Genomic DNA, 60,948 nt, shown 5'->3' on the forward strand with positions numbered 1-60,948 from the left:
GCAGAGGACGGACTGCTCAGCAGGTTCAGGGAGGCTGGGAAGTTGTAGCGTCCCGCTGGGCCTCGTCGGAGAGTCTCGTCTGGAGGTCGTTAGCTGTGACAGCAGGTCGCTGCACTCGTGATGGAGGTGCATCGCTGGAACAGAAATAATTTGATGCTCTTTTATACGTTTGTGTCCCAGCCTGAGTCTTCACATTGATTGAATGATTGAATGTTTATTTTGAGCAGTACAGCATATTTACGTCATAAATGACCTGCATAGACAAAAAAGAATCAGGCAAATACTTTGAATAGGAGACCTGCAGGTTCGACACGCAGATTGATTCAATAATTAATACTTGAAAAGGAATGGGAAGAAGAAAACGTTCTTAATCCCGCCCCCGTTTCTCATCACCAGCCCAACTCAGAGTTTTAAATACTTTCTTCTGTCTGTCAACATTAGACCAGAACAATACCAGAGTATAATAAAATTACTCCACAGTATATTGTGAGTACCAAGGAGAGTATGAAGTACAGAGTGCAGTTTCGTCAAGGGACGATGTCCAAATGTCATTGGTCTCATATAAATGTCATGAGGATGATTCTTCTTCAGTTGAATCCCTCATTTACTGTGTCTACAAGTTCACTGTAATTATTACTACTAGTATTACTACTAGACTACAAGTAGCGATTGAGGTACATCAACTATGTCATATAAACGCTGATGAGTTTTGGTCCCTAACAGGATCCCTGGGGGACACCACAAGCAGTGCCCAGATGTTTTGATGAATACGGTCCCATTCTAGCACATCTGCACTTCCTGTTGAACAGCTTCTCACCCCCCCCCCCCCAAGTTGGATTGAGTGATTGATGGCGTGTTCCTGGCATGCGTCGGTGTCGCTTTAGCCACTGAGGAGGATGTTCCCGTTCTTCGTCCTGATCGATTAACTGGTGTTCCTCAAGGAACTTTTCCAGTCAGGAATTCCAGAGTTTTCCCGAGTCTTTGGAGGACTGCGGTGGTGGGGGCACTGGTCTACCATTGTCAAACTGGGTTTCTGTGGGATGGAGCAGCTTCTGCAGTTTTCATTTGCAATAAAGACGTTCTTTTCTAGTCGGGCCTCAGACGCGCTGGTTTCCTCTCCACTACGGTTTTGTCTCTGATTGGGGGGGGGGGGGTGGGCAAGAGAGCGAATTATGAAAAAGTGAATTTGAGTCTTAAAATGCTTGTGTGTCTTACGATTGTGAAACCTGAACAGATCGCTCCTCCGTCTGAGTGGCACCGACCAGTTCAACCAGTGCGTTGCTGGTTTGTGGCGGGATGGAGGTGCAGTACCTGAGCTCAGCCACCACATGGCAGTGGAGGCCTACAGCGGTGTTTCCTCCACCAGGTTCAGCACATGGGAGCTGATCCATGTTACGCGGTGCGGTTGCGCGAGGATCCCGCGCGCGCGTTCTATCCGGGTGCTGTTGACCAGCAACAGTCAGAGAAACAAAGTTGGAAGTTAAACTTTGTGGATGATGACAAACTTCACCCCCCCTGTGCGCTATGGTGCCTTCGGGTGTTCCTTGTACAAGTGGAGACAGTGCCTGGACTAAAACCTGCCAGTGTCTCGCGTAGTTGGCATGAACGTGTCAACAGAAGCGTGTCCGGCCCTCAGGTGGCTGAAGCTTCAAAAGATACCGACGGCTGAAGACGCATTTTTAATGTTTACAGGATGAAACGAGATTTCTGATCAACAGAAACCAGATGCTGCGATCGCAACTATTAACATGCACGCCCAGCAATTTTATCCAATCGCCACAACTTTGACCAATCGCAACACTCCTCCTTTTCAGGTCACAGTGACGTCGTCATTCCCACTTCCTGTTTCTACTGGCTAACATGCTAACTTGTGTGAGAGGCTACAGAAGTCCCCGCTAAGGGTTAGGTTTTTATGGGTGCCAGCACATGTGTGGGTGGAGTTGAATTGGCAAAGGGGGCGTTGGTGAAGAGGACAGTGGAGATGAAGGTGAGGGTGAGTAGGGCTGAGGTGAAGGTGATAGTGAGGGAGAGGGTGATGGGCATGTGGCAGGGAAGGTGGGTCGGAGAGAAGGGTAGGCACTGTTACAGGGTTCAGAGGAGTGTGAGGGCTAGAGGGTGTGTAGGGGTGGAGGTGGGCAGAGGAGGGAGGAAGTGGTGAAGGTGAGGCTGAGGCTGGGACATTGTGGGCTGAACGGGACTTTGAAGGTGTTGGGGAAGCGCAACACAGGGCTGTGTGAGGGCTGTGGTGAGGAAGAGTCAGTAGAGCACGTACTTCTGAGGTGTGGCAGGTGGAGAGGAGGGTGATGAGGGACAGGTGGAGGAACATGGGGTGAGAACAGTCTGGAGGGAGTTCTGAGGATGGAGGATAGGGAGAGTGTTAGGGTTCTTTTAGATTATTTGAGGGGTTCAGGACTGTATGATAGGATTTAGGTGTAGGCGCACAGGTGTCAAACTGATCCAGTAAGGGGCCGTGTGGCTGCAGGTTTTCATTCCAACCGAGGAAAAGCAACACCTGAATCTACTTAAATCAATCAACCTGTGTCCACACAGCTCATTGGTTGGATTGCGTGTTGCTTTTGCTAGGTTGGAATGAAAACCTGCAGCCACACGGCCCTCTACTGGATCAGTTTGACACAGTTAGAAGTAGGGCTGCACGGTGGTGCAGTGGTCAGCACTGTGGCCTCACAGCAAGAAGGTTCCGGGTTTGAGTCCCGGCTCGGGCGCGGGATCTTTCTGTGTGAGTCTCCATGTTCTCCCTGTTCCTGTGTGGGTTCTCTCTGGTACTCCAGCTTCCTCCCACAGTCCAAAGACATCAAGAGGGGACGAGGCTGATTGATACTCTAAACTGTCCGTAGGTATGAATGTGAGTGTGAATGGTTGTTCGTCCTTCTATGTTGGCCCTGCGATGGACTGGCGACCTGTCCAGGGTGAACCCCGCCTCTCGCCCGTTGATGCTGGGATAGGCTCCAGCCCCCCCCTGCAACCCTTACTAGTAAGGAATAAGCGGAAGATGACGATGGATGGATGGTTAGAAGTAGGGAAAGATGGTGTTCTGCAGTGGGACAGAAGAGGGCGGTAATGCTCCATCTTGTTGGTTGCCAACCGCTGTAAAAACCGAAGAAGAAGAAGAAGTCCTCGCTAAGGACGGAGCTCCTCAGTCCCCAAACTCCACATGGAAGTGGTGGGGAACTGTTTTGTTGTGGTGGAACCCAAACGAAGAACATTCTTCGTCCGCTAAACACCAACGGAGAGGCTCAGAGACGCGCGAGGAGACGAGGGCTGCGTCCGAATTGCCAATGATGATCGTCTGGCCACTGCGTTTAAGTCTCTTCTTGATTCTGTTGGCTTCTGTCAGAGGGTAAACAAACCCACTCCCACTTTTTATCACATCCTTGATTTAGTGCTCACTTATGGAATAGAACCTGACCGCATCACAGTTCTTCCTCAGAACCCCGTCTTGTCTGATCACTCCTTAATTACATTTGAATTTACCCTAACAAATTATATCCTAGCTGGGAAAAAGTCCCGCTTCAGTAGATGTCTATCTGACACTGCTGTTTCTAGATTTAGGAGCTTATTCCAGCAGAGCTGGCTGCCACATCTTGTAGTAACATCAACGCTTTACTTACAAAACCTTCTCTTGACCCAGATGTGTTAGCCAACTATAGGCCAATATCCAACCTCCCCTACATCTCCAAGATCCTTCAGAAGGTTGTCCTGGAGCAGTTACATGAACATCTGCACAGCAACGAGCTCTTTGAGGCCTTCCAGTCTGGATTCAGGGAACACAATAGCACTGAACCAGCACTGGTCAGAGTCTCTAATGATCTTCTTACAGCTTCAGACAGAGGTCTCATCTCTGTCCTTTTGGACCTCAGTGCTGCATTTGACACCATCGACCACAGCATCCTGCTACAGAGACTAGACCATGAAACTGGGATTAAGGACCTGCCCTAAAATGGGTTAAGTCCTACTTATCAAATAGGTTTCAGTTTGTTAATGTTTACAATGACCATTCAGAGTGTAGCAGAGTTACATATGGTGGACCACAGGGTTCAGTTTTAGGACCGATTCTCTTCACTCTTTACATGCTCCCATTAGGTGACATAATCCAGGAGCACTCGATCAACTTCCACTGTGATGAGGACGACACACAACTCTACTGGTCGATGGAGCCAGACGACACAAGCCAGTTTACTAATCTGCAAGACTGCCTGAAAGACATTAAATCCTGGATGTCCTCTAACTTCTTACTGCTAAATTCAGATCAAACTGAGGTCATCATGTTTGGACCTGAACCCCTCAGGGACACCTCTCTAACCAGATCACTACTCTAGATGGCATCACCCTGACCCTGAGGACAACTGCAAGGAACCTTGGAGTCATTTTTGACCGGGACCTTTCCTTCAGCTCCCACATAAATCATGTGACCAGGACCGCCTTCTTCCACCTGCAGTATCGCTAAGACTGGGAACATCCTTTCCCAGAGTGATGCTGAGAAACTGGTGCATGCATTTGTCACTTCTAGGCTGGACCACTGCAACTTTCTCCTATCAGATGTCCCAACAACTCTCTAAAGAGTCTCCAGCTGGTCCAGAACACTGCAGCCAGAGTTCTGACAGGAGTTAAGAAGAGAGAACACATCTCTCCACTTTAGCTTCTCTCCTTCCTGTAGGATCTAGAATCCACTTCAAAATCCTTCTGCTGACTCATCAGGCTTTCAATGATGAAGCTCCATCCTCTCTGAAAGAACTCATTAGTCCCTCCTGTCCTACCAGAGCACTCCGCTCCCAGAATGCAGGTCTGTTAGTGACTCCCAGTATCTCTAAAACAGACTGGGAGGTAGAGCCTTCAGGTACCGGTTCCTCTACTGTGGAACCAGCATCTCTCCATGGGTCAGAGAGGCAGACACTCTGACTACTTTTAAGTCCAGGCTTAAGACCTTCCTCTATGACAGAGCCTTCAGTCAGGACTGGTTCAGGTAGCTCTGAACCATTGATAGCTATGCTGCTACAGGCTTAGACTGCTGGGGGACACATCAGGTTACATGGAGCCCTCCCCTCTTCTCCTCTCCTCTCCCCTCCTCTCCTCTCCCCCTCCCCTCCATCTCTCTGCTCCAACCGCCGCCTGCATCACCCCCCACCCCCCCTTTTATCCCCTACTATAACACCGGCCTGCGCTCCCCTCCCATGAACCAGTCTACCATCCAGTCCCCCATCAAGCTGGCTTGCTCTCCCTGCCTCCCCTCCCATGAATCAGTCTACTATCCAGTCCCCCATCAAGCTGGCTTGCTCTCCCTGCCTCCCCTCCCATGAACCAGTCTACCATCCAGTCCCCCATCAAGCTGGCTTGCTCTCCCTGCCTCCCCTTCCATGAACCAGTCTACCATCCAGTCCCCCATCAAGCTGGCTTGCTCTCCCTGCCTCCCCTTCCATGAACCAGTCAACCATCCAGTCCCCCATCAAGCTGGCTTGCTCTCCCTGCCTCCCCTCCCATGAACCAGTCTACCATCCAGTCCCCCATCAAGCTGGCTTGCTCTCCCTGCCTCCCCTCCCATGAACCAGTCTACCATCCAGTCCCCCATCAAGCTGGCTTGCTCTCCCTGCCTCCCCTCCCATGAACCAGTCTACCATCCAGTCCCCCATCAAGCTGGCTTGCTCTCCCTGCCTCCCCTTCCAGAAGCTTCCTTCTTCAACTGTTATTAACATTTCCATGTTTCCTCCATTTTGTGTTATAAACTGTTTTCTTCTCTGTAACAACATCTCCTGCACGTCTGTCCCTCCTGGTGAGGGATCCTCCTCCCCTCCTCACCCTGAGGTTTCTCAGATTTTTCCCTGTTAAAGGTTTTCTATGGAGTTTCTCCTCAGTCGATGTGAGGCTCTGAGGGCAGAGGATGTTGTTATGATGCCATGAAGCCTGGAGACAAACTGGTGGTGGAAACAGGCTACAAAGAAAACTGCCTTGCCAAGTGGCAACCTACATCCTCCTCCTACAACCTAAACACGGTGGCACCATTCAGACACCCTAGAAGATTGGTGGTGAAGCACGACCTCTGCTGGCAGAGCACCGATACTGCAAATAGGTAGACAGCACCAACGAAAGCCCCACCTGCTGGCCTGACTGTGGTACTGCACTCCACTCTGAGCGCACCCTTCATTCATTCTCTATTATAAAGCACATTAATGCACCTGTAAAGGTGTGTTCACACCGCATCGCACTTGGTGTGAACACACCTTTAGTCATCAACAACGACTATAAATGTTGGTGTTGCATCAGAATGGGAGACTGTTGGTGGCGCAAACTTGGCTTGCGGGTCCACAAGTTTTTAGAGCAAGAAGAAGTCCGCGGTGCATTGTGGGCCATAGGTTGCTCAGTAGGATGCACCTGAACCGACCTACAATGTGGGCGTGTTTAGGCTGGAATTTAGGTTGCGAAGTAGGTCGCTACTCGCGCCAGTTGTGGTTTCGAACAGCCTACGACCTGCTCTGAGACCTACGATCAGACCTGCTTGGCAGTTAGGACGCAGACGAGGAGACGAATAAAACAGAGTGAGTCAGCAATGACTGGATGAAGAAACTCGACAAGAGCACCAATGGTGTGCCGTCTCTAAACGTTGCTCTAAGTCTCCCTCCATGTCATTCGACCTCGATGTACTAGAAGCTGGAACTGACGTCTTTACCGGCGGCGTGTCTGCCCTCTGGGGGGGGACTCTGCCCTCACATGGAGGTGTGGGAATCGTCCGTTGGACACTGCAGAGATTGACACCTGTCTGCCACCCGTAGAACCGACAACTCTGCGATTGTCGGCCTCGTCACAGATGGGAACGACTGAGAGCGCAGAGAACCAAGCCAGGACTTCGCAGACTGGTGCCTGAGGAACCACCTCCAGATCAACAGCCCGAAGATCTGGTGGTGGGTTTCCACAGACAGGGACAGTCTCCTTCAACACAGGGGAACATCCTGGGAATGGACATGGAGATGCGAGCAACTCACGAGTGGGTGGGGTGTTCACCTGGACCACAGACTGGACTGGACACAGAACAGCACTGTACTTTATCAGGAGGGACAGAGGAGACCCCACCAGCAGACCTCAGTGGCCCTCCAGTTCTCTGTGGTGACCAAGTGTACAGCACTGGCTTTCTGAGGGTTGCTTTTTCACTTTGAACAGTTCTTTACACCTTAAATGGGTGTGTCAGGGACCTGAGCTGCCTTCCCACTGTTTCCAGTTGGGATCTGCTGTTGGTGCCCAGTAACACAGCCCCGGTACCCACATCTTTACTCAGCCAACCAGCTGTCAGCAGCACAGTGGACGTACGGGACCAAAGGAGACCAGAGGACCCCTGAATGCTGAGCCTCACGAGAAGCTGATTGATTGAGCAGATCAGTAACCTGGCCTGGGTTTTCTCTGTGTTTTTGTACCCATAGCTGCTGTTACTGCAAATGTAGGAGTACACAGCAGTATTCTCAGAGATGTCATCTCATGAAACGACTGTTACCTCATGCTTGATGGTCAAATCTCCACCTCAGTCTGTGTACTCAGGAGTCCTAAATGTGGGGTGATGTTCCCACTCTCCAAAGGTTCCACTGCCACGCAGGAGAGCCACCAGCTCTGTCACGCTTGTTTGCCTCCGTATGGACGGAGTTTAGAACGAGACCATTTTTATAGTGGTCTTTAGTTGATTTTGAGGGACCTGAAGGACAGAGACTCCCAAGCTCCCCAGAAGACATTAGAATTTTTATTTTGTGCTTTACTTAAAAAACTGATTTATTGGTGTGATTGTGCATTTGATCAAAAGTGTCATACAGATAATTAACAAACAGGGTGACATATTAAAGACCATAATGATGGTCAAAAATAACAACTGAATGGTATTTCGGCGTTGGCGTGGCCTTCATACACGCAGGCATCGACATTAAACTTCAACTTTATTAATTTCTAAGCACCTTTTATGCATTTCATGTTACACAAAATGCTTCACATTAAAAAGAAAGATCATCATTTCGTCATCCCCACTTCCTGTTTCTACTGGCTAACATGCTAACTTGTATGAGAGCCTGCGGAAGTCCTCGCTAAGGACAGAGCTCCTCAGTCCCCAAACTCCACATGGAAGCGTTGGGGAACTGTTTTGTTCCCCATGCATGAATGTTGTGGTGGAACCCAAACGAAGCCATCCACTGAAGAACATTCTTCCTCCGCTAAGCACCAACGGTGAGGCTCAGACACGCACAAGGAGACAAATCACGTGACAGAAGTCAAAGATTCTGTCACGTGATTCATCCGTCATCAACGCATCATCATTTATTGATTTAATTGAAGAACTGTTTAGACTCTGAACATAAAAGCCAACTTTCCTTTTTTCTCCACCCTCAACTTCAGCAGCTGCTTACTTTCAATCATTTGTGCGCTTTGTTTCATCAGAACTTAATTTATTCTGTATTTCTATTCAATGGCTGTTGGAACAGAGTGTTTATGGTTGTGTGTCAGCTCCAGTTGAATCACACGATTCTGCTTTAAAAGTTGAAAGGCTCAGAGGAATGAATTTATTCGGCTATGACTGAGTCGTCTCCTCCTGCAGGAACAAGTTCTGTTGTCTTTATCCTGCAAGTTCTCTGAAGCTGAGGTTTGTTTCTCCTGCTTAGCTCCAACTGAGCGAGTGCTGTCCTGGACGGTGACGCGTTCCCCCAGTGAACGTTACAATAAAAAGAGTTGGTTTCCTTATCAAGAGGTGCTTTTACAAAAAAAAGAAAAAACATTGCAACTTTTGTGTGAGAAGTTGCCACAAAATCATAAAACGTTGCCACGAAACCCTGGAGGGACTGAGAAATATTATAATGTTCCATAACCAGTAAAGTGTCCCAGTTCAACCAGCAGTCAGATGAACTCATCTACAGAAGTGGTTCAGAGTTGGAAACATCCAGAAATCCAAGTTGATTTCCTGAAACTTTGTTTCCATGAACACTGGAATGTGGTGAACTTGCATCTTCCACTCTAAAAGTTTATTAGATCAAATTTTGATTTCCAGAAAAGAACAAAAATGAAGTTTGTGTCCACAAAATAAAGGATGAAATGTTCCTTTTCATCTTTAATCTCTGGTCAACATGTTACAATAAATTTGTTGATGTCAAAGTGAAGGAACGTTGTGAACCCTTGTTCATGAGAGAGGGACAGGTGTTCTTTTAAAGTGAAACAGAAGTGGCGGAAACTACACATTTACCCAAAGAGCCTCCTGTTCACGGCTTTGATCGTGAGGTTTCCGAGGCGTCAGTGAAGGCAGCAGCAGGAGGACGGCAGGACCGCGGCGGATAATCCGATCATTGGAGCCGTCCAGCGGCCGCGACGCGGATGTCCAGGCTTCGGTCTCTGAGGGGGGACCTCACCCTAAAGCCCTTCGAGCTCCGACAGACACAGTAAGTCCGGCTCCTGACCTCACGCACTCGCAAACGCACACACCAACTTTTGCTGTCGGTTTGGCGCTCAGCGGCAGTTGCCTGGCTCCGGTGGCGACCGCTGGTCGGTACCTGTGGTTGATGATGAAGTTTCCCGCTGCTTTGCTGAGGTCGCGTGAAGTTCCGGTTGACACCGGCGGGGGGGAGTGGCTGGGCGTCAATCAAGTCCACTTGTGAGTTTTATAAAGGAATTTTCCATCTGGGAGAGGGGATTCCAGGGTTTTACGATGTAAAAAAATAATTTTTAAGTAGAATTTTGAGTATTTAGGGTCAGAAGAGTCAAATAATCAGTCAGGAGTCAAGAGTCATTCATCATCCCGCATGAGTGTGAGCGTGTTGCTGAGTCTGAAGGGGTCCTGAGGTGAGACACCTGGTGCCGCCCCCTGAGATTACGTCACAGACCGACAGTGCCAGTGTGGGATGGAGACCTGTCAAGGACGGTCCAGATTAAACTGTTAGGGAGGGAACCACTGTAATCCTGCCCGATCCAGATCCTGTAATGGTGTGTGTGTGTGTGTGTGTGTGTGTGTGTGTGTGTGTGTGTGTGTGAATCACGTGAGCTTCCACGGAGACCTCCTGGTTCCTGTGGGGATGTTACATCCTCACATAATGAGACATTTGTTTCTGCTCGTCCAGTCAGCAGAGCATCTGAACCCAGAGCAGCCAGAGGCGGCGCTCTGGAGCGGAGGGGGGAGCTTGCAGGGTGAACCCTGCGCCCCCTCTATCCCACTGCAAGGTAAATTACTCCAGAAACTGATTTCTATGTGTCTGGCAGTGACGCACACATGCTACACGCCGTCCTCCTGCCCGGGGCCGGTCCGCCGGCGTCAACAGGCTGGAGCGCCCTGCCTGGTGGCGGCCCGCTGCTGGGTACTGTTACTCGCCTGGTGGCTTTTATCAGTACTTTTACTTGATGATCAACGTTTCTTCTACTTATAATCACATAAACTCACTGAAAGCAGTGGAGCTGTCACTCCTTGGTGTTACCCATCAGCCCCAGTTCGTCCGCTGGTCAACTGTGTATACGCTTCACGCTGTGGCGTGTAACCCAGAGGTCAAAGGTTGCACAGTTGAGGCAGAATCATCCTGGATCACCTCTGGACAGATGTGGAGACCGGCTTCCTGCTGTCCTTTTGTCTTTCGTGGTTTTTGAACCAAAGTCCACGGTCCCACATGGACGCTGCTCGCTGTGTTGTGTTGTTGGAGGCGTAGCGCCACCCAGTGCTCCAGAGACGGACCTGTGTCGGGTGGTGACTGGAGTCTGGCCCAGTTCTTGTTTACTGGGACAACTAGACTAGTTCCAGCTAGCAGCTGCAACAGCCACTGCATAGCAACCGCTATGCAGTGGCTGTTGCGAGCTAGCGTTAGCTTAGCAAAAAGCTCCGACTGATGTGCTTGATAATCTGCCACTCTGAGTCGGGGGTGGACTCCTGGCTGAACTCCTGGATGAACTCCAGGATGGGACGTTGTTGATCGGAGATGGGTGTGGTATTGATGGAGGGCAATCAGAGCCACCGCAGCTGTTAGCAGCCTGGAAGGGAGTTGCTACAGTTTAGCGTCTTTGTCACGCCACCGTACAAACACGTGACCCCTGACCTCTCAGCAATCCATCCAAACAGGAAACGCGTTCTTTCATTTGTCCATCGCTCAGGCTTTAATAGGAGCAAAGAAAGGGAGACGTCGGGAGACCAGTTGCCTGTGGAAGGGGGACCCCGCCCACTGACGGGTCAGTTGACCTGGACTGGTCCTGAAAGGCCCCTGAGTGCAGCTGCACTCGGAGGGCCGGCACTCCATAAAGCTTCACAGTGGTTATTAGGTTGTTGTCATTGATTGAGACCTTTGAATTTGCAGCATGTGTGCCGCCTGCAGCTTCAACACACACACACACACACACACACACACACACACACACACACACACACACACACCAGCAGCAGCAGCAGCAGCAGCGGGGCAGCTAGCTCAGAGCAGGAGTGTGATTACAGAGCTATTTACATTACAACATTGAGCTGCAGGGAAAGAGGGTGAGATGGACGGAGCAGGAGAGTGAGAGAAGATGGTTTCCAGATGTGAGGTAGAATTCAGGGCGCTGGAGAGTGGCGGCGGCGGCTCCTCCTCCTTCCCTGGATCAGTCTGTTTGTGTTGTAATGGGGAGAATGGGAGATGAAGAAACCACAGCGCGGGTGGAGAGTGGGGGGAACGTGAGCCCACAGAGGGAGACGAGGAAAAGGATGGAAAGAAGAGGAGGAGAGGGAAGGAAAGCAGGGCCTCTCTGGTGACCACAAGTCCAGAGATCTTGATGAGAGACACTGGAGGCTGCACACGCTCTGTCAGGAACAACCTCGCTAAAAGAAATGTTTGCTAGAACTCTTCTCCAACCACAGGGCTGAAAAAATGCAGATATTTGAGATTTTGCGTCAGCGGGTTCTGTCCTAAGCTCCGCCCTTCCGCCAAGTTGTTCTAAAATCAAGATATTTGTGTAACTTTGTAGACGGACCGCAAACTTGACCTCAGCCTCGCATCCTGGTTTCATCGGCTCTCCTCTGAGTCGGTCTCCAGTGTTGGTGACATTTTAGTAAATTCACTGATGGTTTTAAGGTCCTGAACGAGCCGAGGGACATCCCGGTACCTCGCCAGGCAACGGGACTGGTGACATTACATCATCGCCAGATCACGTGAGGAACCCTTTAGTCAAGCTACACGTTCTACGTTTGTGTCTGAACCAGACCAATCAGCATGCCCCTGAGGAGATGGGGCGTGGCTGAGGTGTACAGCAGGCAGGGTTCATTTCAAACACAGGCGGCGGCTCCTGAAGAGGTTAGCGCCGATGCTGCTGAAGTATCAGTTTCATCAGAACCGGTGAGCAAAGGAAACCGCCAAAGATGTCGTCACTCCTTTGTCAGCTCGTGTCTGGGTGAACAGACACGAGTGGGTCTGAAATCTGCTGCAACATCGCGTCAAGAGTCTGCTGTCGTGTCCCCAAAAGTAGTTTTAGATGTTTCAAGTGTGAGTATTGTTGTTCAATAGACCTGGAGTCAACTTAACCAGACCAGAGTTTGAGAGCTCGTTCCAGGACCGTGTGGGCGTGGTCATACTGCTTGATTGACATCTGCACAAATGAAACTTTTACCATTCTTCCAGATTCCTTTAGAGCTCCCAGAGTCCAGACTCTGTAACAGCAACGCCTGTTCTGCCGAGTACTTTCAACATTCCAGTCATAGTTTTGGTATTTATCTATGTAAATGTGGTCACATGACTAACCGATGCAGTGTAGAAACAGGAAACGGGCTCAGGTACCACCCTGGTCTGGCAAGATGGTGACAGCACGTAGGGGTAGAACCTGGCGTGTGGGAAGAGAGAAGAGTGTGACGGCTGCGTGTGTGTTCTCCGTGTCAGTCCAGACTCGGCTGTTACAGGAAATACCAACATCCACGCTGTCTTTTTTTCTTCGAAAGGAAAGCTGACCGACATTCCTCTTGGCTCTATAAACAGAAAGCCACATGATTGATAACTGCCTGTGCTCACACACACTCGTGCTCATTTACACATATTTAGGAGGATGTGTTATGACACGTGAGGGGTTGAGAAAGTCGTAGATCTCCGACTCGGAGACAGCGGAGGTGACGTGAGCGAGGGGCCGGCTGTTTCCCAGACAGAGGCTGTAAATCTTCAGGGGCAGATTTGGAAAACCTTACAAAAGACTTGAAGTTCATTTCTCTCAAAATGAAGACTCCCGTCACTCTCGTAGACCTTCCCCACTGCCATGGGACCGGTTTTGTCACAAACCTTTCTTTGACCCATTCCAAGAGCCTCATTGGCAATCAACTAGTCTGGAACGTCCAACTGGTGTTTGCAGCGCGGACCGTAAATACTCTCTCCTCTACTTTGTAATCAGCTCTGGACGTCTGTGGCTCTCTTCCTGTCCTCTGGTCCAGCACGCGTAAGGTCGCCCTCTCCTGGCAGCCTGATGTAGCCTCATTTATTTGCTCACACACTTGTGTTCATTTCCGTTTTTGAGGCAAATCCAGAGCTGGCGTCAAGTCCCACACTGCAACATCTGTTCAGCGTCAAGAAGCTCTGAGGAGCCGTGTTGGCGCTGACGGAACGTTGAGCAGCTGAAGACCTTCGTGAGACGATAGTCCTGGCGTGGAGCGATGGCCTCATGCCGGAAGTGTCATTGATTGTTCTAAAGGACCGGCTGTAGGATCAATGTCTCCGACGTGCTGACGAGAACTTGGATGTTGTCGTTGACCAAGAACGCATGTCTGCAGCACTCACGACGGCCGTGGCCATCGATCGACTTGCAGGAGAACCGGCTCCTTGTAGGGCGGCGCGTATCCGTTCTCTCTCCTGTGTTTACCGCTGCAACAGCTGATCCAGTGCTGAATCAAAGACAGTCAGCACGTGTTTTGATTAAAGATTAATTGCTTCAGTCTTTTTTTCAAGCAAAAATTTCAAGCATTTGCAGGTCAAAAATATGTCAGGATTTGTTGCTTTTTGTCCGTTCATGACAGAAAATGCAGTCCTAGGATTTCACTGCTGGATGGGCGGAGACAGGAATGGCGCTGTGTCACGTCGGCCTCAGTAAATGATCCTCAATGGCAGCCCTGCTGGCGTCCGTCACGTCAGTCTTGGTGCCTGTACACGCATGGCCAAACCCTCTCAACCACCCCGTGTTATCCTCTCTGCTCTCGACTCTCTCAGCCTGTCAGACAGCGTGAGTGAGTGACACCCTTCACGTTTCACTGCTGGTTCACTATTGCTCACTGGAACCCGCATCAGTTCATTGGCTGTCCGGCAGCCAAGCGTCAACTTGGTTTGACCCAGTTTTACGTGAGAAGAACCAGCCTGTAAAACATTTGTCTCGTTTTTCTTAGCTTTTTGTTGCCGAGAGACTTCAGAGGACTTCAGCAGGGTTGTCCTTAATCTCTCCACCGAGGCATCAGCCGACAAGATCATGGCACGTGAAATTAGTTTCTCTCTGAAATGAAAGAAGAAGTCATGCGCAGGGCCGTGTAGGTACGTGTGAGTGAGGGTGTTCAGCGCTGCCATTTTGAGCAGAGACGGAGAGAATCTGAGATCCAGGATCCTCACCCCTGGATTCCGTCCTGCCAAGCAGGTTGCCTGATCCTGAATATGAAGAGCCATCATTTACAACATAGATCTTCCACATCATGATCCGGAACTTCTCCAGGATCCTGATACCAGGCTGGTCCTTTAAATCCATGACATGAAAACGACCCTGAACTCGTCAGCGATATCAGCTGTTCACTGGTGTGGAATCTGACCAGGAGGAAACCTGGAATCAAAACGTTCACAACCCTTGGACATGGACTCAAGGAGTTTGATCCACGTCATGCTCAGAAACACCGAAGTCCTGTCAGTGGACTAGAACCACCCTCAGGATCCAGGAGCTACAGTTTGATCCAGACCACCTTCAGAGCTTAGTTGCTTCCTCCATCTTATTTACCTTCTCACCAAATTTCATGGAAGTTCATTCATCAGTTCGGAAAACAGCAAGCAGACACAATCCAGAAGCCTCCTCCCCCAGATGAGCCTCACTCACACACACACACACTCACACTCACACACTCACTCACTCACTCACTCACACTCACACTCACACACTCACTCACTCACTCACACTCACTCACTCACTCACTCACACACAGTCACACACACACACACTCACTCACACTCACATACACATGCTCACACACAGTCACACACTCACAAACACACTCATTCACACAGTCACACACACACACACATTCACTCACACACACTCACATACACACGCTCACACACAATCACACACTCACATACACACTCATTCACACAGTCACACACATTCACACAGTCACACACTCACATACACACGCTCACACACAGTCACACACTCACTCACACTCATACTCACTCACATGCGTGTGCTCCGTGCCTATGACAGCTTCGGTCGGTATGAACAGTGAGTACTGAATTATAAGGACACGTGATGGCTGAGCTTGTTGGGATCCAGTGTGTCAGCGGCCCGATGATTCATGGAACTCTGATTGTTGGGTCGTTTCTTCTGTGCTGTCAGGTGACAAAGCCTGATTCCACCAGCAAACCTTTCTACTTTCCACTCAACTGGCAGTGATGACGTGCTGAGTTAGCATCGGCAGTCATGCTAAGTCTGGTTGTGCTAATGATCCCTTATTGATCCCTTATGTAAGATTGTCTCCTTCCCTTGATCGCGTTCATGTGTGTCTGAGAGGATTTAGTGACAGGGAGTCTCAGGATCAACCCTCATGTCACCTCGCAGCCCCCCCCCCCCCCCACACACACACACACACACACACACACACCAGCATTTAAGCTCCCTACTTACTGTGATTAGCTGCAACAGGCTGTTTCTCTAGCCAACTAATTCAGATCAATGAGTAACACGAGGGCGTGTGTGTGTGTGTGTGTGTGTGTGTGTGTGTGTGTGTGTGTGTGTGTGCAGCAGTGACGTGGCCCCTCAGCCCAGCTGGACATTCCTATAAGTTCTGGTCCTGTGCAGCATCACCCCTCTGCGCTGGAGCTCAGTGTCAGTATTTACTGGAAGCAGTGACACATTCATGCACTGTGGTCTCACTGAAAGTCAAAGAACCATTTCCATAATGGGGAACCCATCAAGAGCCTAAGTGCTGCATATTGATTCTCTGGGAAATGCAAAACCCATCTGATGAAAGTAGAACATGAGGGGCCGTGGTGGGATCCCAGTCGATATACCCTCAGGGCCTTTCAACTCCATTTTACTTTCCATTGCCATTTTCACCAATTCTTTTTTCGTGATTCAGTTTTTGACACAATGGAAGCTCGTGTAATCATGGCGGGAAGAACTGGAGGTCAGTGGCTCATGTGGATGAGTGTAGCTGCTAAACGCTCTGATGACAGCCGCCACCGGCGTCATCTGACAGCGTTTCTGTCTTTTTTGTGGAGGGAGCCAATAACAACCTCACACACTAAACCCTCATTAGCATATTGTTCTTGGCTCTTGGGGCAGCGTAACGAGCTGCAGAGGCAACAGTGGTGTCCTCTCAGCTCCTGAAGTCGACAGGCTCGTTTGCGTCCAGCTGACAAATTAAAGTCTTCTGTTGGCTCTGGTGAGATCTCAGGCGACTCTGAAGTCTTTGTCTTGAGCTGTGTGTGTTCCGTGCTAGCAGGTAGCAGGTGACTCAAGTGGGAGGGAACTCTGGTGTGGCGGATCTCTGGACACATCACACATGTTCCAGGTTCAAAGAACCGGTCCCGGCCTCCCGGGGCCCCCTTCTACCTGATCCAGGAGGTTTTGATTACTGCAGCTATTATTCAAGTTATCAGCTGCATCGGCTCATTCAATCTGGCTTCCCCCAGATTTCCTGGTGTGCTTTTAAAATGCTATTTGTAGAACAGCTGGGCTGCTGATGTGACGCTATTATTCTCTGAGATGTGCAACCACACTGGCCAGGATGACAAATATCAACAGTTTATGTTGACGCTGGATGAAATTTCTGAGAACATCAACTCTTTCTGACTCAGGAAGTTGAGTGTGCGACTCGTGAACTTGGCGCTCCTCTCACCAGGTTGTGAATCCCACCTGAAGGACGCGTTCAGGTGGACTCTCCTCAGGAGCGCTGGTTCGCAACTCCTTCCATCTTCCTGTCCATGTGCGTGAATGTTGACATGCACTCAACTTCTCTTCATCAAGCAAACAGTCTGATAACAAGCGCTGGAAGTGGCTGGAAGGCCAGACTCATAGTCACTGTGGGCGGGGTCACCACTTCAGCCACTCCCCCACCTGGCTGGGAAGTATTGTGATGTGTGGTTGAACAGAAGTGTCAGTTTTGACTTCTTCATTCAAAGTTTCCGTCAGGACTGAAGACCCTGTTACAGATGTGAGACAGCAGCTCAGCTCTGACACGCGTGTCCGACTCCAGGCTCGTGGCTGCATTTGCTGCTTGGAGACGCATCAGCCATCACCTGACCAGAGCTTCACACCACGCTAGCAACAAGTTGATACCTGCAAAACCTCTTGGATCACTTCCTAGGAATCTGTTAGTTTGGTATCGTGGTGGTTTTAGAGTCGAGCCCCTCCCAAACTGTTGCTACACTACATAAAACTTCATATTTTATTCATCACTCCATGTCCAATCATTCACCAGGGAAATAAAAAGTTGCCGTTCTACAGAAGTTGAGACCAGAGGCAGCAGGCAGCAGTGAGAGGAGGATAAGGTCACGGGGGCAGGCGCTCGCTCACGCTGGCCTCCTCCCTCTTTATCTTCCTCCCTCCTCCGGCCCTCCCTCTGCAGCACTACCAGCCATGGTGACTCGGAGGAGAGCAGTGAGGCATGCAGCAGCCAGCCACTCACTCATCTAGTCCTTTGTTTTTGCTTTAACTGGCCACTTCGTTGTTGCGCCCACAAGGATTTCTACCATACTTTGATTCTGATTTTTGGAAGACACCAGGAATCCGACTCCTTTAAAGGGGTTTGGGCTGTTGTGCCTTAGTGATACTCTGGTTCTGGTTATAATCCTGCATTGGCTGCATATGAATACTGGCGGTTAAGTTTGGCTGGCTCTCCTGGTCCTGTTGCCAGACTTTGGGAAAGCGAGTTCTGTAGAAAAAACTTGACTTTAGCAGAGCTGAAAAGTGGGAGGAACCCGTGAGGATGCTTTGACTGGGAGCGATCTCTGCTCCGTTGCAAAGAGAGAAGCCATCAGTGCTCTGGAGTTCCAGAGGAGTCTGGGGAAGCTGCTGCTGGACGGACCAGAGGAGGAACTTCACTAACACGCTGTGGCGCTGGGTTCACGGCTGCAGCATGGCTGGGATGTACGGATGCTTCAAGGGCAAGACGTAAGTTTCCTTTGGAAAAAAGAAAAAGACAAGACGTGATTGTGATATTCTGCTCTGCTGAAACCAGCCGTAACTTGCTCAAGACGCGTTTACCTGTTGACTGACAACATGATGCTGCTCATCGCCGATGCGTCATCGGCCTCTGATTTCTGCAACTTTGCTTTTTTGGCTCTTCCAAGGTTGGCTTGTTGTTTTCAGCACATTCGCCGTGATACTCGACCAAGTAGCGAAGCGGCACCTGGCTCCTAGCGTGACTTAGTTCCAGTTCTCATGATTAACACACACCAGGACCTGACGAGCTGACTCAAAGGACCCGTGTGTCCCCAGTGACGCTGTCGTCTCTGCAGGCAGTTTAATCGAGCGATTGTGTCTGGCTGTCCATTGAGAGAGTCACAGCTGCTGGCTGGAGTCGCACTGACAGTCAGTGTGACTCACAGCTGATGGACTCGACTCTGCCAGCGAGTGAACACACAGGCAATCCCAGCACTGCCTTTGTTTGTGTGGATGAAGTTGCTCAGCGGTTGTTTGATGGTTGGCAGCTGTGGATATCTGGGTGTTTGCCTGCTGTACATTAGAGAGCACGTTTTTCTCTTCTTGCTGATGAAAGTCTTCATCCTCTGCTCTGGGGTAGTTATATATAGCTGGCTAGGCTTGGCAGTGGGATTGGACCACAGAGGCTGGTATAATGAGTAGCTGCAGCTCTCTGACTACAGGCATGTATCTTTGGCTGTGCCGGGTGGTGTATAGTGCACCCCCCCCCGGCCAGCTCAGTCTCATGACATGACAACAATGCAAGCTTTTAGGGTCCACTCGGCAGAGGCGACTGAGACAAACATTGTGTTTGTGAATGTCATGGGGGGGCAGCGAAGGAGCCACTAGAGTGTCATCCCTTTCTTCATTCACACGTTCACGCCGCTGAGTGAGAATGGCGGGTTATGACACGATCACGACATGTAGTGCATCGCAGTGCAACTCAGTGACAGTGTACTTCAGGATATCTGTGAAACTGAGCAAAAAACACACCTGTTAAAGGCATCGTTTCCCTGTAAAGTCCACACAAAGATGTTTCTGCCTCCTCCATGACTGCTTTGTGACTCCAGAGTGCAGGAAGAGCCAGCCACGCATATTCAGCTTCTTCTCATTTGTGCCCAATGTATTAATTATACACGCAATTATGCTCCAGATACCAACAATGTCAGACTCTGGGGTTCGGCCTTATTTCCAGTGACCGCAGTGACGGGTTCTCTCCGCGTTGGACTCATCAAAGGTGACACAAACATCTAGCGTGCTGTCTTCACAACTGTGCTACAGAGCTCAGTGGGAGCGTGTTCCTGAGTGTCCCCAGGGAGAACCCGCCCCTCCCGATGAGAGCTTCGCTGTTTGCTGTTTTTTATTGATTAACCTTGTATGAAGTCCTTGAACTTCCTCTCCCCGACTGACGGCCAGGAGAGGAGGCTTCCTGTGCCCTGCTCCTCCACCACACCTTCACTGGTGGGTCTGGCGTAGCTCCACGCGTCACAGCTCTGCATCAGTCCTCTCTCTGCTCACTCATCAGAGTCTGATGACAAGACCCATCACGTTCCGTTACAGGTTTGGTGCCAGTGGAGAACCGGCCGATTGGTGTTTTCTAGCAAATGCCAATGAGGAAGAGGGTGTGGTCAGACACATGCGCAGGAGCAACTTGCTACAGGTCCTCTTGTAGGAATCTGGCCTGCCCCCTTGTTCAGGGGAGCAGGTCCCGGTCCTGCCGCTGTGGTGTTGTCCAGCTCCCTTCATGTGACGGTCTCCTGGTCCTGGTGCTGGGACACTCAGCACACTTTCTTGTGACCATGGAGGAGGAGCTGGGCTACCTGTGCCTCCTGCACCGGCTGCCGGAGCCGCCTCACGCTATCAATCCTGACAAGCTCGCTCTCAAAACGCAAAGCTAGAGACGAGAGAGCTGGTCGGTGGCCAGCAGCAGGTGAGAAATGCTACGTGTCGACATTAGCAGCTTTGTCTCACTGCTCGTTAGGATGTAACTGGGCTGGAAAGCTCAGATGAAGTTCTGGTTCTAACATGGCCCTGAGTTTATCTCCAGCTCTGGTAACTGAGGATGATTTGCTAGCTTGCTAAGATGTGCAGCGTTATCATTTCAGGATTGCTGGATGGTTGCTGCCTCATTAGCAGCCTGCACTCCCACCTCTCTGTTCAGGAGCATGTTCATATTTTCAAACACACACACACACACACACGCACAAGAATAATTGTTTAATGTGTGAATACACAACAAGCAGCTGTAGGGAAACTCCTCACCTCACATCTGGGGGCCACAGCTGAATCTTTCCGAGAACAGGGAGGAAGCGGTTAAAGCCCCGCTCCAGCCCCCCTCTTCAGCTCTTTTAAAGCCTCTCAGTGGTCTTTACATCGTGATCGTGACATTTTTAGCCAAAATGACAAAACCTGTGTCATTCCCCAGGACTCCGCCCCTGCAGAGCGCCACTTGCTCATTAGTAATTGGCCTCTGACTTGTGGGCGGAGACAGCGCTCGTAAGAGACATGGTGGGGGGATACCCCACACACAGGTCTGGAGAAACGTCCTGTTCGAGAGAGAGAGTTCAAACTCACCGCGCTCGCCATCTGAAACATCCGTGCGGCGGCTGAGATGGGACCAGATGCGTTGGCGGGCTCCGTGGCAAGACCACCAGGGTGGACAGGACCCCTCGGTCTCGTTCTGTGATCGAGAAGAGGACGGGCGGTCTCTGGACACGTCCTTCCCGGCCGATAGAGGCGAACCCACAGTGGCGGAGGAACTGTCTGCCTGAAACCTCGGCTTTACTGGACAATCGGGGCCGGCGGCGGGGTCCCTAGGACCTGGTGGGCAGGCTGGGTTGAATTATTAGAACCTGAGCCCATTTGCTCCTGCTGCCGGTTGGTGAGCAGCCCTCAGGTTGACTGAACCGATGTGTGGTTCCTTTTTTTTGCTGTGACCAAGAAACCGAATTCTTGCTCTCTCACAGCAACGTTTAGTAAATTATGAAGTTCATCTCCTTATCTTTCCTCTTAGCATTGCAACCTGCTACAGCACATACGTGTTGAGAGTTGGAGCAGGCGGAGCGCGGCTGGAGCTCCAGGCCTGCCCAGTGGCTTTGTGACGTGTGAAAGCCCGTCTGCCTGAGCCTGCCTGTCAGGGTCTGCCATCGGTCGCAGCGGTTTGATTCAGACATACTGGGAAGTGCGATTTTGATCTTAGTCTTCTCCGGATGCTTCCTCTAGCATCAGAAAAATGGCATATGAACACGAGAACAACATGAAAAACAGTGGGTCTTTAACTTCCTTTTTATCCATCTTTGAATTTTGTTTTGATGTTGTTTGATTTAGCAGGAAGTCAAGCAGATTTGGTTTGAGCTCACCTGAACCTTCAGGCAGATTGGAGAACAATCGTGTGGTCCTCACACGTTCCTGTCCAGGGGTCATTATGTAACCTGGGTAGGTTGGGTTTGTTTAGCAGGAATGGTGATGCAGCTGTAAATGAATGCAGCCTGAGCAGTGACTGATGAGTGTTTGGTCAGTTCCTGTCTCAAGTCCTTGTAAGGCTTGTTGCTAAGAGCGCAGCCACATCTCAAACAGGACAGGAGCGAGGAGAGAATGTGGGACGAGAGAACCCCAAACAATGGTGTCGCTGAGGTGCTGCCCCTCTGAGGTATTTGGCCAGTAATTGCAGTTTGAACAATAGTTTAATATAAGAGACTGCAAACAACAAAGAAGTCCTGTCAGTGAGGTTTTTTAATGATGAGATTTATTTTATTTCCAAAATGTGCGTTATAACAATGCATGGACACGTACATGTAGGAGTGTTGGCCTGAGCTGGGGGAGACATGAACGAATAAATCAAATTGATGAAATAAGAACTGATGAGACAACTCGACAAAATCAAAAACCCACGACCACAAACAAACAGAAAAAAGACAACAACAGCATCGAGTCCCATCTTGTACGCTTTTGCGCACTCAGTATTGTTTCTGAGTCCTTGTTGACTGAGCCTGAAGTCTCCTACTCCAGCAGGCCTTTGCCCTCTGGATGGTTTCACACAGACCTTTGGGCAAGTCACCCATCAGAGGCCGCCATGCGCCAAAGAAAATGTTGTCATTTCCCTTTAACTTAGCTCTTAGGCTCTCCATAGGGAAAACGCTACACGTGTCCTTGTACCGCTGAGTACTATATAATAATTCTATACGTTTGTTCAGTAGCCTGCGTCTCTGACCTTCCATGACCTCGTTGTAGGCCGCAGCCCCAGTAGAAACTGGCCCGCATTTTTACATGACCCGCGTTTAAATATTGCACCGGTCTCCGTCGGTGTGAACGACCAGGATTTTGCCAGTGAGGTTTATCTTGCAGAGATGTTGATGAGCAGCAAGCCTCCATGGCTGGGGTGCTCTCAGGCCGCCCGCCGCCAGTTCAGCCTGGCTTGGAGCGCTAAACCAGGTAACTTGTCTTTGACATGAATACCACGAGAGCCTTGTGGTGTTGTCAGGCGTTGGTGGGTACGGAGACGGTCCCACCGTCAGTGGCCCGTTGTGGGGTTGGAGGGCGACTTCGCCAGGATGCTCGGAGGTTCATCCTTCATCCGCTCCGCTCCGCACGGTAATGAATCTCAAGTGGAACATCATATGCTAACCGTTAGCCATGACAACCTAAACACGATGCGGTATAGAATGGATGACTTCCCCCTTGGTCGCTGACTGTGCTGGGGTGGAGTGGCTGAGAGGGTGCTGTCGTCCCAGTGTTCCCAGTCAGATATGTGAGGTTTTCATGAGACAAGAACAGACAAAGGGAGAAGAGCAGTGGTGCGAGTGGAGGTACAAGGAGGAAGACGGGCGGACTGGGAAAAGAAACGTTGAGCTTTGTTATCTGACTTCATTCCTCATGGAGTTCAGATTTCCTTTTATGGACGCGGCTGAAAAAGAGCTTGTCAAGTTGACGGGAAGACGAGTAGGAAATGAAGAGCTTGTCAGCATCCGACTTACAGGGAGAGAGTACAGTTTTTCATGGAGGGAGGTTTTTACATTTCCTGTTAATGTTTGAGTGGATAACAGCAGAACCCACAATGACAGGAGGCAACTGGGCCTGGGGGGTTAGCCTAGCTTAGCATAAACCTGAGGACGTTGCTAAGTGCTAGCTCAGCTGTTTACATCCAGGTGTTGCGTAAAATTAACCAACGAAATATCAAGTTTACCTCAGGAACAACTGGAAGGAATTTCATTACATCTGTCCATGAGGGCCACAGACACTGGAGGTCAAAGGTCACTGTCACCTCCAGCAGCTGTGGCCATAAATAAAGAATCCCCATCCATCCAAGTGTGACCCCTACACACTCCGACATAGAGGTTCAAGACAAACAGTTGTGTTCTTACATTTGTTACCTGAGACGCACAAAGTGATGTGAAGGCACACAGGTGACTCTGAAGACCCAGGTACCCTCTCGGGTCCACGCTGGAACCTGTTCTGAGTGTGTCAGGATCCAGACGGGGGGCTTTAGGCCCTGGCCTGATTTCAGCTTCATCCTGAATAAACCTGATGAGGTTACAGAGCAGCCACACGCACCTGAACCAGAGGCTCTGACCTGGAGGACGTCCACCATGCTCTCTCTCTGTCTCTCTCTCTCTGTCTCTCTCTCTCTCTGTGCCCCCCCCCCCCCCCTCTGGAAATTGAAGGCCTGCGGCTGCTCATGCACCCGCCAGCATCACATTACCAAACTCGGTTCATCCGACTTCCTGTGTCCAGCCTATTATGTGAGGTGGCGGTTTACTGTTGTGTGTCCGCCAGTGAAGGAACGTAACCCCAGCGTTCTCCCAGCGTTCTCCCAGCATTCTCCCAGCATTCTCCCAGCGTTCTCCTAGGCTAACGACGGTGCGCTGCTACATCCCGTAACGTCACTCAGTAATTCAGGGCTGTGTGTTAGAGAACAGATGATCATTCATCAACTAGTCTGGCTCATTATGAACTTGCAGCTCTCACATGACTCGGGGGGGGGGTGTCAGTGGCGCTGGTTTTGCTCTGGGACTTTGCTGTGGTGATGAGTTCAGAAATATTTCATGATCTTTGGAAGCAGTTACAGTTTTAGTCCAAATAGCAAAAGAACAGAAATGGTGTTGTAGGCAGAGCTGCACTGGGCAGTCGCACATGGAGAGGCGGAGCTTGACGGCAAAAGTGATGACATCACTAGTTTGAACACAATCAGGGTCCAGTCACAAATCAGGAGTTCTGAATTCTAAAATGAGGGTTTTGTGCTTTCTTTTTGGGCTGAAAACAAAATCAGAAACTGTGTGTTTGAGAAGGAGATGTTAATGACGCCTGTTCAAGGTTCTGCGGCGGCCGAGTAGCGTGGAGGGGGGCACACCCTCTACGGGGTTCCGGACCTATTGGGGTATTAGGGGCAATAAAATGGAAACTGTTTGGCAAATGATTTAGCACAGAAACAGAAGGCTAGCCGGCAAACACACTGGTGGACGGATGTGTCGCGGCCGGTTCTGACCATCACCAGCAAAATCTGTTGTTACAGATCATTAAAGACGCACAAGCTCACTGAGAAACGTGTCATCACACGATGGACCTCAAAATGTCCCTCAGAAAAGACCAAGTGAGAGGTTGTAGACTCGTCCTCAAACACGTGTGGTGATTGAGCCAAGCCGAACTGTCAATCAGCCAGGACCCTCCATGCAGCACCTCAGTACGGCACCAGGGAACCGGGACCGGCACTAGTGGACCGGCACTGGTGGACTGGCACCAGGGGACCGGCACCAGGGGACCAGCACCGGTGAACCGGCACTGGTGGACCGGCACCACTCTCTCAATCACTGAGTCAGTTGGCTCTTGAGAGAGTTTCACAGAGGGTTCCTCTCACAGTCCTGTTGAAGCCTCTGTGTTTACTGTACGTCTGTTTTCCTCTCTGTCTGTCTTTCTCTGTCTGTCTCTCTCTCTCTGTCTCTCTCTCTCTCTGTCTCTCTCTCTCTGTCTCTCTCTGTTTCTCTCTCTCTGTTTCTCTCTGTCTCTCTCTCTCTCTCTCTCTCACTGCTGTTCATCAGTGTGTCTAACGGACTCTTCTTTCTCTTCATTTGACTCTTTCCCACAACCCCTCCTCTGACCCCGTCCTCCCTCTGTGACTCGTCCGTGGCCCTCCTCTTCCTCACCCATGTTCTCTCACTCCCCCTCTGCTCTCCTGCCCATCCTCTCCTCTTCATCTGTTTTTAACACCCCGTCCATCCTCACCCGTCCTTCTCATAGATGAAGCGGAGGATGTCACCATGGGGAGCCGGTTTTGGAAGTGGGCGAAGGTCAGTCATGTTGAACCAGGACCTTGAGTCTTGACCACCAGAGCCTCTCAGCTTAGCTGCACTTCCTGTGGAATGACGAGACCTTGCAGGAATAGTTGGAATCTGTGGGAACGCGCTCACTTCCATCCTGAGACTTCATGAAAATGGTGTCTCTCAGTTAGCTCAGTGAAGCTATGCTGCTGCTTCCTATTCTGTTATGAAATCCGCTCACTTTCCATCATACTGAGCTTTTAAAAGTGAAGTAGCTGTGAACAGGAACAGGTCAGCTCGGGTCCTGAGCATGGAGGAGACATCTTCTCAAAAAATCTTCAGGTTAAAACTGACTTAATTGCAGGGAAATGTGGTTCAGTAGCAGCAAAAACCTCATATTTCATTCACTCAGTTGTTTTATCAACTCCTAGACTGCTCCAGAGACGCTCTGAAACGTAGCAACCCCTGACTCTTGCTGCAGTGACAGTGAAAGAAGGAGCTACAGAGTTTTAGCGGCTCTCACCTGCACACAAGGGACATCCTCAAAGATCAGCCCAACTCACCTCTCCAATCAAGGATGAACATCAGTCGTTTGCTCTGACACACGTGAGCGGGGACGTGGTAGCACCCCCTCCCTTTGCTTCCAGTCCTCATGCTAGCTAAGCTCGGATAGCCACTCCTCAGGAAGAAAGCGCATGATGTTCTAATGACTTGAACTCAGTCGCTGGGAACGGATCCGTGAATGTCCACGTCCCTGGAAACTTGAGCTGTCAGCAGCAGGAGTTCCCATCTCCAACACTTCCTCCATCGGGCATCATTTCCCCGAAGCTCCTCAGTAGTTTGGTGTCGTGTGATATCTGTGGACCCACACACACACATGCACACACACGCACGTGCACATGCACAGACACGCACACTCAAAAACACATGCACACACAAAAACACGCACACACAAAAACACATGCACACACACACAAAAACACGCACACACGCACATGCATGCACACACACATGCATGCACATGCACACACGCACAGGCACGCACACTCAAAAACATGCACACATACACAAGCACATGCACATAAAACACATGCACGCATACATGCTCATGCATGCACGCACAGGCACACATGCGCATGCATGCACACACAGACACACACACACATGCACGCACACATGCGCATGCATGCACACACAGACACACACACACATGCACGCACACATGCGCATGCATGCACACACAGGCACACACACATTAGATGCCAGCCCCATTCTCAGCATCAGTGCTTGACTCTTATGGGCGGCGTAGCTCAGGGGTAGAGTGGCCATCTAGCAACCAAAGGGTCCAAGTGTCCTGAGCAAGATACTGAACCCATAATTGCTCCTGATGAGTAGGTTGGCGCCTTGCATGGCAGCCTCCACCATCAGTGTGTGAGTGTGTCTGTGAACGGGTGAATGAGACGACACTGTAGAGAGCTTGGAGTGCCGCTAAGGTAGAAAAGCGCTCTATAAAACTGAGTCCATTTACTGTTTAATCGTCATTGTGCAGTGTTGTTGTTTCCCCCTGGAACCTCCAGTTTCCTGAGGTCACACTGAGCACTGAAGCTGTCTTATCTGTGGTTGGTTGTCCCTCTGTTTCCTAGAGCTGTTATTGAGTGTGTGTGTGTGTGTGTGTGCGTGTGCGTGTTTATGGAAGATGAAATATGCTCATTCAGCTGCTTTTCTGTCCTGAGGCTGCTGATGAGTGGGACGAGGTCAGGTGGTGGCTGAAGCTACTGACGGTGGTACTGTGATGCTAACCGTCGGCCAGCACATACTCACTCACTCTGGAATGTTCCGTCTGTGTCTTTAACACAATCTGGGTGTAAACAGATGACTAGAACTTGCCAGCCACTTCCTTAACGGGACGACAAGAGCTTCTCCAACAATGGCAGACTGGTGCCCACTTGTAACCCTTCTGGCAGGGAACAACCTGAGGCGTTAACAGGCTTTCATTTAACATGACCTAAACATGACCATAACCTGAAATCAGGCCTGTGGTTCAGTCTGAGTTCAGATGTTAATTGACATGAAATACGCCAGGAGATACCACACCTACCGATGGTGCAGCGTTTGCCTTGGAGGTGAGGAGAACGCCGTCAGGCTGAAAACAGAAACGAGTTGCAGAGGTGCTCACGTCGTGCGTTCCACTTGTAGTTTGTTCACAGCTTTACTTTAGCCTTGTACTTCTGACACCTTCTGACAGTTCATGACCTTGGGTTACAAAACCTGTAAGTCTCACAGACCTTTAAAAAAATCAAAATGGATTTATGAGCAAACATTTCCGAACAAATCCAGGCCTGCTGCTCAAGGTAGGCTTGCAAAGACCCAGGCGCCTGCCTCTCCTTCGCATTAACTTTTGTTTACTATTTTTAGCAATTCAAAATGCAATGTACCAAGAGAACCAAGAGCAAACAGCGGCAGCCACATTGAGGTGGATGAACCTGAACCTGCCCTGAGATCAGAGGGGCAGCTCACTGAGCGCCATGAGCAACGCTTCCGTTTTCTGAGGGCTGGACTGGACGTCCTGTGCACAGCCCAGATTTCAGAGAGGAGGGACTCATCTTCATCTTGGTGATTTATGACCCAGCTGAACTGCTTCCTGTTGGGCTCAGTCGTGTGACAGAGAGGGACGGTTCCCCTGGTGGCGTGGGATGTGCTCCACGCCGTTGTGTGGATTAAGACAGAGCTGACTCGTCTGTGAGCGGCTGACAGCTGGATGTTTGGACCGGACAGAGGGGCCTCACTCTTCTCTGTCATTCTTCAAATAAACTTTGTCTGTTTCCATACAGAACTTTTGCCCTCCACCCAAACGGAGCCTCCTCAGCTCCCAGCTGGAGCACGCAGGCGGTGAGGAGAGCGATGAGAGGACCTGGAGGACGAAGGCGAGAGCGTCTCAGTCAGTCAGGCTTCAGCGCCGCCGTTGCTGCCCTGCTGTGTCATTGGGCTGCGATGACCAGAAGATTTTCTTTTATTAAATTCTCTTTTCAGTGTGAACAATTCCAAGAAAACTGAATGGGCGAGAATTTAGGGTTTACTACATGTTCACACGTTTCAGTTTTTTTCATGAGAAATTTTATTTTAGCGCGTGGCTGCTCGGCACAAACAGCGCGGCCTCTGGGGGATCTGTGGTGCCATGTGTGCACCGTATGTTCTGTGCCTGTTCAGCTTCATTTTGGTATGTAGGGGCGTGTAATCAGAGCTCAAACCAGGCCGCCAAGAGGCCATCATTAGACACCTGAGTGTTCACAGGTGAGTCCCAGGTGTGACATCACTCTAACCAATCAGAGAGTGTCGTTCCCTCTAAAGTCCAGGTTGATCCAGGACCTGCAGGGTTGCTGTTCCAGTGGTGCTCACATTTCACCTCAGGAGAAAGGAGTGCTCCTCACCTGGAGAACCGGACCTCCTCCTGCTCCAGGTGAAGGAGGAGGTGTAGCGGGCACCACGGTGCACCCGACCAGCCTCAGTAACATACTAGAGCACCTGGTGCAGGTGGAGCAGGTTCATTAGCTCACTAAAGGGTGACAACGGTGGCATGGTGTGGAGACGTCAGATGCACAGTGATTAAAATGGGACCTTCTAAATGGAACCTGGCTGCTGTCTAGTGAGGACGAGATGCTCATCACTGTTTGTCTCCTGCAGCAGCGACAGCGCCGCCATGGCATCAGGACCTCCAGATGTGATGGCCAATCAGGAGCCTGCTGAGGTGGCGGAGGAATGCTCAGGTAACACCAGTTTTAATGAGTCATTTTCCTTTTTCTTGTTTGTTTTAGCATTTCACAGATATACTTAGTCAACGTTATAGATCATTTGGTACAACGGGTGTAAACTTTAAGTCTGATTTCAAATTTTGCCAAAAATGGAGCATCTATTTCGGTTTTAGATAAATTGCTGTGTGTAAGCTGGTGAACAGAGAAACTGAATTCAAGTTCATGTTCTTCTGTCAGTGGAGCTACAAGAGGATTCCTAAAATCTTCCTTTACAAAAACCAGGCAGACTTTAAACAAAAGGCAGGAGAATCAACTGAAGAGGCACCTCGCCAGAGTAGCGCTGCTGCTAGCTCAGCTCCGTCCCAGGAAATCAGCAGCTTCTTTACTTCCTGACAGACTGCAGATCCGTCTCTGAGTGGTCAAACATGTCAGCCCGCTGCTACATGAAGGTGCCCCCCCCATGTCCTCTCATGTTGGATTGATGGGGCGCTAGAGGGCTCCACTACCGCCTCGCAAGGCACCAAGTGGCATCAGTAGGGTGGGCTGGTGCTAACTGGTTAGCGTGCTAATTTCAGGAGATACATGTGTATTAGCAGGAGATGAAATATATTTACGTTCAAAGCCTGGACCAGGCGCGTGTGGCAACACTGGCGGTCTCCCTTGTGATCAGCTCGCAGCACCAATGGAGCCGTTTCTACAACGATACAGTCCCTTGAGATCCCCGGAGGGCCACAGGGCTGCGAGACGACAAGAGAGACTTCTGATCGTCGCTGTGCGTCTCACGAATGTGGTCAGCTGGCTGCTCCAGTTGATCGCGGTGATTATTGAGCTGATTTGGTGCTGTGATGTCACAGCGCTCCTATAAACAGACTGACAAGGTCAGAATAGGTCGAGCAGAAGTAGCAGCAAAGCACCCACACACAAGCTGATACGATTGGATCAAGGAAGCGGTGCGTGTGTGTGCGTGTGTGTGTGTGTGTGTGTGTGTGTGTGTGGTTAGAGCTACAGAGTAAATAGTCACTGTCAGATTTACTGCTAAAGCACAAGAGTACCAGTGCGAGTGGGAGCAGTTCTTTGTGCCTGGGTCTCACACAGACCAGTACTGGTGTGTTTGGACTCCGAACGTGGAGCTGAACACCAGGCGGACTCCTGATCCTCTAGTCTGCTGCCACCATGGTGGCAAACACACAGATTATCACGGCTGCTGCTGCGTGAGCTGTAATTGGATTGGCAGCGTGAGAGGGATTGGACAGAGTTTGGGCCGAAGCATCAAATATAAAATGAAGAACCCTCCGTCCGTCCATCCCCTGACTCCTCCCATCCCCCCACTGGGTGCATGAATCCCTATGAAACATCTCGTGACCTCAGAGGGGGATTCTCTGAGGTCACGAGATGTTTCATAGGGATTCACAGAGAGGGACATGTCTGTGTTGAAGCTCTTCCCTCCTGACAGGACGCCACCAGCTCTCATAACCTTTAATATTTGAGTCAGAAGTCCGACATCTCGACTCAAGCAGCAGGCCTGAGTGATAACTCCTCCCTTGGTCCTCACCCTTTGCCCCCCACCCCTCCTCCCTGTTAGACTCAAGCTCCTCACATACCTGAGACCTCCAGCTTCACTCCATCCTCACCAATGTTGAGGCAGAGCTCAGCTCCCATCACGCCGCTCATGATGGCGGTTAAAAGAAGGTTTGTAGTGCGGAGGGGATCTCTGCCGTGACAGCACACACTGACCTTCCATTGTAGCGCCTTCTCAGCCATTACAGTGTGTAGACCTTTGAGGCGATTGTGTATTGTTCCTGAAATAGCTCTGTAAATGTCGTGTCAGCTGGTGTTTCCCCCCGATTCTTCACCTCGCCAGCGCAGAGCGGCCTCAGACGTCTCGTCAGAACCGCGCTGGAAGTGCTCAGGCAAATATAACTGGAATGTTGTTCACTTTGTGGTGTCACACAAAGAGCAGGAGGATTTAATTTATTGCCAGCATCTTAAAACAAGAAATGTCTTTGTGTGGCAGCTCCCCAGAACAGTCCAGCTGATACTAAATTTAATGCTGAAGCAGAAACGGCTGAACTCTCTGAAGCTCTGGAGGCCATTGGGTGTTTTTGCTGTGAAGGATCAAAGAAATTAAAGAGCTATCACGTGGAGGTTCATAAGGGTTTGTAAAGCATTTTCCAGATATTCAGTTTAAGTTTAAATCTTTATATTTGGGTGCCATAACATCAGAAAACGTTTCTTCTAATGTCAGATATTTACTTCAGACTGCATTGAGTCTGCGGTACTCTGTCAGGGACTAAAATGTGTACTTTCAGATGGCTAAACGGAAAGTATGTTGGACACTTTGACTGTGTGGACCTGGAAAATCATAATAAAAAGAATTTAAAAAAACAGTTACCATGTATGCAGGGAACAGACTCGTTCTTATCCCATCAAATGCTGGGTGAGGGAGTTCTTCAGCGCGTGACGGGTGACTGTGATCGCTCTCGGCCTGGGCAGCAGGTGAGGCCTCCAGACGGGTCGCTGAGATGAGCTCCAAACAGAGAGAATCTTTCTAGAGAGGGAAAGGAAAGTTCAAGGATTCCCTGCAGGGAGAAAGACAGAGTAACAGCCTGCAGAAGAGGAATGGGCCTTTTTCCCACCGACTCTCCTGTCGCATTTTTATGAATACTTTAAATAGCAACATGTCCGTTGCTTTGGCGGGCCGGAGAGACGGATTCACCTCAGCGCCAAATGTCTGAGTGACTGAACCACAATCAGGCTACAAAATATATTTGTTGGACAAACCTTTTGACAGCTGAATTTTCTGAAGAGGGTGGCCCAGTGGAGCAGTGGTCCTCACTGTGGCCCCCCATCAAGAAGGTTGTGGGTGGAGCCCCGGCTGGAGCACGGGGTCTTTCTGGGTGAGTCTCCATGTTCTCTCTGTTCCTGCTGGGTTCTCTCTGGTACTCCAGCTTCCTCCACAGTCCAAAGACATCAAGAGGGGACCAGGTTAATCCAGACTCTACATTGACCGTAGGCGTGGCTGGGAGAGCCAATGGTTGTCTGTCTCTATGTGTTGGCCCTGCCATGGACTGGTGACCTGTCCAGGGGGAAGGCTGCTGGGATAGGCTCCACCCCCACCACCCTAACAGGAGAAGAGGGGGAAGATGGAGGGATGGATGGATGGATGGATGGAGAATTGATTTTCTGAAGACACAAGTTACTAACTGCGTGAGTCTAGAGTGAGACACTCGAAAAGGTAGAGGTGAGCAAACGGTCCTGGAGGTGGAGCAAAGTCTGGTCCATGTTTCTGTCTGTTTGTAGTCCCCTCAGAAACTTTATTGTCCAATTCCAAAACTTCAACACCGAAAACCAGCCAATGCAAGGGCTGGGTGCTGATCCGCTGACTTGCACTTGCTCTGACTCCAGATCAACAGAGGGAGGCGGAGGAACTCCCCAGCTGAAGTGTGAGACTGCAGCCTGGCTGGCAACATTAAGAATGTTAACGCTAACAGAATTAGCTTCTCTCTGCATCCTCGCGTGACAGTCCCATCGTGGACACTGTCCCTCAGCTCCAGCTGCAGACAGAGGTGCAGAACACACCACCGTTCTCACAGTAGCCGTAGGTGCTGAAGGCCAGCAGCCCTGAGACGTGTGTGGGGGCAGAGGAGCACGACCGGCAGGCTCGTCACGCCGATGACTGGCCTGCTGGCTGGAGGCAGCAGTTTGTAGCTCTTTAAGGAGTCATAAAGAGTTGTTGAGGCTTCCACTGCGGTGCTCATGGCCACACACCCACGAGGGAGAGCTTCACAAGCATGGGTGTGTGTGTGTTTCTACATCTGGGCCTCCACACACACAGGCTCAGTTCACCTGAGGCCAGTTAGCAGAGATGCAGCGTGTCTTTGTCTCGTCAGCTGCAGTTGTTGCAGTGACCCACTGTACGTCTGGCAGGAGAACTCAGGCTGCGAGGGAGGTTCTAAACACATTCTGCTCTTCTCTGTTTTGTCCTCTCAGGGAAGAAGAAGTCCAAATTCCAAACATTCAAAAAATTCTTTGCCAGGAAGAAGAGAAAGGAGCCATCGTCGTCTGGAGCAGACGCAGAGCTGAAAGCCAGTCAGTCAAGCGACAATGTCAGTAAAACGTCAGAAAATAACACACTCACTCGGTCGGAGAAGGATAAGGGCTCAGGGTAAGGACACACACACACAGACACAGACACATACACACACACATACACACACAGACACAGACACAGACACATACACACACACATACACACACAGACACACACACATACACACAGACACATACACACACACAGACACATACACACAGACACACACACACACACATATACAGGCACAGACACACACACATACACAGACAAACACACATACACACACACAGACACATACACACACACACAGTCACAGACACACACAGACACATACAGACAGACACACACAGACACATACACGCACATACACAGGCACAGACACACACATACACAGACACACACAGGCACACACACACAGGCACACATACACAGACACACACATACACACACACAGGCACACACACAGATATACACAGGCACACACAGACACACACATACAAACACAGATAGACACACAGACACACATACACAGACACACACATGCACAGACGCACACACACAGACACATACATACACAGACACATACACACACAGGCACAGACACACACATACACACACAGGCACACACACATACACAGACAAACACACATACACACACACACAGGCACATGCCTTGAAAACAAAACAGTTCCCAGGATTTAACCATAATTTCACAATTCAGTCAGTCAGTCAGTCACACAGTAAAGCCAACACAATTTAGACTGGAATTGTGTTGGCTTTACTGTGTGTGTGTGTCTTTGTCTGTGTGTGTGTGTGTGTGTGTGTGTCTGTGGGGGGGGGGGGCTAATTAGCCTGGTGAAACCCAGCCTTCCTTGATTCTTGTTTTCTGCACGTGACCACAATCACAATCGATTTCTGTCGCTGTCACAGATGGACTGAACAGTCGCTCCAAGCTGAACACATTCATGTGACAAACTCAACAGACCAGGACAGAAAATAGTCAGGACCCCGTCTACTGCACCACACGCAGTACTTGTACTACAACAGGATACCACAAGAGTCGACTCAGAGTGCGTCCGTCCTCTGAGACGAACCCGCTGGCCATCTTGAGCTCTGGTAGTGGGATCTAATTGCCTGGATTGATTGGCCCCGTCTTTATGTTTGTGTTCACCTTGTGACGTTACTGAAGGTGGACACATGACACTGTGTCAGCTACACAGGTGAGGTCACAAGTGAGGTCACCCAGCCGCTGAAGGCCAGACGCGTGTGTCTGCCTGAACACTTGGGTAACCGTCTGTTGGTGGGAACACATGAAGAGCTGAGGACTCACGTTCCACGTCCGTCTCCTGATCTTTGCGGTTTCCTGTTTTTGTTCTGTGGAGTCTCTCTTCCTGTGGTTGTTTCCTGAGCTGTGTGACTTCCTGTCGTCCGTTCTCGTGTCATCCTCACTCCGTCAGCCCAGAGTCACTCCGTCAGCCCAGAGTCACTCCGTCAGCCCAGGGTCACTCCATCAGCCCAGGGTCACTCCGTCAGCCCAGGGTCACTCCGTCAGCCCAGGGTCACTCCGTCAGCCCAGGGTCACTCCAGCTGGACGTTCCTCATGCGTCTGAGGGCCATCACAGTGTGAATGAAAACAGGGTTTGTTGGGTTGAATAAATGAAACTGATGAACGTGTGAGGCGGCGGGAACCACGGACGCCGCCCGCATTTTCAGTGGCGTTTGTGGATCTGTCAGTCAGCAGGGTTACAAAACAGGAGGTGACAGGCAGGATTTCAGAGGAGAGTGGTGGAGTGGTGTAATTATGGAGTGATGGGGCAAACGGTTTAAACAGGGTGGGGTTTGTCAGGTCGCTCTGGGGGAGGTTGGTGCCCCCCCTCCTACATTTTTTTTCTGTTCATTTCTGCGGAAGTGTGACTGTTCAATTCTTCCTGTTTCCCAAAGGTCAAAGATCAGCCTGGGCAGCAAAGCCTTGTCACATGACTCCATCTTTGTGTCAGACTCGTCTGAGGCCAACGAGGCTCTGGGGGCGTCCCAGGACAGCATCCACGGGAAGGTGAAATCCCTGCAGGTACATGTCCAAGAGTTCCGCCCAACAGGATCTGATGTTGAATCCCTCCCTGGTCTAGGTTGTCATCGTAACTCTGACCTCTGACCTGGGAGCAGAGGCGAGAGAGAAAAGAGGATTTCAGCATGAGGATTAATAAACAAATGAGGGATCAGTAAAGGCCATCGACCCGAGGGAACACGTTACCATGCCGATTGATTATAACAGTCTCCACCTGTGGAACTCACCTGAAGGCCCAGAGGTTCTTCTTCGCTGTGGCGTTAGCTTGTTTTTGCTTTGTTAATTTATTAGCTTTGCCAAGGAGCTCCCGCCTGTGGCGGCGTTGGTCTGTCAGCAGCATTTTATCACCTAAACTATCAGGCTGATTTTCACCATCGTAGTGGAGACATGGAGTCCAGGCAGAGCCAGGACAGCCACTATGTTCTCAACCGCGGTGAGAGGTAGAACCTGACGCGCTGCCACGTTAAAGCCTGGGGAAGATGACGGATAGAACCTTGCCAGACTTGTTGGGAGAGAGAGAGGCAGAGGGAGAGAGAGAGAAACAGAAGGAGAGAGAGACAGAAGGAGAGAGAGAGAGACAGAAGGAGAGAGAGAGAGACAGAAGGAGAGAGAGGCAGAAGAAGAGAGAGACAGAAGGAGGGAGAGAGAAGGAGGAGAGAGAGGCAGAAGAAGAGAGAGACAGAAGGAGGGAGAGAGAAGGAGGAGAGAGAGGCAGAATGAGAGAGAGACAGAAGGAGAGAGAGAGAAAGAAGGAGAGAGAGAGACAGAAGGAGAGAGAGGCAGAAGGAGAGAGAGACAGACGGAGAGAGAGACAGAAGGAGAGAGAGGAGGAGGAGAGACAGAAGGAGAGAGAGACAGAAGGAGAGAGAGAGAAGGAGGGAGAGAGACATAAGGAAAGAGAGAGAGAAGGGGAGGGGTCATTTTAGGTCCCACCTTGACTTTCAGAAACGTATCAAAAAGATGTGTGTGTTTTAAAACCTAACATTGCGAACTTCTGCCACATTAGAAACTGCTGAAGCCGCCAGGACCGTCCTGAGCGCCATGATGTCATCTGACTTCCTGTACTGTATATCATATTGGTCCCGAGCAGACCGGACGGTAGTAAACCCTTAAACATCTCTGTGAGAACAGGCACCGAAGGTTCTGGACAGCACACCACAGCAGTACCCCATTGCGGTCTACTTACCAAATACAACACGCCAGGCTTCGGCAACCTACCTGCTCCTCAAACACTCGCTAAGCTCATCAAATAATCAACAGTGCAGCAGAGCCTCAGCGTCCGCTTCCAAAACCAAGCTCTGCTGTCGCCCAATCAGCCTTTTCCTATAAACCATTAAAGAATGGAACTGATCCCCAGATGCTAACTGTGAGTACTCTACGTGTATGCTAACTGTGAGTACTCTACATGTATGCTAACTGTGAGTACTCTACATGTATGCTAACTGTGAGTACTCTACGTGTATGCTAACTGTGAGTACTCTACATGTATGCTAACTGTGAGTACTCTACGTGTATGCTAACTGTGAGTACTCTACATGTATGCTAACTGTGAGTACTCTACGTGTATGCTAACTGTGAGTTCTCTACGTGTATGCTAACTGTGAGTTCTCTACGTGTATGCTAACTGTGAGTACTCTACGTGTATGCCTACTGTGAGTACTCTACATGTATGCCTACTGTGAGTACTCTACATGTATGCTAACTGTGAGTACTCTACATGTATGCTAACTGTGAGTTCTCTACGTGTATGCCTACTGTGAGTACTCTACATGTATGCCTACTGTGAGTACTCTACGTGTATGCTAACTGTGAGTACTCTACGTGTATGCTAACTGTGAGTACTCTACATGTATGCCTACTGTGAGTACTCTACGTGTATGCTAACTGTGAGTACTCTACATGTATGCCTACTGTGAGTACTCTACGTGTATGCCTACTGTGAGTACTCTACATGTATGCTAACTGTGAGTTCTCTACGTGTATGCCTACTGTGAGTACTCTACGTGTATGCCTACTGTGAGTACTCTACGTGTATGCCTACTGTGAGTACTCTACATGTATGCCTACTGTGAGTACTCTACGTGTATGCCTACTGTGAGTACTCTACGTGTATGCCTACTGTGAGTACTCTACGTGTATGCTTAAGCGGGTGGAGCATACATCTGTCTTCATGGTGCAGGACTTCAGATGGAAATTAGCTTCAAGCTAAACCTGGTGCACATCTCACTCATGCTTGTACTCACTGTCCTGTCTCAAATAGATTAAATAGTAACAAGAGAGAAAAAGAGGGAGAAAGGGAGACAGACGGGGAGAGAGGCAGAGTGGGAAGGGTTCAAACGGAAGCGTCGTCTCAGCAGGATCAGAAGCTGACAGACAGAGCAAGTGTCTGTCACAACAAGCTGCTATAACGGGACTTGGGCTAACCTCACATCAACCTGTCCACTAAGCCGTCTGCGGGGGTTCAGGTCACGTCTTAAGGAGATTGGCTCACAAAGACAACTTTCTCCTCCTCTACGGTCCCTGAAAGCTTTATCGGGTTTGGACACGCTTCCAGATGAGAGCAGACTAAAGAGACTGGAGGTCATTTATTAATAATCAGTGTGAAAAAGCTGTACAAACATATAAGCTAAATATACAGACTCTGATTGATTGATATATTGATTGTAATAACTTAATCAAGAAAACCATCAGATGGAGCTTTGTGGACCTCAATCCTCAACAATGTGATACAAGATCAATAATTATGAGAACATAATGCAGAGGTTGCCCCCCCCCCCCCCCCCCGCCTCCTCTGATAAGCAAATGTTGACCCCGGGAGAGGGAGACTGCTCACCCCCGAGCTCAGGTCCGCTTTGGTCCTCCAGGTGAGGAGCGTGCCTTCTCCACAGGTGCAGAATTAGCCTGGATGCTAAGTTTAGCTTGCTGCTTCATTGTTCCTACATTGTTTCTCTGAATGCTTCACATACAGTTGCTGTAACGGTCAAGAGAAACATCCCCACATCTGTTCTGTTGCTGATATTTGATGGACGTGTTTCCTGGTGGTGACATTAGCGTTGCCACATGCTAATCATGGTGCAGAGGGTTGGAGGCAGCCGCTTTGAAGCCTGACTGTAATGTTTGCTTTGCACCTGAGTAAATGAGTCCCTGAGTGACTGTTGGACTGAAACATGCAGGCGACAGATAACAAGTCTGTTAGTTTGAGTTTCTGTGATACCGAAACACTTTCTCTGCTGATCATCCTCCCTATCAGAGAGAAAACACAGACTCAAACACGTCTTTGTTCCCTTGGTCACTAGCTGATGTAACAAAACCTGGAAAACAAATGTTCTACTGTAAAAACTTAAAGTGTGTTTTAATGATTTAATGTCCAGCTGCAGCTGAAGCAGGCCATCAGACTGGGCTCTCCTCCGTCCCTGATGTGTGTGAAGAGGACAGACGACGCTGGAACCATGTCAGAGGACGATGGTCTACCCTGCAGCCCACCTGAGTACACGTCCCCTCACACAGCTCTGGTAACACGTTTACACTGCTACTGGGGGATGTATAGCCTTGGAGTGCCTCAGCTACTACCTCAGTCATTCCCTTCTGTCCATCTGTGTCTCAGAATCAGGCTGAGAGGAACAGCTCCATAAGTCTGGAGGGGACAGACAGTGATGAAGACCAGGTAACTTTTCCAGCTGCACTGGGGGGCAGTAAAGGTCTCCCGTGGCCTGAATACAACACTTTGATCTGAGAAAGCCATTGTGAGGGCTGAAGGACACACAACACATTCAACACTGCGTCTCTAGACAGGCCCCCTGCACCAAACGCTCCAGACAAGTGCAGTACTGTAACGCCTCAGCCCAGACAGCAGTAGAGGATGGTAGATAACATAGATAACTAATGATAAACTAGATAACTAATGATTACATAGATAACTAATGATAACCTAGGTAACTAATAATAACATGGATAACTAATGATAAACTAGATAACTAATGATTACATAGATAACTAATGATAACATAGATAACTAATGATAAACTACATAACTAATGATGACATGGATAACTAATGATTACATAGATAACTAAAGATAACCTAGGTAACCAATAATAACATAGATAACTAATGATAACATGGATAACTAATGCTAAAGTAGATAACTAATGATAACCTAGGTAATTAATGGATAATTAAGAACATAAATTGCTATTCCAAGTGCTTGACAAATGGTTGACAAAAAGAAAGATGTAAAACTTTGATGGAGAACATCTCCTGGAAACTAGCCAACAAATATACCAGTTTATAAATACAAAGCATAAAGAGATGAGTTGTGAAAATGGTAAAAGTTACATATCAAAGGGGAAAGACAACAAAACTTGTTAATAGTCATTAATGTCTTAAGTACTGAAGAGAAAATACAGTAATAACAGAGAAGAATCTTAATGGAATAGAATAAATTCTCATGATTAACAGTAAAACGTAGCTCAAAGTAAGTAGTGGATGGAATAATGAAACCATAAAATTATAAAACACTGATGTGCATTTTCACTCACGTCAGCTGAGACAGTCACTTTGTGGATCCTCAATATGAACAATGGATAATAATACTAAAATCTGAAGAACTGGAACTGGAAATTGTTGTTGTTGTTGTTGTTTTCAACCGAGAGACGCAAAAAACCCACATGCAGCAGTGGCAGACCAGTGAACGGGTCCAGGACCCGGCGGTTTGAGTGTGTGGCAGTGAGCACGCTGGAAGTGGTCAAGTGGCCGCCAAACTGTGAGCCCAGAAGCTGGAATGCTCTTTAGACCTGCGAACTCTGCACTTCCTGCACCGTTGACTCAAAAACAAAAATCATCTTGATTCAGTTATTCCAAACATTTCATCATTTCAACTGTTATGACCAAAGTCCAGCAAGATGTCATGTAACTTCAAAAGTATTACAATACCAGAATTTACTGCCAGAAAGACTCTGCTACAAGCTAGGAGGGACACACGTCCGTGACTGCCAGCTCAGCATGATCAGGAAGTGTGAAACCAGGAAAAGAGGCATGAACGTCATGGATGTCTGAGCGCCAGAGAAGCTTTCAGGCTGTGTGGTTGTGATGTGTGTCCTCATGTGATGGAGAAAACATCCCATGACACATCTAATCAAAGAAACTCAACTCTTGGTTCAGAATATTGACCCCCTCTTCACACCCTGGCTCTCAGACATCTGTCTCCTGGGCTCCTGCACTTCTGCTTCCTGTTCAGCACAGATGAATTAAACCCGCTAACTAGCAACTAACTTACTGCTCAGACAGACTGAACACGGTTCCAGTCCAGGGTGAGACAAATGTCCTGAAAATCTCAGCTATCATTTCATCCCGCTGACTAGAATGTGGTCTAAAAGCAAAGTCAGCAAAGTTTGACAAATGAGCAGTTAATGACAGTGCAGTTTTAGCAGCTGTAGCTGCTTTGGCCAGGCAGAAGAACCACAAATGGCCGGCTACAAAACATGAACACAAAGACCTGAAAATACCCATTTTTAAAGGCGTTCAAGAGGGCTGCCGGGACGCTTCTGGAGCTTTCCTTTCACTGAGAGCTGGACGTAGAGACACATGCAGAACTGAGGGTGTGACCTAGATGCTGCATTAAAGGGACACACCCTTGTTCTCTGACAACAAACGTACTGTCAGTCGTCCCCAGAGTGAGACAAGAAGGTCGGGACCCCCCTGTCCTGTGTCAGCATTAGGAAGCTAAGACTAGCAGTCCTTAGCTTAGCACAATGAATGTTAGCTGGTGGGAAGTGTTAGCATAGCTCCATGTTAGCCTGCATTTATATAAAGTAATAGTGAGACTGTGTGCAGAACGAAATACACAAAAGGGTTCTGGAACCACTACTCGGAATGTTGGTGTGTCTGTGTGAGGTCAGAGGAGTCTGTGGTAGCAGCAGAGCCTTCGTCATCATCATCATCATCATCGTTTTCAACTGTTCACTGATCCTCTATGCTAACACTTCCCACTGTTCCCATGAAACCCTGACACTGCTTCCCAGCAAGTAACTGGAGAACATTGCGAAGTGCTGGAGAGCCTGATAGGGTCCGAAGATCGTTCACACTCTAGTGCTGGAAGACGGTTTGTGTGTGTGTGTGTGTGTGTGTGTGTGTGTGTGTGTGTGTGTGTGTGTGTGTAGTACTGGGAGACAAGAAACCACTGGAATGTGCTTTGAACACAGAGCCACAGTAGGAGGTTGTAGCTGGTCAGTGCTGGACGCTGTTGTGGTTTCAGAAAGAAGGAAGAACGACCGACAAACAGATGAGGGCGGAGAGAAAGTCAGAGAGAGGAAGAGGAGGTCAAGCTGCAGACTTCCATTTAAGGTTAGAGGAGCAGCTTGAGGGCTTGATGTGGCCACACCCTCTAAATCACACACACACGCACATACATGAACACACAAATATATTCACAAACTTACGTACATTCACACACACCCATACAAACACATACACTCACTCACACTTACATGCATTCATACACACACATACACACATGTCCCCTCACACACAAGCACACACTCACTCATACACACACACTTGCTCATGCACACACTCACTCATACACACATGTACGCGCACACAAACACGCACATAGTCTCACACACACTTGTACACTCATGTACACACACATACACACACACAAATGAACACACACTCACTCACGCACACTCACTAACACACACTCACTCTCACACTCACTCACTCTCACACACTCACTCACTCACACACTATCACTCACTCACTCTCAAACACTCACTATCACACACTCACTCTCAAACACTATCACACACTCACTCTCACACACTCACTCGCTCTCACACTCTCACACACTCACTCACACACTCACTCTCACACACTCACTCTCACACACTCTCAAACACTCACTATAACACACTCACTCTCAAACACTCACTATCTCACACTCACATTCACCATCACTCACTCACTCTCAAACACTCACTCTCTCACACACTCACTCGCTCTCACACACACTCTCACACACACTCACTCTCACACACTCACTCTCACACATTCACTCACTCTCACACATTCACTCACTCTCACACACTCACTCTCACACACTCACTCACTCACACTCAGTCACTCACTCACTCACTCTCACACATTCACCATCACTCACTCACTCTCAAACACTCACTATCACACACTCACTCTCAAACACTCACTATCACACACTCACTCTCACACACTCACTCGCTCTCACACACTCACTCACACTCTCACTCTTTCACACACTCACTCTCACACACTCACTCACTCACACACTCTCACTCTCACACACTCACTCGCTCTCACACACTCACTCACACTCACTAACACACACTCACTCTCTCACACACTCACTCGCTCTCACACTCACACACTCTCACACACACACACACTCACTCTCACACACTCACTCTCACACACTCACTCTCACACACTCACTCACTCTCACACACTCACTCACACATTCACTCACTCTCACACACTCACTCGCTCTCTCACACTCTCACTCTCACACACTCACTCGCTCTCACACACTCACTCACACTCTCACACACTCACTCACTCTCACACACTCACTCACTCTCACACACTCACTCACGCTCTCACACACTCACTCACACTCTCACTCACACACTCACACTCACTAACACACACTCACTCTCTCACACACTCACTCGCTCTCACACTCACACACTCACTCACTCTCACACACTCACTCACACACTCGCTCTCACACACTCACACACACTCACTCACACACTCACACTCAGTCACTCACTCACTCACACACTCACTCGCTCTCAAACACTCACTATCACACACTCACTCACACTCTCACTCACTCACACACTCACTCTCACATACTCACTCACACACTCACACTCAGTCACTCACTCTCACACACTCACTCACACACTCACTATCACTCACTCGCTCTCAAACACTCACTATCACACACTCACTCTCACACACTCACTCACTCTCACACTCTCACTCACACTCTCACACACTCACTCTCTCTCACACTCTCCAACACTCTCACACACTCACTCTCACACACTCACTCACTCTCACACACTCACTCGCTCTCACATACTCACTCGCTCTCACACACTCACTCTCACTCACACACTCACACTCACTAACACACACTCTCACACACTCACTCGCTCTCACACTCACTCACTCACACACTCTCACTCACTCACTCTCACACACTCACTCACACTCTCACACACTCACTCTCACACACTCACTCACACTCTCACACACTCACTCTCACACACTCACTCACTCTCACACACTCTCACTCTCACACACTCACTCTCACACACTCTCACTCTCACACACACTCACTCTCACACACTCACTCACTCTCACACACTCACTCTCACACACTCACTCTCACACACTCACTCGCTCTCACACACTCGCTCTCACTCACACACTCACTAACACACACTCACTCTCTCACACACTCACTCGCTCTCACTCACACTCTCACTCACACACACACACTCACTCTCACACACTCACTCACACATTAACTCACTCTCACACACTCACTCTCACACACTCACTCACTCTCACACACTCACTCTCACACACTCACTCACACACTCACTCACACTCGCTCTCACACACTCACTCACACTCACTCACACACTCTCACTCACTCACTCACTCACTCTCACACACTCACTCACACACTCACTCTCACACACTCACACACACACTCAGTCACTCACTCACTCACTCACTCTCAAACACTCACTATCACACACTCACTCTCACACACTCACTCGCTCTCACACACTCACTCACACTCTCACACACACACTCACACTCAGTCACTCACTCACACTCACTCACACACTCACTCACACTCACTCACACACTCACTCTCACTCACTCACACACTCACTCACTCAGTCACAAACATCAACTCTGATTTTTGAGTATGGAGCCGAAAGTCAGAACTGAGTCGCTGTAATAATTCATGTTTTCTGAGCGGCGCAGGGCTGCGGTCTTTGAATATGTCCTTGCGTACTGAGTAGAAGTACCTGGAGGTGTAGCTAGTCACTGGATACCTGATATTAAGGTTTAATACCTGGGAAAGCAAAGCCACGACGTGAAAAGGAATATTTAATGTAGCATTTTAAAGTCAACTCCATCTTTGCACTTTTCCCTTTCAGTTTTGGGAACTAATGCGGGCGCCGTTCTTTCCCCAGAAGGCAGAGGGTTCTCTGACGCCACTCCAGGAGAACCGAGGTGGTTCTAGAACAGGGGAGGTGCTGAAAAAGTCCAGGGACACACATTTGTATCACTGCTCTTCCCCAAAGACGCTCAGGTGTTTGCATGTGTCAGGAGGAGGAGCCACTCCACCAGCAGGAGCCCCTTCCAGGTCTTCAGGCTGGGGGGTGACCGAGAGGTTGTCCTGCAGATAAGGACTGCTGATATTTACACAGCTGCTGTCCCTCACCCCTCCCTCTGTCTTCCCCTCTGGTTTCTTTATCTTCTGCCTTCATCTTTGGTTAAAAGTCAACTGCTGCCGTCAGTGTTTACTTCAGCAGTTGATTTTCTCATGATGACTCAGATCTGTCGGGATCTGATGGGAGATCCAGTCACACCAGAATCTGAACAACCCCCCCCCCACACACACACACACACACACACACAAAAACGTTAATTCTTCTGCTATTAATGTTTGTGACACATTTGAATAAAATCTGAGTTCTCCTTGCAGCTGTCCTCCAGCTGGGCGGTGAGCCCCCTGGTGGTGGTTCCTGGCGACTTCAGCCAGCCAGCCAGTCCCTTCGGCTGTCTGGACAACTCGGCTGCCAAACACAAGCTGGGCCTGAGACATAAAGCCTGCAACAAGAGGAAGGCTGCCAGTGTAAGGAGGAGGACACACACTCAAACACCTCACACACTGCTGCATTACAGTCTGCTTCCCCACAAAGAGAAAGGACTTATCGCCTTTACTAAGTCTCCAGACTTCAGCTCAGACCAGAACCAGATAAAAACCACGAGTGCCTCGCTGGCAGTCACAGCATTATCATCACCGTCATGGCGGCAGACCTGGCAGCACATCAGCTTCATTACGAGCGGACAGGCGTCACGTTAAGAAAGTGGCGAATCTGTTCAACGAACAGCCACAAATACTTCCTCCCAGTAGTTCAGCCACTTTATCACTACAGCCATCCGGGATGCGCGCCGTCATCCATGAGAGTTCACCAAGTCCTCCTCAGCCCGGGAGGCTCTCATGTCAGTCCTGGACTTTTTGGTTATGCATTTACATTTCTGTCCGTTCGTCCCGGGTCAGATGAGGAGTCTCGTCTCTCGGATCTCTGGCTTTTCTGTGGAATTAATTTCTGCTTTGATTTTTTAGGTGAACGAATTTGTTGATAGTCACAGTTACGTGGGACTCGGGCGTCAGATCAGCGACTGCATGGTTTTCATGATTTTGGCCGTTTGTAACGTGGGTATGAATCACAGGTAACCAGCTCAACTGGTCCACGGAGGAAATCCTTTTATTGTTCATGAGCGTTTAATCGTTCTATCAAGCGGCGTCAGTCGTACTGAGTCAACAGCAGAGAACGGTTCTGAAGGCAGAAGAGGTGCGACCAGTTCTAGCAACCTTCCCTAATAAAGTGGCAAGTCAGTGTATTATATATGATTGTTCATCGGATGTTTTGTTGCTGCGAGGCAGTTTTCAGTCACCAGTCAGTCAGCCGGTGTGTGTGTGTGTGTGTGTGTGTGTGTGTGTGTGTGTGTGACTGTACAGAGGGTTGTTCAGGATTGTTCTTCCTGATATCTGCTTCCCAGTTTCCTGTATTTACTGACTTTGAGGCACAACCCCCCTCATTTGTGCGTCGACCTGTTAGTCAATTGTGTGTATCGATCCCTCTATGGCGTGTAAGCTGACGGGAGCAGAGGCCGACCCGTGGGGTTGATGATGTTCCCTGTGACTCGCATGTTCTGCCTTGGTAAAAACTGCTCAGGAAGGTTGAGAACATTCTTCACTTATTGAGCTCCGTCAGTTTTCGCCATCGTGAAAGGAGGGGCCAAAGTGTTTCATTGTTCTGAGTTGATCCTGTTGCCTCTGACCTCACGCTGGAGGGTCGCATCCAGGAGGTTCTTACCTGCGGCCGAGTCGCTGATGATGTCACTACCATTGATCACACAGAGGCAGGAGATGAAAGCGGAGGGAGACTCTGTGGTGGAGGACATCTTTAGCATCCCCTTTCCTGAATGTGTGGAGGCCCCCGAAGGTCAGAAGACTAGAGGTGAGTGCAGTGTTGCTCTCCTCTCGCTTTTCCTCCGAGTTCTGCCTTCATCGTCTTGTCTGTGGTCCAGATGTGAGCGAGGAAGAGCTGGAACCTAAGGTGGAGGGAGAAGAAGAGGATGAGGACGAGGAGCTGAAAGAGCAATCCCAACATTTCAGCCAATCCCTACTGGGTGAAATGAAGGAGAGTGAAAAGGGAGACGAGGAGTCGGACACAGGACAGGAAGTGTCCAATGATCTGGACACTTCCTGTCCCCCTGAGGCGTGTCTCTCAGCGGAGGAAGCCTCGTCTGAGCCCAGCAGCAGAGCCTCCTCTCTGGGGAGTCCCAGGTGATTACACATCCTTTCCTACTTGTTTTCTCCATTTCCTGGTGTCCTCCCATCAGTTGACCTTCTTCCTCCTTCGTGCCTCTAGAGTGACACCAGAGCCCCCTACTGGTCAGACAGAGTATCTCCTGGACCGCATGGCCACTGCCTGTGGAAAAGAGGAGGACAAAGATGACGACAGGGACTTGACACTGGAGAAGGGAGGAGAAGACGGCGTCCAGGTGACTGCAGAGCAAGAGGAGGAGGAGGAAGAGAGCTCCTTCTTAATGGAGGTGCTGAGCTCCTTGAAGACACCCCTTGCATCTTGCTCTCTAGGAGTGGAAACTGAGGGGGTTATCCTGGAGATGGAGGAAGGGGGGGAGGTAAAGGAAGATGAGGCAGAGATAGAAGAGCCTGTTGACCATCAGGAAGCTCCTTCTGGCTCCCTCCCGATGTGCCAGACGCCCGAGGAAGAGGAGTGGGCGCCGGACCAGGGCACGAGCACGCCTTCAAGTCTAGCTGTTGATGAAGAGGAGAACAACAAAGATGAAGACCAGGAGAAGGAGGAGGAGGAAGGATTCAGTCGACCCTGTGTATGTATTCCTCGTGTGCTGAATGAAGGGTTAGGGTTACATTGGTCCATCAGTATTCCTGGTAGAGGTCCACGTGCAGTCATCAGTACTAGGACATCTCCAGCTGGATTGGGGGGGGGGGGGGGGGTCGTGATCCTGGTGGTTCTGCTCTGGTGGGACCAGAGGCCATGAGGTGGAACAGGCAACTTGCTGGGTGCCACCGGTCCTTCATGTTGTCAGGTGATCTATCCAGGCAGTGAGAGACGTGGACGGACGGCAGCCAAGTCCCCATGACTCTCACAACCCCCCCTCTGGACCCCTGCAGCTCAGTGGCTGTGGTCTGCTGTGTCCACTTCTAGTCACCATATCAAGAGATGCCACAGGAAATATCCTGTAAACACAAGCTGTCATCAGATGCGTTCGGCCCGGGACAGGAAGGAGCGCTGGTGCCAACCAGGAGCAGCCGCTCTCCTCCTGCATTCCAAAGTCAAAAACATACACATAAACAATTCTAGATATATCTTTCTACCTGATCAGTGTCTGTGCCTTGTGTATTTTGTGTAGATAAATGAGCAAATTTGAACTTTTCCCATCATTCTGTTTCCTCCAGCAAGATGATGAAGAAGAGGAAGCAGAGGGAGTCCAAACTGAGGAAGAACACAAGGAGGAAGGAGAAGAGGAAGACGGGAGTGAGGAGGAGGACGAGCTTGTAGAGCTGCAGATTGAGCCAGAGGAGGAGGAAGAGGGGCAGGAGAGGACAGAGGAGGAGGAGGGAGGGGTAAAAGGAGGGAAAGAGAGAGTTGAGGAGGCACCAGAAGAAGCTGAGATGTTTCCTGGTGAAGATGCAGAGGCTGCGCCTGGAGATGATGCCGTCTGCGCCCCACGACACTCGAATGACGCTCACGCTCCTTCAGACCTGGAGGATCAGGAATGTAGCACAGGACAAGACGGACAAGTAAGCCTGAACTCTGATGAGGAGCAGAATGGTGGAGGTGGAGGAGAGGGAGTGGAGGAGGGCGAGGGCGTCAACTGCATGGAACAAAAATCAGATGAAGAGGAACATGTGGAGTCACATGAAGGTCTTGAGCAGGAAAGTGTAGAACTACTGGACTTGAAGCATCCAGACACCAACAACAGGAACGTGGACCTGACAAGCCTGGTCCAGCCTCCAGCTCTGTCTCTTGCTGAGTCCTGTTCAGAGACCAGCGGTCCCTCTAAGACCAGTTCAAGCACAGCCACCACCACCATCCACATAAACCTGGTCTCACCAAGCTCAGAGAAAGCCGCCTCTCCCTTCCTCTTTCCTGAAACTGCAGAGGTCTCCTCACCTCATGCTGCAGCACCGATGGAGCCAACAATGCCGACCCCCGATGAGGAGTCAGCTGACGGGAAGGAGGAGGTCACGGAGGAAGAGCAAGAACAGCAATTGTCTGATACTGATGCAGAAGAAGCCGCAGCGCCTCCTGCATCTGAGGAGGAACCAGCCAACCAGTCATCCAGTGGTTCCGATCAGAAGAGAGTGCGCTTCACCATCGTCCCCGCCTGGCAGAGGTCGCTCTCCCCCCCCTCATCCCCTCCACCCTGCAGCTCTTCCTTGCCTCCCACCCTCACAGTTCCTGGGGGTGTGACTGCAGCCAAGAAGGACCCACATGAGAAAACGGAGTCAGCAGGAGGTCCTGCTGCTGAACCTCAGAGCGCTGCATCCCTGGACCCCGTTAAACCTGCGGCCCCCGCTGCTGCAGCGAGAGAAGGTGAGAATCTTCGTGTTGTGACCATAAACAGGCTGTGTGATGTTAGTTCAACCACCGACCAATGTACCCCCCCACCTACAGAGAGCTCCGTCATGGTGGAGGGAAACACAGACAACCCATTTGGAGTCCGGCTGAGGAAGACGGCGGTTCTGCACCGCGTCAGCTCTGAGGAGGATCACACAGAGGTGAGGAGCCGACTGACCCGTGTTCCCCAGCGTCTGGTGCTTCCTTTAGGAGACCCATTCTGCTGCTGTAGACGGTGTGCCTCTGGGAGCAGGCACCTGGCAACAAGACACGGTAAAGCTGGTAGCAGCCAGAGGTGACAGACATCATCACATTGCTGAGTTCATGGCGAACCCCAACGATGGGGAGCCAGCGTGACGGTCAGGCATCTGCATGAGGCAAGGCAGTTTTCTTTGTAGCCTGTTTCCACCACCAGTTTGTCTCCAGGCTTCATGGCATCAGAACAACATCTTCTGCCCTCAGAGCCTCACGTCGACTGAGGAGAAACTCCATAGAAAACCTTTAACAGGGAAAAATCTGAGAAACCTCAGGGTGAGGAGGGGAGGAGGATCCCTCACCAGGAGGGACAGACGTGCAGGAGATGTTGTTACAGAGAAGAAAACAGTTTATAACACAGAATGGAGGAAACATGGAAATGTTAATAACAGTTGAAGAAGGAAGCTTCTGGAAGGGGAGGCAGGGAGAGCAAGCCAGCTTGATGGGGGACTGGATGGTAGACTGGTTCATGGAAGGGGAGGCAGGGAGAGCAAGCCAGCTTGATGGGGGACTGGATGGTAGACTGGTTCATGGGAGGGGAGGCAGGGAGAGCAAGCCAGCTTGATGGGGGACTGGATGGTAGACTGGTTCATGGGAGGGGAGGCAGGGTGAGCAAGCCAGCTTGATGGGGGACTGGATGGTAGACTGGTTCATGGGAGGGGAGGCAGGGAGAGCGAGCCAGCTTGATGGGGGACTGGATGGTAGACTGGTTCATGGGAGGGGAGGCAGGGAGAGCAAGCCAGCTTGATGGGGGACTGGATGGTAGACTGGTTCATGGGAGGGGAGTGCAGGCCGGTGTAATAGTAGGGAAAAGGGGGTGGTGGGGGGGCGATGCAAGCGGCACTTGGAGCAGAGAGATGGAGGGGAGGGGGAGAGGACAGAGGAGGGGGGAGAGGAGAGGAGAGGAGAGGAGGGGAGAGGAGGGGAGGGCTCCATGTAACCTGATGTGTCCCCCAGCAGTCTAAGCCTGTAGCAGCATAGCTATCAATGGTTCAGAGCTACCTGAACCAGTCCTGACTGAAGCTCTGTCATAGAGGAAGGTCTTAAGCCTGGACTTAAAAGTAGTCAGAGTGTCTGCCTCTCTGACCCATGGAGAGATGCTGGTTCCACAGTAGAGGAACCGGTACCTGAAGGCTCTACCTCCCAGTCTGTTTTAGAGATACTGGGAGTCCCTAACAGACCTGCATTCTGGGAGCGGAGTGCTCTGGTGGGACAGGAGGGACTAATGAGTTCTTTCAAATAGGATGGAGCTTCATCATTGAAAGCCTGATGAGTCAGCAGAAGGATTTTGAAGTGGATTCTAGATCCTACAGGAAGGAGAGAAGCTAAAGTGGAGAGATGTGTTCTCTCTTCTTAACTCCTGTCAAAACCCTCGCTGCAGCGTTCTGGACCAGCTGGAGACTCTTTAGAGAGTATTTAGGACATCCTGACAGGAGAGAGTTGCAGTAGTCCAGCCTAGAAGTGACAAATGCATGCACCAGTTTTTCAGCATCACTCTGGGAAAGGATGTTCCTAATCTTAGTGATACTGCAGGTGGAAGAAGGCGGTCCTGGTCACATGCTTTATGTGGGCGCTGAAGGAAAGGTCCTGGTCAAAAATTACTCCAAGGTTCCTTGCAGTTGTCCTCTGGGTCAAGGTGATGCCATCTAGAGTAGTGATCTGGTTAGAGGGGTGTCCCTGAGGTGTTTAGGTCCAAACATGATGACCTCAGTTTGATCTGAATTTAGCATTAAGAAGTTAGAGGACATCCAGGATTTAATGTCTTTCAGGCAGTCTTGCAGATTAGTAAACTGGCTTGTGTCGTCTGGCTCCATCGACCAGTAGAGTTGCGTGTCATCCGCATAACATGAGAGGACAGGACTCTCTGTCCCACCAGGGGGCGGTAGTCTGACTTCATCACTCAGTACAGGAAACCCGCAGACATCAGAGGGCACCTGTGAACAGATCAGGATGTGTGACGCGACTGCTCTTGCTGCCCTCCTCCTCTGATCACACTCTGGTTTGCTGTCTCTGAGGTTGTTGGGGCACCTCCCTTCAAGTCCGAATGTTCCTCTGTGCTAACTTGAACCTGCTGACCTCCAGTGACCAAACAGCTTCATCTTGCATCTGATTCGCTCTCATTCAGGCTGTGGCTGAGCCACCAGCTCAGCCAACCAGCTGCAGAGTTGAGTCACCCCAGCCAATCAGTGGGAAGCCCTCCACCGGCCAGCCAATCAGCAACAAGCCTGCTCTCCCTAAGAAACCTGACATACCTGGCGACAGTGGCATGAAGATGAAGCGAATATCAGGTGCACAGACACACACACAGACACACACACAGACTCACACACACACTCACACACAGACACACACACATACGTATTGTACTTCTATGTATCAGCTGTTTTGATGTGGAAGCACTCATGTTGGGTTGTGTGTGTGTGTTGCTTCAGATGCAGCAGCGGTTCGGTTCAGTGGTTCTGATGGATCACACTCTCCCAGCTGGATCTCTGTGGCCAAACAGAAACAGAAGCTCTACAAAGAGAACTCCCTAGAGGAAATCGCCGTGAGGAAGGTAGGTTTTGTTGTGGTTGTGGTGGTGGTGGTTGTTGTTGTGGTGGTGGTGGTGTTTGTTGTGGTGGTGGTTTTTGTTGTTATTTCTGCTGTCGTCAGTGTCAACTACCTGCCACATTTCCAGCTGCTTGTTATTCAGATCACGTAGTAGAACTTTAAGTGGATGTTCTCTATGTTGTGGGTCATCAGGAGGAACCAGAGAGGAAGTCCTCACTGCCGATGTATGTTAGTTCAGCTGCGTGCGGCAACAAGATGTCTGAATCCACCGGCAGAGGTCAGAGTATATACACACACACACACACACACACACAGAGTCATGGACACACCTGCTTTCATTTTTGTGTAAAATATGAAGAGCAGAGTTTCTTCATCTGCTTGAATACAGTATTTTTCTTCTAGACATGATGAACTTTGACCTTTATAGACACATGAGACTCAAACCTGCTCACTTGGTGGTGCTGCAGGCTCCTGGTCAGAGCTGGTGCAACACTGCCCCCATGTGGGTGTTGTGCTGCTGTTCGCTCAGGTCATCAACCTTTAAGGAAGAGACCAGTTATTGAGAAAGATTGTTGATGTTATCAGACAGAAATATAAATCATGGACCCGAGACCAGGACCAGTTCTGGTCCGGACGACCACAGACATTGGAAGATGAACCTCCTTTTCCAGGCAACAGAACTCAAAATGTTAAGTCTGATGCTCCTCTACCTCGTAGCTTACCAGTTAGATTGATATTAACTTACAAGCATTAGTTTACAATTTGGCTGAAATTTAATTCGAAATGTGTGTAAATCAACAAATAAATTAGTGTAGTTTCTCCCGGACAAACAGGAAACCTGTTTATATGAGGCACCGCCTCCCCTCCGACAGTTTTAAAGGTTCAAAGTTGAGTGGTACGTAAAAGTGTGCGTCATTCCCCAGAGTTTTTAGGATTTTGATGCTAGCACAGTGCTGTACAGCTGTTGGAGGGGCCCTAGGTGGCATAATCTCATAAAACCTGGCCAACTAATGAACTAAGAGCTCTCACTTTGATCTTGGGTGTTTGACTTTAATCTCTGCCTTTGATCTTAGTCATTCTGAAATGCACACAGAGTTTGACTGTCAGAAGGGATGAATGAAGGGGTGTGTGGTTCATGGAGGCAGAGGCCTCTTCAGTCAGCATGAAGACACTAGCGTGTTTGAATCAACACATCTGTATCTTTGTTCCCTCAGTGGCACCATTGGAGAGCCGAAAGCCGTCGGCAGCTGCAGAGAAGGAGTGCAGGAGGGCTTGCTCCCCTCCAACCCCTGTGCCACCTCAGCCTCCAAAATCCCATCTGTTGCCCAGCCCTGTCCCCCCCAAACCAGCTTCAAAACACCCGCCTCACCCCTCCCCATCCCACCGACCTCTGTCCCCTCCTACTCCTGTCCCTATACCCCCAAAACCTTCTAACACAAAGCCACCGCCCGTCTCACCCGCTGCCGCCTCACCAGAGGCTATAAGCTCAATTCTTCCAGCCCCTAACTTTTCAACCAAAACCGCCCCTCCACAGCCTGCTTCAAGAGCTCCAGCACTTTCTGGCCAGACCCCCCTGTCCCAGCGAGGCCTTCCACCCCCAGCGTTGCCCCAGGACGAGCCGCCCTGGATGGCCCTGGCCAAGAAGAAGGCTAAAGCCTGGAGCGAGATGCCTCAGATAGTACAGTGATGAAAGAGGGCCAAGAAGGGTCTCGTCCACTGGCCTGAGGCGGCTCGTAAAGGCCCAGGAGGCTGGGGACCAAGTGGGCCGAGAGCCTGGATGGACCACAATGCATTTGCACACTAAACAATGTCGTTTTCTTACTATCCTCGTTTGTGGTTGTGGATTGGTACAAACTCACTGGTCACACAGCTTCAGTCTGAGCTCCCGTCTCACGTTCATGTTGTCCAGCAGCCGTCTTACTGGGAGGCGACACACTCCCAGGGTTCTAGTTTGTGATGAGGTGCCTAAAAGATTAAAGAAGTGTTGGATGATTCCGTTTAATACCACTTCAGAAAATGAGATGTTACTTTGTGAAGAATGACTGCTCTTCAGCGTGAGGAGGGGCTCTGGGCGTAGTGGTTCGACTCGTTAAAGGAGATTCAAGCGCAACTCATTCAACTAACACATCGTGGGTTTCGGTCAGCTGATCCACGTTTCCTGCTGTGTGGGTTCTTGTCGTGACCTGGTGTTGTTCGCAACATCTTTCAGGTTGTCACTAACATTTTAATTCTCTTTGAAAACACAATAGGCCGACGGGAATCTGCGGTCTTAAAGTGACTTCGGTCTTTTTACTATATTTTTATTGCGTGATCACGTTGGCAGCCTGACGCGGCTCCTTGTTGAGTTTCACAGTTGAGAGTTTTGCTTTGTACCAATGGAATTTATCTCACAGTATCTAAGTATGTTTCATGCATTTGTTATTCTTTGTGTTGCCTTTGGAGAATTTGTTGTGTACATAAAACATGCAATAAATGACAGATTAAATCACTGTCCTGCATTTGTATTTCTCAAAGCAAAGATCTGATACCTCCCAAGCATTAACAGATGATTATCAATTGATTATTGGTAAGTGGAGGAGGTCAATAACTGATAAGTAGAATAGAATAGAAACACGTGATTCATCCCTGAGCAGAAACATGTGAAACCAGCAGTGTGAGTTGGATTAAAAAGTGACCAGGTGCTGTGTGTGCACGTAGGTGTGCACGTGTGTGCGTGAGAGAGAGAGTGTAGGAGAATGAGAGTAAAGTCTCATCGCTATGACCTGTGCCGACGCAAAAACATGTCAGCCCACATAACAAAGACAGGAGTCCCCACACATACTCATGAGACAGAGACGCCCACCTACAGACAGCCAAGGTCCAAGATAAGTGTAATGGGGGGATGTCCCATTCCTCTCTGGTCCTTGACGTGTAAAGGCCATCACGTGACACACACACACACACACAGCCTGAATACAGTATAAAAAGATGTGTCATATTCTTTAGCGGGGGAAGACGTCTCTGACTGCGTTGCTAGTAGGGTTCGTTGCGAAGAATAAAGAGATCCCCACCTGAGACTCAGTCTTCTGACTCCTCTCATCCACCTTTTCCGCCACAACAAGAGCATGTGTGTACCTGCAGCTGATGTTCTATTGTAGTAAAAGTTCACGTCTGTGCCAAAATTTACAGCAACACAAACTTGCTACAGACGCTTAGACTGATGTGTTCAACGTGGATTTGGTCTGAACTTGGACGCAACGAGAGACAGAGACGAAAATGAGCAAAGATCAAAGTGTCTCCAGACCCCAGCAGTGAACTGCAGGAAAGAATTGAGACTGAAGAAGCGACTCAGCCTCACAACGAGTCTAACTTTTCTACTGCTGCATCGCTGAGTGGAGCTAAATGGCTGCTGAGTCAGCACACCGCCACCACGCCATCAGCGCCGCCACCACGCCATTAGCACCGCCACCACGCCATCAGCACACCTGGCATGCTGGGAAAGATGAAGAGTGGGAGCCATCTTGGGACATTTTAAAGAATTCCACATCCATCATAACGCATTCAATCCCATGCAGGGTGTGTGTGTGTGTGTGTGTGTGTGTGTGTGTGTGTGTGTGTGTGTGTGTGTGTTTGTGCATGTAGGATGCCGTAATCATTGAGTGGACTGCTTAAACTCCCCAGATGTCTTTTCTGAGAGTTGGGTAACACTGCCCTACTTCTGCTGCTCTGTAACACACGCAAGGTTCCAAACTGGACCCGCCAAGATGTACAACGTGTGTGTGTGTGTGTGTGTGTGTGTGTGTGTGTGTGTGTGTGTGTGTGTGTGTGTGTGTCTGTGCGTGTGTGCGTGTGTGCGTGTGTGTGTGTGTGTGTGTGTGTGTGTGTGTGTGTGCCAAGTATCCATAGTGATGACTGCTGGTGCTGGCCTTCTCATTTACAGGTTATATAACCAACCAACTTGGCAAGAATCAGAACCACAGAGGTGAGGAAACGAGAGGACGGGGAGGAGGAGGTGGAAGAGGAGGACTAGAAGGAGGAGGTGGAAGAGGAGGACTAGAAGGAGGAGGAGGACTAGAAGGAAGAGGGACAATATTGTTACTTCCCTGTTGCTTCCATCGTCTCCCTCTGCAGTTCTGAGTGGGCTCACCTGGGCTGGTTCCGGTTCTCCTCTCATGGGGAGGGTTCTTCACTTCTGGTCTCTGGTGGGGAGCTGCGGGCTTCTATAACTCTGGGTGGTCATTAGGTCACATAAGGGGTTTGGGTTTCTGAGTCACTGAGGTCACAAGAGACTCGCTGACCCAGCTGATTCTATGTGGGTCTTTGGGGGATCCTGGGGTGGATTGGGGGCTCAGGACAGTATTGCAGTGATGAATGCATCCTCCTCCCTCAGGAACAGGTGCTCCAGTCTGACTTAGATGGCTTCTCTCTGTCTTTTCTGGTCCAGATCTGGACCTGCTCTATTCAGAAGAATGTCCCTCCTCCTCCAGGTGTATGGGTTTGGTAAAGTCTGGATCCGAGCTGGTAGCATTGCTTCCTGGACCACATAAACCAGGGTGCTGGTCTGGTAACAGCAAATGTGGTCCTCAAGGGGGCGAGTACGTGCCTCAGATTTAATTCCAGTCCAGTCACTTTCCTGTGTCTGTCTCCGAATCCCTCCTAGAAGAGCAGGTATAGAACCTCCCTCCTGGTAGAGCAGGTGTAGAACCTCCCTCCTAGTAGAGCAGGTGTAGAACCTCCCTCCTTTTACCGCAGGTGTAGAACCTCCATCTTGGTAGAGCAGGGGTAGAACCTCCCTTGTAGTACAGCAGGTGTAGAACCTCCCTCCTAGTAGAGCAGGTGCAGGACCTCCCTCCAAGTACAGCAGGGGTAGAACCTCCCTCCTAGTAGAGCAGGTGAAGAACCTCCCTCCTAGCAGACCAGGTGTAGAACCTCCCTCCTAGGAGAGCAGGACTAGAACCTCCCTCCTAGCAGACCAGGTGTAGAACCTCCCTCCTAGTAGAGCAGGTGTAGAACCTCCCTCCAAGTACAGCAGGTATAGAACCACCCTCCGAGTAGAGCAGGTGTAGAACCTCCCTCCTAGTAGAGCAGGTGTAGAACCTCCCTCCTAGTAGAGCAGGTCTAGAACCTCCCTCCTAGTACAGCAGGTGTAGAACCTCCCTCCTTGTAGAGCAGGGGTAGAACCTCCCTCCTAGTACAGCAGGTGCAGGACCTCCCTCCTAGTAGACCGGGTGTAGAACCTCCCTCCTAGTAGAGCAGGGGTAGAACCTCAATCCTACTCGAGCAGGTGTAGAACCTCCCTCCTAGTGCAGCAGGTGTAGAACCTCCCTCCTTGTAGAGCAGGGGTAGAACCTCCCTCCTAGTACAGCAGGGGTAGAACCTCCCTCCTAGTAGAGCAGGTCTAGAACCTCCCTCCTAGTACAGCAGGTGTAGAACCTCCCTCCTTGTAGAGCAGGGGTAGAACCTCCCTCCTAGTACAGCAGGTGTAGAACCTCCCTCCTAGTACAGCAGGTGCAGGGCCTCCCTCCTAGTAGAGCAGGAGTAGAACCTCCCACTGAGAAATCTACTCTGGTAATTGGAAGTTCCATAATGAGCAACGTGAAATTAGCGACACCGGCGACCACAGTCAAGTGCATTCCAGGGGCCAGAGGGGGCGACGTCGAGTCAAATTTAAAACTGCTGGCTAAAAGTAAACGTAAATATGGTAAAATCGTTATTCACGTCGGCGGTAATGACGTCCGACTACGCCAGTCAGCGGTCACCAAAATTAATGTTGAGTCAGTGTGAACATTTGTGAAGACAATGTCGGACTCCGTAGTGTCTCTGGACCCCTGCCTAACCGGACCAGCGACCACATGTTTAGCTGCATGTCGTCGTTCAACCGCTGGCTGTCGAGGTGGCGTCCAGCAAACCAAGTGGGCTTCATAGACAATTGGAAAACGCTCTGGGGGAGACCTGGTCTGATTAGGAGGGACGACATCCATCCCACGTTGGACGGAGCTGCTCTCATTTCCAGAAATATGCCCCAGTTTATTATAGAACCAGAACCCTGACAACCCAGAGTTCAGACCAGGAAGCAGAGCTGCAGTCTTACACACTTCTCTGCATGTCCACTTGGGGGCAGTTACCCACCCAAAAACCCGTAGAGACTGTCTGTCCCCCGACCACATCAGTTTACTCATTCCAGTTCTACTGTAGAGGAGTCAATCAGAAAAACCTGATCAAAGTTAACACAACCACTAAATTAACTCAACAGAATATCAGAATTAGATGAGGACGATTAAATATCAGACCTCTGAACCAGTGAATGAAGTGATACCTGACAGTTGTGTTGACCTGCTGAGTCTCACTGAAACCTGCCTGGTGACGATGAGGATGCTAGTCTGAATGAATCCACTCCTCCAGTCACAGGAACACTCACGTTACTCCAGGCTCTGGCCCAGGAGGTGGCGCTGCTGCCACTGTTGACACCAGTTTAGTAATAAATCCCAAACCAGAAGAAGTTTCCATTCATCTGAAAGCCTGATTCTCAGTTTGTCGACTCCAGCCTGGAAACTCTCCAGCCTCTCTGATTGATTACTGAGTACCGTCCTCCTGGTCCGGACTCTGGATTCTGATCTGAATCCTCAGAGTTTATATCAGTTTAGTTCTAAATCAGATCAAGTCATGACTGGAGGGGACTTCAGTATTCATGAGGATGTTGATAACCACAGTCTGGTGCTGCATTTCTCTCTCTTCTAGACTCAACTGGTGTCCATCAGTCTGTCCATGAACCCCCTCACTGTCACAACCACACCTCCACCTCCTCCTAACATGTGGAACTGAAGCTGAACATCTGGTTGTGTTTCCACAGAACGCTTTTATCAGACCACCAATCAATCACTTTGGAATTTGTACTGATCAGCGACACTCCACTTAGGAAAACTGTAGTTTCCAGATGTTTGTCTGATCAGGCCACACCTGGATTTAAGGAAGTGGTTCCATTGGTGCTAAATTCAGTGTCATGTCCCACTGTAACAGAGGGCGCTGTTGTCCACCTTAGTCCCTCCCAAACTGATCATTTTATCCATAGAGCAGCAGCTCTGGACTCTACTGGTCCACTAAAGAAGAAAACTATGTATCCAAGGAAACAAGCACCTTGGTACGGTTCTGGAACCTGACAGCTTCAACAAGAAACCAGAAACTGGAGAGAAGATGGCGCTGCTCCAAACTGGAGGAGTCACATGTAGTCTGGCAAGATGGCCTTAGAACCTAGAAGAAAGCCCTTGGTAGAACCAGAGCAGCCGACTACTCAGAACTAATAGAGGAACCAAGAACAACCCAGGTTCCTCTTCAGTCCTGGAGCCAGACTGACAGAGAGCCACAGCTCTACTGAACCAAGTAGTCCTGTTTCCCTGGGCAGCAAAGAGTTCATGGACTTCTTTAATGACAAAATTCTCCTGATTAGAGAGAAACTTCTTCTCCTGCTGCAATCAGCTGACAACACCTCAGTTGGTACTCGTAAATGATGGTTCCTCTGAGACCACTACAGTCAGTTCTGGTGTTCCACAAGGGTCTGTGCTTGGACCAGTCCTCTTCACCCTGTCCCTGCTTCCTCTAGGTCACATGATCAGGAAACACTCCATTAATGTTCACTGCTATGCAGACGACACACAGCTGAACTCATCAATGATCCACATGGAACAAACCAGCTGACTAAACTGGAGGCCTGTCTGCAGGACAGAAAAACATGGAAGACCCATCACTTCCTTTATTAAACTCTGATAAACTGAAGTTCTTGTGCTGGGCCCAAACACCTGAGGACCACCTGATCTGATGAGACAGGTAGCCTGGAAGGAATTACCTTGGCCCCCAGCACCACCGTAGGAACCTAGGAGTTCTCTTTGACCAGGACCCTTTAACTCCCACATTCATCAAATCTCCAGGACGTCTTCTTCCATCTACGTAACATCGCTAAGATCAGACACATCCTGGCTCAAGAAGATGCAGAAAAACTAGTCCCTGCTTTTGTCACTTCCAGGCTGGATTACTGCACCTCCCTCCTACCAGGCTGGACTAACAGGTCCCTAAAGACTCTCCAAGCTGGTCCAGAACACTGCTGCCACGTGTTGACTAGAACTGGTAGCAGAGACCAGGTCTCTCCTGGACTGCTTCTCTGCATGGCTCCCTGTCAGATTCAGAACAGAATTTAAAATTCTCCTTCTACCATCAAAGTCCTCTACAACCTTCATCCCTGACAGAGCTACTAGTCCCCTATGATCCAGCTAGAACCCTTCACTCCCAGGATGCAGGGTTCCTGCTGGTTCCTAGAGTTCTAACAGTAGAATGGACCCAGAGCCTTCAGCTATCAGGCTCCCCTCCAGTGGAACCGTCTCCCAGTTTCAGTCCAGGACCCAGACCCCCTCTCTAAGTTTAAGAGCAGACTTAAGACCTCCTTGTTGATCAGGCTTATAGTCAGGACTGCTTAGGCTGGCCCTTAGATCTGCTGCTGTAGGCTCAGACTGCTGGGATCTCCCATGATGCACTGGGCTTCTCTCTCCTCCTCCTGTCCTCAGACGTGTTACTAATCCTCTTCTTCTCCCCTCATCCCAGATCCTGGTGCTGCTGGAGGAGGCTCCAGACCTGAAGAGGCTCCAGCTGCCACCCGTAGCTCCACCTGCTCACGTCCCCGTCTGTCCATCAGTCTCTCCTCCTTTCTCTCTCT

The 60,948-nt window shown here is 49.9% G+C and overlaps 2 protein-coding genes across 7 annotated transcripts in view; both read left to right on the forward strand.

Annotated features, from left to right (window-relative positions):
* Positions 1-1,088, forward strand: part of dcps (decapping enzyme, scavenger) — a 4,818-nt gene extending 3,730 nt beyond the window's left edge. Inside the window, exon 6 of the mRNA XM_086222521.1 lies at positions 1-1,088. This exon is cut by the window's left edge and continues 219 nt beyond it. Coding sequence (XP_086078647.1) covers positions 1-48 — 48 coding nt within the window. The 3' untranslated portion in view covers positions 49-1,088.
* An 8,174-nt stretch (positions 1,089-9,262) lies between these two features.
* Positions 9,263-54,757, forward strand: LOC147250690 (uncharacterized). Of its 6 annotated transcripts, XM_086222856.1 has the most exons (17): positions 9,341-9,407; positions 25,567-25,616; positions 29,268-29,350; positions 33,326-33,500; positions 35,370-35,496; positions 38,865-39,005; positions 39,098-39,157; positions 45,269-45,418; positions 46,712-46,811; positions 46,882-47,140; positions 47,226-47,709; positions 48,299-49,439; positions 49,521-49,624; positions 51,844-52,006; positions 52,151-52,272; positions 52,461-52,545; positions 53,483-54,757. In XM_086222856.1, exons 2-17 carry the CDS (start codon positions 25,567-25,569, stop codon positions 53,953-53,955), a joined length of 3,717 nt encoding a protein of 1,238 aa, XP_086078982.1. In that variant the 5' UTR covers positions 9,341-9,407; the 3' UTR covers positions 53,956-54,757. The 6 variants fall into 6 exon arrangements, with proteins under 6 accessions (XP_086078980.1, XP_086078981.1, XP_086078982.1 ...); XM_086222854.1 differs by lacking the exon at positions 25,567-25,616 and having other exon boundaries at positions 9,263-9,407; XM_086222855.1 differs by lacking the exon at positions 25,567-25,616 and having other exon boundaries at positions 9,325-9,407; positions 29,271-29,350.
* The last annotated feature ends 6,191 nt before the right edge of the window (positions 54,758-60,948 follow it).

This window comes from Aulostomus chinensis, chromosome 13 (assembly GCF_037954235.1).
Source record: "Aulostomus chinensis isolate RoL2024-O1b breed Wild chromosome 13, RoL_Achi_v1.0, whole genome shotgun sequence".
Taxonomy (NCBI): Eukaryota; Metazoa; Chordata; class Actinopteri; order Syngnathiformes; family Aulostomidae; genus Aulostomus; species Aulostomus chinensis.

What these genes read in the sequence shown, in the direction of transcription:
- LOC147250690 (XM_086222854.1), top strand. Translation starts at nt 9,343, where the DNA reads ATGTCCAGGCTTCGGTCTCTGAGGGGGGACCTCACCCTAAAGCCCTTC. An exon ending in TTCGAGCTCCGACAGACACA is followed by an intron (nt 9,408 to 29,267) that starts GTAAGTCCGGCT and finishes TGTCTCCTGCAG; the next exon opens with CAGCGACAGCGCCGCCATGG. An exon ending in GAAGATGAAGCGAATATCAG is followed by an intron (nt 52,007 to 52,150) that starts GTGCACAGACAC and finishes GTGTTGCTTCAG; the next exon opens with ATGCAGCAGCGGTTCGGTTC.